Source organism: Molossus molossus, unplaced genomic scaffold, assembly GCF_014108415.1.
Source record: "Molossus molossus isolate mMolMol1 unplaced genomic scaffold, mMolMol1.p scaffold_m16_p_10, whole genome shotgun sequence".
NCBI lineage: Eukaryota > Metazoa > Chordata > Mammalia > Chiroptera > Molossidae > Molossus > Molossus molossus.
In genome coordinates, this window is record NW_023425345.1 from 6,413,396 (window position 1) to 6,469,649 (window position 56,254).

Below are 56,254 nucleotides of genomic sequence, written 5' to 3' on the forward strand. Positions count from 1 at the left end.
TCAGATTACCCCATAAACCTTTTAAAATTGACGTACATGGTAAAAATGAACTCCACAGTATATATTATTGTATAGTCTATCGGTGTCGCCCATTGAGAGAAAGTTAAGTTGTTTATAGTTTATTTGGCTGTTACCCAAATCTTCGGAAATAAACATGGCTTTGGGAGAATGGTTATAAGTATCCACAGGGTGACTACCTAGTGGTGGAATTTCTGGGTCAAGGGCTTGTGCCTCTTTAATTTACATAGAAATCACCAAATTCTCCTCCTAAAGGGGAAATTTACATTTCCTCTCCTCACTGCCATTCCAGACACGATTATTCTTTAAAATGTTTGCCCCTCTGACAGGTTACAAAACAAAGTGTTTCATTTTGATTTGTTTCCTTGATGGGGAGGAGGCTGAGCAGCTCTGTCTGCATTCATGAGCCGTTTGCATTTCCCTCCCTCTTCCCCTCTGCCCTTCATCTGAGTCTTCAGCCTTTTCTCGTTGATTATGAGCTCCCGGTAGACCCGCAGCATCTGGCCCCCTTTCTAGAGTGTGTGTTGCAAATATTTTTATTCACATGGTATAGTTTGCTTTTGACTTTGTTGATGGTATTTCTGGCCTCGTGGGATTTTACATTTCCCTTCGGTCACGTTTGTCAGTCTGTTTCGCTCTGGTTTCCGGGCAGCCCTGTCTTCAGAGCCGACCCTCTCCCTGTCGGCAGGTCGGAGGCATTACTCCGGTTGCTGGGTGACTCGGAGACCGGCCACGTCCCTGTATCGCCGTCCGACACCCGGTGCGGAGATGCTGCCCCTCAGAAGATCAGCAATCCCAGTGGCGCGGGGAGGGTGCCGCCTTCCCCCCTTCACAGCCGACGTCGGGATGCGCCCCGCTTTGCCTCCCCAACAGCTCCTTTTAAGGAGCTATGCATCTTATACGTTCCTTAATCCTCCAACTAAATTTACCAGCCCTTGCCTGCAGCCAAGACGTCAGCTAAATTAAACCCTGGAGTCCCGAACACAGTGTATCAGATGCACTTCTGCGGCGAGGAGCGGTGGGAGCTGCCACGCCCCGGGTGTCCTGAGGGCTGGGGGTCAAGCTGTCCCTGTCCCTCTGGCATCTGCGTCTCTCAGAAGCACCACTGTCCCGCCACCAGGACCCCGTTCACACTGAGCCACTTCCTCCGTCTCGGGTCTGCATCCATTCATTGGACAGATGTTTGCTGAGAGCTCCTTTCGCCCAGCACCGCTGGGGGGGGGGGGGCCTCTGAGGCTCTCCTGGTGGAGGAGACAAATGGTGGGCAGCTGGTGGTGTGAAGCAGCAGAGGAGCCTTGAAGAAGTGAAGCGAGGAGAGAGAGGAGCGGAGGGGAGGGCTGGATGCCACCGTAGACGTGGTGGCCAGGGAAGGCCTCTCCCCTAGGGACAACGGTGCAGAGCCCGGGGGAGTGCTAGAAGCCGCGGGGAAACGGGGTGTCTGGCGAGAACATTCAGGGAGTGTCCTGGGACCAGCAGGGCCGTGAGGGCCCCTGAGCCTGTGGTGAAGGAGGAAGGCGGGGGAGGTGAAGCCAGAGAGAGGGCCCTGGCGGTGTAGGTCCCGGGAGAGAACTGGGGTTTCCTTCCACATGCGGTGGGGAGCCGTGGAGCGTTGAGAACTGGGAATCCAGTGATGTAACCTCCACTTCACTGGGTTGGGTTGGCGTTTCCCCTCCGTGGCAGGAAAGGCCAGGCATGGATTCCCGCGAGGGAGACCTGCCCGGTCGCTCCCTGCCCGCCCCCGGGTGGCGCTGCAGGCATCCGCCATCACTCCTGCTCCGTCATGGGATGTGCACAAGCCCTCCCTGCCCTGAGCACAGTCACAGGCAGCAAGGTGCACCTGGCCCAAACCTGCAACCCCCTCATCTGGAGGGAGAAGCCCCCCCCTCCCCCCGATCTCACCTGGAGACTGGGGCCCAACAAGCTTTGTGTGTGGGCCCAACTGCGACCCTTCATCCCAGGGCCAGGCTCCAGCTGCTCGGCCTGGCCTCTCAGGACGAGATGGGACAGGCAGGCGGTGACCATCCTGTGCAGACGCACAGACCGGGTCTGGCCCACAGGGCCGAAGGCTCCAGAGCTGGACGGCCAGTGCACCCAGAGCTGAGCCAGGCGTGCAGCCCTGTGCCAGCTGGTGAAGCTGGCAGGAGGAGCGGTTACAAAGCTCACGGCACACCAGGTGGACAGCGAGGCCTGGACAAAACAGCTCCCTCCCGGCTCGCTCCAGTCACAGAGCCTGTGAGACCAGCAGACCCCCGAGGGGGCAGCTGAAACAGGAGTGTCAGGACCAGCCTGGGAACAGCCCAACCATGGTTTTTTTGCATTTGACATCAACGCCCTCCCTCCACCCCACACACAGTCTGCTCTATATGAAAAGTCCCATCATCCATTTCTGCAGAGGGCAGGCTCCCAGGCCCAAGTATCACTCCCATTGTCGTTAAACCCACCATTAAACTCCAGCTGGACCACCAAAGTGCACATAGGTAGCCATGGCCAAGCCTCCCTCAATTGGACTTTCACTGAACATACATCTGGAAACTTTTTTCTTCGAGGATATTTTTCTATTTATCTTCAGATAGAGTGGGAGGGAGAGAGAGAGAAACATTGACGTGAAAGAAACACATCAACTGGTTGCCTCCCACACGACCCTAACCGGGGCTAGGCACGAACCACAACTGAGGTATGTGCCCTTGGCCAGAATCGAACCCACAAACCATTGGTCCGCTGGCCGACGCTCTACCGCTGAGCCAAACTGGCCAGGCCTTTCATTGAATATACAAAGCAGGGGATGCTCCTAAAAATGCCTCTTAGTCATTCACAGTGCTCCGGTACATTGGGGGAAGACAGTTTATGCCCATCAGAGAGCATATGGCCTTTGGGGGCGAAACCGTCACAGCCTTATGCATCTGGGTCTGACTATTGGAGCATCTGGAAATGTCAAATGTGCAAAAAATAAACAGGACCACAGCTTCTTGTAAGAAAGTCTTTAATCCTCCTGCCTAAATCTTCCCCCAAACAGAAATTAGCTTTGCAAAGAGACACGAGCACCCCGCTGCATTTCCACTGTGCGTTCGTTCCTTTCGCGTTCCCGGGACGATGGCAGCCGCTGACGAGGGCTCTGAGACCCAAAGTGATGGCTCAGCACTGCCGCCCCTTTCGAAAGTGACCAAAGGAGACCTGGGAGCTCACACTCCCTTGACAGCGGAGCCCGTCAGGTCCGGGGACATGCAACAAGTCTGAACAGATTAATTTCCTCCTGGCATAAAAGATTCCTCCTGATCATAAAGAACTCCGCCCGGAAATAACTCCGGCAAACCGCAGACGGAGGCAGGACGGCTGCTGAGTGACAAAGTGCAACTTTGATGGTGACCAAAAATAAAAGAGAGGGAGAGAGGAAGTGAACGTCTCTGGATTCAACTTTGTCCTTTCCTGTCACCTTTCAAAAACGAAATCCCCAACCCCCCAACTTACCTCCACTGGAGAGCTAGAAGTCTCTCACAGCCTAGTATAAATTAGGCTGTCTACGCGCAGATGGGCAGGCCACCAGATGACCCTAGGGAGGAAAGAGGGCAGCAAGGTCAAGGTGAAGACACAGGACCAAGAATCCTGCCTGGCTCCGTGGCACCCTTCCACCATCTCTTACACCAGGCAGCAGGAGTTCCCAAAAGCGTGTCCCGTGGAACATCTCGTAAGATGCTCCGTCAGAAAAGATTCAGGCCTCTTCTTGCCCCACTGGAGAGGAGCCTGCACTTAACAACTCCTGGTCACCTTTTGTTTTTCCATCGTGTGTTTCTCAAGCTTATTTGGCCGTGGAATGTTCTATTGGTCAAACACCTGAAACAGTATATAAAAATGAAAGTAATTCCACCTCGTTTTTAGCTGAGTGTCCAAGACAAGAGCTGCCATCTGTTTCCACGCACCAAAGTGAGATTCTAGATCGGACATTTTTTCTTAAAGGGCCAGATAGTAGATACTTTAGGCTTGGTGGGCCATTGCTCATGAGCCGTCATCAAAAGAAAGAAAAGAGCCCTGCCTGGTTTGGCTCAGCAGTTAGAGCGTCGGCCTGCGGTCCAGAGAGACCGGGGTTCGGTTCCCGCTAAGGGCACGTACCTCAGTTGCAGTTTGTCCCCGTCCCTGGTTGATCGTGCAGGTGGCAGCCACTCGATGTGCCCCTTTCACGTCGATGGTTTTTTTTCTCTCTCTCTCTCCCCCTCCCCCTCTATCTGAACAAAAAATGGAAAAATGTCCTCGGGGAGAATGAAAGAAAGAAAGAAAGAGAGAGAGAGAGAGAGAGAGAGAGAGAGGGAAGGAAGGAAGGAAGGAAGGAAGGAAGGAAGGAAGGAAGGAAGGAAGGAAGGAAGGAAGGAAGGAAGGAGGCTAGATTTGGCCCGAGTTTGCCGAGCCCTATACTAGACCCCTGATGCTGGCCTCACAGAAATAAGAGGGTCACAGGCAGGCCTGTGACTCCAGCCCCTCATGCGCCGGAAGCTATCAAAGGGTTACAGACAGAGGCGAGAGCTGAAGACTGCGTTTTTCTCTAGGAGTTGCTGGAGGGCCGTGTGCCCCAATTCCAAAGCGTAATTGTTGAGGCGTGTTTCAGTGTTCTACTGTGGGAAAAAAATCTCAGAACTCAATCTGCGATTCTATTTCTGATGATTCTTTGGGTTGGGCACTTGGGTAGCTCTTTTGCTTCCTGTGATGTCATTTGGGTTACAGCTGGGATTGAGCTGCAAGTGGGGGGCCCAGGTGGCTTCACACAGTCTGGCGCGCGGCTGGGCTGGGCTGGTGAGGCTGGTGGATGGCCGGACCCCTCTCTCCAGGCGGGCTCCCCGCACTCAGTGACGAGAGCTTCATCGCATGAAAGAAGGCCAGTGTGGAGTCTGCAAGGCATCTTGAGGCCTGGGCTCTGAGACCCACTCAGTGGAACTTCTGCCCCTGTTGTTGGTCCAAGCAAGTCACAGGGACGTCGCAGAGTCAGGGGGATGGAGAAATGGATTCCACCCTTCACTGGGAGGAGTGGCATGCTCACGTAGGATGGAAGTGTTGGTGGCCGTCTTTGGAGAAAATCTACCGTCTTCCCTCTGGCCATAGCAGTTTACAAATTCTCCAGCAGGCAAAATACACCACTCCCTGCCGGGACCCCCTCAAGCGCCGTCCAATCAGCGCGTCCGCTCAGAGTCCCACGTCCCTCCATTTGCGTCAGGCTCAGGTGCCGACGAGGCTCCTTGGGTGCATCTTTGCTTGGTCTGGCGACCGAAGAACTAAAAGGATCACTTGTTTGCACGCCCACTTCTCTGCACACACGCCCAACGCGCAGCGGTGGGATGGGGACCGGATAACGAAATGGACACTTTTGTTGAGAAATAAGACCAGAGAAAACAGGAGGCGCATAACAGCCCCTGGGCCACAGCAACGAGAGACCCAGCCGGGAACACGGTGCCAGGAGATGCACTATGCGCCTGGGTTCAAATTTCACTCCGGGTACAAAGTTCTGTATCCATTTTCTATTGCTGAATAATGGGAAGCCCGAGGTTCGGTGTGTTAAAACAACAACAGCTGTTTACTTGTGAGGCTTGGTGAGAACAGCTTGTCTCCACTCCGAGGGTGTTGGCTTCATCGCTGCTTCATCGCTTCATCGGCTGGAGGATCCAAGCGGGTCTTGCTAACATGTCTGGCACCACACTGTGACGGCAAGGGCTGGGGCTGGTTAGGTTCTCTCCCACGCCTTGTCTCTCCTCCGCTGGGGCTCTCTCTCCACGGGGTGGTCGGATTTCCTTACGTGGTGACTGGCTTTCAGCTGCATCGTGTCGGTCAAAGCAAGTCACGGAGCAGCTGGATTCACAGAGGGAAAACAGACCACACTTCCTGGAGAGGGAAGAGACAAAGAATTCACGACCACCCTTCATTCACCCCAGTCTTCCTTTGGCCACAAATATTCCACCTGTAAGACCCATTCCCTCCCTCCCAAGACCCCAAAGGCTCCTCCCACATGGTGGGCCCCGGGCTCCAGGTCCGGGATCTTATTATTTCAGTCAGATGCAAGTGGAGTGGAGGCCCCTCAGAGGCAGCTCCTCAAGGCCGGTTTCCTCTCGACACGGAGACTTGTGGACTAAAATGTCAGTTTCCTGCCCCTGCACACTCAGCATGCAGTGGCGGGACAGGGGCAAGACAACCACACTAGACAGGACGCTCCCATTCAAAAAGGTGAGGAAGACGAAGCACACAGCATTTCTGGTCCATTGCCACCCTGAACGTCCACCTGGCTGCGTGTGCCCCCTTTCCTCCTCGATGGCAGGAAACGCCTCTTCGCTGTGGAGTAGCTCCCGAATCCACTGTCCCCTTGGCTCATGGTCCGCCCTCTGGGTTCTTGGCTTTTCCAGAAGAAATTGCTGATATTTGCGGCAGAGTAACTTTCTGAGTTTGCTCCTTCACTATAGAAGTGGGGATCCCAAAGACCTCTTCTCAATTTGAACTCTCGCTCTGTTTCTCCACATCCAGGCTGATGGTGTTTTGACCCGTCACCTTCCTTAAAAACTTGGTAGGTTTCCCATGAATCCTAATGGGAACCACTGTGCACCCCAAAGACCCACCTATAATTCTTTCCAGGACAGAGTTGCTTCTACTTTGAGCACGGTGGCCTTTGTGGGGAAATGCTTTTAAGATTTTTTAAAACCCTTTCATCTAGCTGAGAGAGTCTATCAAGACAGCCCTAAGTCTTTCAGAAGTCTTAAAAGGAGTTCTTACAGCCTTGATATGCTATCTGTTTTAAGGTCATAGTTACAGCACCCCCACACACACGTGCTTCTTTGAGAACGTGTGCTAACTGGAAAGACTAACTGTCCCGTGTCCTCGAATCCTACTTGAAAACTGAACAGTTCCTTCTTTAACTTACTGTTGTTCTCTTGAAATACCTGATTAGACATCACTAAGCGAAGCCAACTGTCACTTTCAGTTCTGCCTGAAGACCTCCTTAGGAGATGCACAAATTACATTTCTGTCATCTGTATCATTGGGGGTCACAGCGTTGCCAAAAGCTCTGCCACTGCGTAAGGGGTCCCCTATTTCTACAGCCTGTAGAAGCAGCTTTCTCCCTGCTCACCCCGCCTCCCCAGTGACCTCCTCTCGCCCTCCGATCTCCACCTGCCACCTAGTCCCCAAGCCAATGTCACGTCTTTTAAGCTTGTCCCAGCAGCATGCCCTTCCCGGCACCGTTTCTACTTCAGTTTTCTACTTTTGTGTTGAGTGACTTAAAACAACAATGTCTCGTGGCTCGTGGTTCTGTGGGTCAACCGAGCTCGGCTGAGCAGCTTCTGCTCCACGTCGTGCCATCTCTGGTCACCATGTGGCTAGATTCACCTGCAGGCTGGAGTGTGGAAATGTGGGGGAGGGCTGGTCGACCCTCTCCCCCTTCACACGCTGTCTAATCCCCGAAGGATCCAGTCTGAGTTCTCTACATGGCAGCTGGGTCCCAGCAGAGCAAAGGCGGAAGTCTTAAAAGGAGTTCTTACAGCCTCTGGAGGCCCAGACTCCGGAACCTGCACGGTGTACGTCTACCTTTTCAGCTGGTCCAAGTAGGGCACAAGGTGAGCTCCACCCCTCAGTGGCGTGGAAGCAGACTCGCCTCTGGCTAAGGGGCGCACAGGTACAGGTGGGAGGGACTGTTGGTGGCCAGCTTTGCCGATGAAGCCAACGTGGAGCGCTCCGAGCAGACCAATGGGCAAGCTTGACCCAAGTATCCTGGACGCATATGGTCCCGTGGACTGCTGTCTGATGAAGGCTCAGGGGCAGTAGAATACGGGGTTCTGGCTGGGAAGTAACTGTCCTCCCAGCTACAGGACGTCTATCCTGTCCGGGGAGTTGATCTATGGACATGGCCACGCAGGAGAGCGAGCCGGCATAGGCCATCTCAGACGCTGCCCTGGACCGCTGCGGGGCGGGGACGGGGGCGGGGGGGTGCGAGGACAGCTTGGGGGGGGGGACTGTTGCAGAGGATGATGAGCTGGATGCCCGGGGCCAGGAGAGGAGTCTTCAGTGTCCTTCCTGAGAAGTGTCACCCGTGTGTTAGGGAGGAGTGTCTAGCAGCGAGGGTCTCCAAAGAACCCAAGTGTCCCCTTGAAACACTGAGCTTTAAATATCTGCCAAACCCAGAAAAAGCTGGCCCCGTTTCCCAGAGGGCCAGAGAGGTCAGGCCCCGCCCCTGGCCGCCAGGTCTCCGCAGGTGGGCGTGAGGGATGAAAGTGAAATGCAGGAAACTGGAAAAAAGGGGGCCCCATCCCCCTCTTGCTGCAGGCTCCAGCTAGAGGAGGGGGAAACTTTATCTCTGAATAAAGATTGGAGTTTTGATGATTAAATACAATTAGACATGCTAGTTACTGAGCTGACCAACTTGGGTGGCTACCAGCCCGAGAGAGCTTTTGATAGGGACCACGGAGGAAGGATTTCCTCCGGAGCAGGGCGGCGGGGCACGCGGCTTCTGGTCCTACCTGCGCAGAGGCTGTGACAGCTGTAAGTGTGTCTCCATCCCAGGAGGCACTGCTAGGGGAGACTCGGAGTGAAAATCAGCAGGATGCGCTGGCACCTCATTAATGCCAGCAGGGCCCGGTTCACCCAGTGCTGGGGTGCTCTCATTTCTGGCTCCATTTAGACGATTCCAACCCCCTTCATCCCTGCGGACCAGATCCCAGCACATCTCATCAACTCCTCACGCCTCCGCTGCAACGTGGTAGCTCGTCCCACGGAATTCGGGGTCAGAAACGCTTAGGTCCGAGTCCTAAGGCTGCCTCTTCTTACTCGTGGGATCTAGAACAATCCACTCATTTGTCTGTGCCCTGGTCTTAGTTACAGTACTAAGGTTATGATGCCTCTCTGCCAAGGTTGTTTCGAGGACTCAGGAGGCCATGGGCACAGCACGGAGCTGGCGCAGAGGAAGTCCTCGCTGCGTGTTCCCTGTGCAGCGGGCGGCGCGCACCCGCAATGGAAAAGGGGGAGGCCGGATCTGCCACAGTGCTGCGTAGACCCGGGGTGTCTCTCGAAGGAAACGGAGAAGCTGATTGCCTTTGAGGAGGGAGCTGGGAGCCTGGGACAGGGAAGAACAGAGACTTTAGCCCTGGCTTTAGTGTGGTTCCCTAGGAGTGTTGTTCCGTGCACCAAAAGGTTGCTGGTTAGATTCCCGGTCAGGGCACGTACCTAGGTACTGGGTGTGATCACAGTGGGGCCGCTGAGGCCGAGTACGGGACACAACCAATTGATGTTTCTCTCATAATCTCTCTCTCTCTCTCTCTCTCTCTCTCTCTCTCTCTCTCTCTCTCCCCCTCTCTCTTCCTCTCTCTCCTCCCCACCCCACTTCCTCTCTCTCTAAAACCAGTAAAACATACCCTCAGGTAAGGATTTTTTAAAAAGAACAGAGACTTTATTCTGTTTAACTTTTTGTACTTTCTGAATTTTGAAGCATGTAAATGTATAACTATGCCAAAGGTGAATTAAAATTTTTCATTTTGCAACATTTTATTATGAACATTTTTAACAGTACAGAAAAGGTAAATTTCACTGAACACCATGTACCCACAGCTGAGAATGACCATGTTGCTATATTAGCTTTATCTCACCTATATTACATTTTTAATAAAAATGAGTTGCTCTCTGAGGCTTGGGTAAGTCACTTTACTTATTAGAGTCTTGACTTTTCTCTCTGAAAAATGAGAAGCATGAGCTATTGTAGGTACTCACTGTGCCAGAGCTTATCGGAGTGGTACAGCTGTTGGCTGTCTTGCCCATTATTTTTGGGTGGCTCCCTGGTTTAAAACAGTTCCTTGTTGCCCTGGCCGGTTTGGCTCAGAAGTTAGAGCGTCGGCCCACGGACCAAAGAGTCAAGGGTTCAATTCCGGTCAAGGGCACGTACCTTGGTTTCGATTCAGTCCCCAGCCCTAGTCAGGTTGTGCAGGAGGCAACCAGGCAACCAGTCGATATGTCTCTCTCACATTGATGTTTCTCTCCCCCCCCCCCCCCCCCCCACTGTATCTGAAGATAAATGGAAAAATATTCTTGGGTGAGGATTAAAACAAATAAATAAATAAAACAGTTCCCTGTTCTTGAGAATGGCCCCCCATCACACAGGAGTGAGTCCCAGGGGCCACACGGTGCTACGTGGCCTTGCCCCTGGGCGCGGGGTGCAGGGATGGAGAGTACACACCCTGGCTGCGCACTGGTATTTCTGATTCTCCTCCCCTCTGGCCACCTGGGAGAACTGCACTTCCTGCCCTGGAAGTTAGGTGGGGCCATGTGACTGGCTCTGGCCAATGAAATGTAACCGGAAGTAAGGTGTGTCCCTTCTAGGAGAAAGAATTTAAGAGTCAATGTGGTATTCTCCATGCCCTATGTACGCCCTGCACACCCTCCAGTGAGAGCCCATATTGCAGGTGGTGCTGAGAGGGGGAACCTCCCTCAGCGTGGGTCACCGAGTTGCTGCAAGGAGATCCATTGCTCTGGGAAGTTGTCTGGGCCCTCAGTGGCCCTATGTTCTTTGGGGTGAGTTCCATTTGAAATATGCTCAGAACAGCCCAGCCGGTGTGGCTCAGTGGATTGAGCGTCATCCCAGGCAGTGAGAGGTCCTGGTTCAATTCCTGGTCAGGCACATGCCCGGGTTTCGGGCTCAATCCCCAGGAGGGGTCGTGTGCGAGGCAGCTAGTGGATGTTCCTCTCTCACATGGATGTTTCTAGCGCTCTCTTAAAAAATCATTTAAAAAATCATTTTAAAAAAGAAGAAATATATTCAGAACAAAAACAATACACGCTAAGGATAAGCTATGCATAAGTTTCTGGGTTTTTCACTTTGTAAACACTTCCCTTTGCTGTTCATTCATTCATTCATTCATTCATTCTTTGAAAGCAACATTGGTAGAAGGTCTACCATATGCCAGTTCCTGTGCTAGGCCCTGGGGATACAGCAATGTACAAGACACACTTGTCACCATTAATGAGCTCATGATCTAGTTTGAACAACAACAGCAATAGGAAATAAACAGTTGACATTTAAGAGCATTTTCTGCCCTGGCCGGTTTGGCTCAGCGGTTAAAGCGCCCACCTGCGGTCCGGAGAGACCCGGGTTCGGTTCCCGCTAAGGGCATGTACCTTGGTTGCAGTTTGTCCCCGGCCCTGGTTGGTCGTGCGGGTGGCAGCCACTCGATGTGTCCCTTTCACATCGATGTTTCTCTTTCTCTCTCTTCCTCTCTCTCCCTCCCACTCTGTCTGTACAAAAAATGGAAAAATGTCCTCGGGTGAGGATAAAAAAAAAATAAATAAATAAGAGCATTTTCTACGTGGCAGACACTGTGCTAAGCAATTCGCATGCACTATCTTACTTGGCTCTGGCAACTCTATGAAATAGTGTATTAGTCAGTGCTTCAGTGATCTATTGCTGTGTAACAAGCGACACCAAAAACACAAGGCTCAAAACAGTAATCATTTTAGTATCTTTCCAAACTCTGTAAATGAACAGGGCTCAACTGGGTGGTTCTTCTGCTCTGGCCCATGAGCACTCATGTGGCTGCATTCACGGGCAGGTTGACTGGGGGCTGGGCTCATCGAGGACACCGGGAAGCTGGGCTTCTATCTCTCTATGTGGTGTCTGGACTTCTCTCTCTTCAGGTGGCATCTTATCATGGTCTCTCCAGCAGAGTACCTGACCTTACATGGCAGCTCAAGGCCCAGCATCACTTCCATCCCATCCCACAGGCAAGGGGAGGTGACAGCAAAGGACAGGACTACTGAAAGGCATGGAGCATCGGGCATGGCAGACTACCGTAATCAGGACTCTTTCTGTTACAAGTGAAATAAATCTGACCCGGCACAGCCGCACGGACAGGAACAGAGCGCTCCTTCCTGCTCATCGGCAGGTCTCTTTAAGAGTTTGGATAGGTACTTGGAGTCCTTGGATGCTCACTTACGGAAGGATCCGATCAGAGTCCAGCGAAGGGTTGGGTATGTTTGTCCCTCCGCTGCAGGCCATGGCTCTGGGACACAGAATGTATACTACGCAGGCAAGGAGTCGCTCTGCACACCTGCAGTTCCCGAGTCCTTCCTCGGACCCTGTCTGCCTCCGGTCGTCACTTCATCAGTGTGCTCATTTCATACTCCCGTGAGTCTCGATTTCCAGGGGTGGCTGCTGAGGCTCAGAGGGGGTGAGTGTCTGGCCACATCACACAGCTTGAGACAGCAGTTCAGCCCAAATATACTTTCCTCTCCACCAGGTGATGGCAGCAGACACCTCTGTCCCTAAACATTCACCCTGGGACTCACCTCCCTGCGCCTCAGCTCCCAGCACCGCCCCCTGCGCCGCTGCCCTGCCCTCTGGACAGTGGGTGCCCCAAAGCAGACGCTTTCTGCCCACTCTGCTGTCCACATGGCCAGTGTGGTCATTTGAAATAGGAGAAAGCTAAAACCATGAGAAATCAAAGGCAGTAACGAGGAGGAGGAGGAGGAGCTAAAATTAAAAGTCCCACAGAGCCTGAGATTATATAACCGAGACTCCTTGGCCCAGCCCTGTGCGGAAAGTAGCATCTTCATTCTTCAGATGTGGCTCTGATGTTCCTAAGGGTTAAACCACTTGCCCAAGGTCACTACTATGCTGGCCGAGCCAGGTTCTACGTACCCCAAGATCTACGTAGTTTCCTTCCCACTCAGACACTAAAGGGTCGCTGACCTCAGCAGGCTACGGGCAGGATGAGGAGTGGACAGGTCAGTGGGCAATTGCTCCATAGTAACAGTCAGGGTATATGCAGGGGAACACGCCAGTGGCATGTGATCAGGGGAAGGGATCAAGGAGGGCTTCCCGAAAGGGGTGGTGCCTAAGCTAACCCAGGGGGGCTGAAGCATCCTCACTGTCAGTCACTCCAGCCGGCACAGCCGTTGCTAAGGGGCCCTGAAGGCAAACTGAAGACAACATCTCCCTCGAGTGTGACCCGCGTGACTGTATCTGTGAAACAACCATCATTCGATATTTTTCCTCTACAAGACTCACAGACAATTTGTAGGGGGAAATGTCATTGAGGTGACGTTCACATAAAAGAACGTTGACCATTTTAAAGCGAATAATTCAGTGGCATTTAATGCCTTCACAGTCACCGCCACCTCTGTCTAGTTCCAAAACATTCGATCAGTAAAACCCTCTACCTGGGAAGCAGTAGCTCCCTACCCCTGCCTCTCCCCAGCCCTGGCAGCCGCCAACCCGATTCTGGGTATTTCCTATCAAGGAAATCACATGTGACCAACCTGGCTTCTCTCATTTAGCCCAATGTCTTCAAGATTTCGTTTGATATTTTATACTTTTTCTAGTTGAAAAAGAGCAGAACTCAGACCGCAGTCTCAATGTGACCCAGCAGCTCCCGGCCGGCCCTGGGCTCTCTCCCTCCTTCCTGCTCTTCCCTGAGACAGGCCGACCTTGCTCCCCTCCTTCAGGGCCGGGGGGTGGTCTGGGTGTGTGTCCTGACTTTTCCATTTCCCTCTGATGAGCTATGACCTCTCTGACCTTCAGCCTTCTCACGAGATGCTGGACACACAATGCAAATATACTCACCCTCCTGGGCTGCACACTTTAAAAGGCTGAACATGGTAGATTCTGTTATGTATTTTCTATTACAACAACAACAAGCAACACAGAAAAAATCTTAAAAAATGAGATGGCTGAATTGATTAATCGGTTGCCCAGGGCCCCCAGTAATATAGACTTACGACCAAGGACTCACGGTGGAGAGGAAGGTGTTTAGTCCCCGATTCTCAGTCGTTGTCACAGTCCTGGGTCAGTCTGCGGACGGCACCGGAGCAAGATGGGAACCGCTGGTTTTCAAACGGGTTCAGCTTCTGTGGTTTAAGATTTTTTTCGATAGAATTTGACCCAGAATCAGGATGAAAGCAATAGATATTTGATAAGAAGAAACAATGATTCAATCGCGACCTCGGGACATGTTGGTCGCGTCATCCAGGGCTTTGACACTCGGTGCCAAAGGCAAGCCTCCCCCGCTGGCTGAAGGGCTCCCAAGACACGTCCCAGATTTGCTCAGCCTGGTTTCAATATCCAGTTTCCTGTTCCCCAAAGTAACCTCTCTTATCAGAACATGAGCCACAATTTTGGGTCAGGAGGAGAGAGCCCCATAGATACGAGGCTTGAACCCCAGGGGAAGATCCCAGGGCCTGAAAAACGAATTCTACACCAGCAGCTGCCCCTAACGTGCAGGCAAAGCAATGGGTTTCGGCAGCATCGGGAGTAGCCAGCCGCCACTGTCCACACACAACCAAAAACAAAAACATCGGTTTGATTCCTTCTTAGAGGTGCTCCTGGAGAGAAGCCAGACAACAGTGTTGGTTCCCCACCATCCCAGCTGAAAACAGTTGAGAGGAGGTCATGGTCAAGGTCAATGCAGGTGCTAGAAGGAGCCTGAGGTGGAGGGAAGACACCCAGGAGGGCTTCCAGGAAGCAGTGACACCAAGCTGAGTCATCAAGGGTGATTGGCAGGTGGATGGCCCAGCAGGAGTGAGAAGGCCGATACCTCTGAAATGATAACAGTGACTGCACTCAGGGAGCAATGGGTTATTGGTGACTCCCCTTCCTCCCGAGTCCCTCTATTTTCCATTGTTTCTTTAAAGGGTATTTGTCACTTTTTAATACAATTTGTTAAAAGAAAGGAAAGGTAATCATTTCAAAGGACTTGGAGCACTTTCATGAGAATGTGGTCCAGAGTTCACGTCATCATGGGAATGGAGAGACCTTCCTTCTCGCACCCCCTCCATCAGCCTCTTTCCGTCCTGGTGTATCAGTGTCCTGGGGCTGCCACAACAAAGGACCACAGGCTGGGGACCTGGGCCACGGGCATTTATCTCTCACCGTCCTGGAGCCTGGAAGTCCAGATGAAGGGGTCAGCAGGGTTGGCTTCTTCTGAGGCCTCTGCCTTCGGTCTGTCCATGGCTGCCTCCTCCCTGTCTTCCCGTGGCCTCTCTGTGTGTCTGAGCTTGATTTCATCTCTTTACAAGGACATTTTGTATGGAGTCACATTTGATTAGGGCCCACCCCAGAGAACTCGTGTTAACCTAGTCACCTCGGCAAAGACCCTGTCTCCAAATACAGTCATATTCTGAGCTCCTGGAGGGTAGGGCTTCAGCAGATGAACTTTGGCGGAGCACAGTTCAGCCCATGACACGGAGGGACAGAGAGATGGTTCCAGATGAGTCCTTGTTTTCTCCCTTGGCCGCAGGAGGGTTCCAAACATCAGTACGAACCTGATTTGGATGCACAGATGCTGGGTGCTGAGAAAGCTGCATGTGGATTGTGGGAGCTCTTGGGCCCCCTGGGGGGATGTGCCAGGCACTGGGCATAGGGAGCCCATTCAGAGTGCACTGGCTGGGAGCCCCAAAATAACACATGGAGACTTATCACCTGCCCAGGTATACGTGCACACACATACACATACACACCTCTTTCAATGATCATTCTAACTTGTTGTTATGGGATGAGTGATATGATGATGGATTGAGCTAGCAGAGGTCTAAGGAGGAGATTATGATGTGAGAGGACTATTGTCTCTTTGATGTAGGATCCCCGATCGATCCGAGCTGGACTCCGGATGTGATGCCGTCTGCTCCCCTGAGGTCAGCAGGCATCTGGGAGCCGAGAGCTGTCTTAAAGGCTCTGCAGACCAACCTGTGTCTGCTTCTCCGTGCACACCACCCAGCACACCCAGGAGAGAGACTCCCAGAGAGCACCCCCAAGTTCTACCAGTCCTCCGATTTCCACACCATGACCTTGGGGTGCCCTGCTCCCTCTATAACTGTAGCCCATGCAAGGACCAAACCCTTTCCCCGGTTCCTGAGCACCACCTAGATGGGATGGGTTTTCAAGGGAAGGGCACAAACCCAGGTGGCCAAGAGGAGCACTACCTCGGCTCACACAGCCCCGCCCAGCTCTTTCCAGAGCCCCGCCCGCCAGGACCACACCGGGTCTGAGACCCAAGGTCAGGTCCTTCCATGTCGCAGTCTCCAGTTCTCCTATCCCCGCTCTGACGTGTGCCCCTGACTTCCCAGCAGGACACCGAGTCCTGGTCTCAAGCCCTTCCCGGGGAAGCCAGGGCTGATGAGGGCGGCAGTCCTCGCTTCTCTGCGTTTGTCTCCACACCGACACTCCGGGTCCCCTCGTTCGGTGGCAGGACAGAATCAAGGGTAAACACCACACAAAGACGACCACGCTCATTACCACTTGTGTAGGATTTTGTATCCTCCAAACCCCTGCTCAGACGTGATGTTATTTGGCATTCACCACAGCTTCCTCTTCAGCTCCATTTTACAGATGAAGAAACTGAGGTCCAGAGAGGTGAAGCAACTAGCTCAAGGTCACACAGCGGGTAAGTGGCAGAGCCAAGGTAGGGACCAGGGCTGTCCACTCCTGTGCCTCACCCCGTCAGGCCCCTCTGTTGGTGCCCATCTCCTGCTGACCCCACAGCCGCTGGGAAGCCAGGGCGGCCTGTGGGGCGAGCACTGCACAGGGATGGAGGCAGCCAGACCAGGCTCTGGGCTCTGCGCGCTGTGTGACCTGGGGCAAGTCGGGGCTTTTCTGAACTTCAGTCTGTATGTCTGTGAAAGGAGGATAATGGGGTCCACTCTCACAGAATAGATGCCAGGCACAGCATTTGGACCTGGGGGACAGAAGGGCTCAGTGTCTCCCCATGTGTCAGTCCTCTATCTACCCAGCAGCCTCATCGCCGCTCAGAGTCAGGGACCCTAAGGCGAGGGGACAGTTCCACTGGGCACTTCTGCTGCCTGTAAGCAGAGGCCCAGGGGCTGGGTGTCGCTGCTTGTTAGGCCTCACAAGGGACAGGATAGGGTTGGGGCTCTCAAGTCCGTCCGGAAAGGCCACTTTGGCCGCAGAGTGAATCATTCTTGAGAAGTTTGATGCATCCTGTCATCACACTCACCAAGGACTTGGGGCATCACCCTCCCTGCTGCCGGGCACCGCCTGGCGCCCCAGTGACTCACTCAGTGAACAGCTCACAGGCCTTGACCACCTAGAATCCTTGACCTCTCAAGAGGGTCCAGGGACAGTCCTCGCCCAAGCAGCTCCAATGATGGTGACCTTCTGCCCCATCTGAGTTGGAAGGTGCCTTGTGGCCAGGCTTGTGCCACCCTTGCAATGGATAACGACCAGTTTCAGGGCGGTGTGTGACCAAACCGAGCTAATCACAGTGAACGAAACTCCATTCTGGGCTTTCTGACCAAGACGGGGGCAGTGGACTCCCCTTGCCCCGTGGAACTGGGCCTGGACGCCTACAGCACTGCAGGGAGAGCCACCTTGTCACCCTCAGGGGACGGCCAGACTGGGAAGGGGCCACTGCAGCACAAGGCACTGGGGAGGAACGGAAACAGCATTCTCGAGGCGGTGTCTGAGTTCTGGATCAAGCCATACCTGAACCTTCATGGACTTATCAGTTTCACGAGGCAATAAATCCCCTTTTGTCTTTTTTCAGTGGGGAGCATCAAATGTTTCCTTTTTTACTGAGGTATATACAGCATTATATTAGCTTCAGGAGTATATATTGCGAAATGACCACCACAATAAGCCTATTTAACATCCATCACCATACACAGAGTATTAATCCAGCCTGGGTCAGGCTTTCTATCACTTACAGTCCAAGAAGTCCTGCCTGAGGGCCCTATTCTCTAGCAGCAAGGCCCTTGTAAAACAAATTAATAAAGTGATGGCTGCCTGGATTGGCATGGATTCAGAGCCAAAGGAACTGAATAATTTTTCAAATATTCTACTCAGGCTTTAGTATATCCTACCCACTTCAAGTGTTACAGGGGGAAGATGCTTCAGAATTGGAAGCTTTGAGTTTGAATCTCAACTCTCTCACTTACTTGCTGTGTGACCTTGGACAACTTACTAAACCTCTCTGAGACCCTATTTCCTCAACTCTCTGAGAGCTATAATGAGGGTAAAATGAAATTATTTGATATAGCACGAAGTCCACAGTAGGTGCTCAATGAATGCACCCCCTTCCCCCCACTCAATATGCATCAGCCCGTCTAGATCTGCCTAATTACATGAAGGAGACACATGGGGCCAGAAAGGAAGCCACCCTGGTTTCAGAGAATTCACTCACGGTGGGCACCGCCCCAGCGTTTCTTCTGTTGCTCTTCTCAAGAAGTAGGGCTACAGAGTAGAAAGAAGCAAAACCCTTGGGGTCAGAGAGACCTAGATTTCAGTCCTATGCTCTGTGACCTTAGGCAAGTTGCCTAACCCCTCTGAGCCTTGTTCCCTCGTTAGTAAAATGGGGAAGGCAATGCCTATCTGTAAGGACACAAGCATAAGGCAGTGTACACCATACCCGGCACATTGCTCAACAAACGAGTGAGGTTCTTTTCCCAGCCCTCACTCAAAGGTTAGTCCTCCAGCCTCTGCCACAATACCGCCCCCTTGAGTTCAGCCACGCTCATGACTTCAACTCCTTGACCTCCCTGAAAACCACCAAAGTTCTGTGTCCAAGCCCGACCTCTCCCCAGAGTTCAGACCTCCCGGGGGTCTCCACCAGAATGTCTCCCAGGCACCCCAAACCCAGCACAACCTCCTGGTTTGTCCACTACTCTCTGGGTGATTTGGGTCCATCACCTTGGCCTTGGTGTCTACACTACAACACGAGCAGGTCGTAGCTGGTCACTACAGAGTCTGTCCCGGTCCTAACATCCTAGGATTCTCAGTTCCAACTTGTCATCATCCCAACTTGGCCCCCCTCCTCCCCAGACTCACCTCCTTCAAAAGCATCACCGCCATTGGCCAATGGACTCCAGCTTAGAAACGTAGAGTTAACATGGATTTGTCCATCTCGTTCATCACAGCCCCCAAGTCTGGGAGAGTCTTCTCAGATATCTCTACACGTCTGCCTGTCGCCGTCGCCCTCGTCCAGACCCCTAGCACATCCAGGCTCCAGCACCGGCTTCTCCGTCCAGTCCACCCTCTGCTCTTCCCGCCCATGGAGCTGATGGCCAATGAAGGATGGTGTAGCTTCTCTCCCAGCAGCCTTTGCATGAACCCGGGCACCCTCAGGTCACCGCCAAGAACAGGACTTCACTGGTGACGATGTCAGTTCCCAGGAGATTCTTTTTAAGGTTGGGGATGAGGAGAGGAGCCTTTCACAGTGTCCATACTAGATGATAAATATTTGTCAAATGTACTCATTCATGTATTCATGCTTTTCAAAGCACACCCCTTGGATGGTCATCTCCAATGCAAGACGGATCACAACAGAGATCCCGTTGTGAATTTCATGAAAGCTCCGGACCTGTTTCACAAAAGCCCGCTTGCACGTGACTTTTTGCCTGTTTCAGAGGGTTCACAGCCCCCGAAGCCCATCTGTAGAACAAAGTTGCCCCGGGCTGAGCTCACCTTACAGACGGGAGACAGATGCAGAGAGAGGAAGAGACTTGCAGAGCACCTGCAGGCCTGCCCTTCCGCCCGGCCCCAGACCATCTCCTGAAAGCGCCGGGTCGCTCCTCCAGGTCCACGGCCTGAGTGGTAGACCCAGACCACCGGCCATCGCCGCGTTCTGCTTCCTCGTCCGCGCAAGTGGGACAGGCCCGAGCCGCGAGGCCGGCGTGAGGCCCGTGTGCATGAGAACGCAGCCCAGCCCCACGCACGGAAGACCGTTCCTGTCCTGTCCCTTCGCTGGCCTTTCTCTTCTTTCCTTGAAGGACTTTGAAGGACAGGAACGTTGCTGCCATCTAACGTGATCATGGAAGGCTTCGTGGAGGAGGAGAGCCTGGCCTGAGCCTCAACTTTGGGTGCTGAAGGGAGGCCGGGGCCAAGGTTATTAATAGGCCTAGCCTGATGGGCCCAGGGAGGCTGAATGTGATACAGACACCCAGCACCACAGTTGAGGAGTACCTGACACCGGAAGGGGAGGGGGCCGAGGGCTGGGGGGAGCGGCACCTCCCAAAATAGCCAGAGCAGAAGCCTATATAGGTAGCTATCCCACCACCAGGCTCACTTCCGACAGGACCTCCCACCAGCCCAGCCTTTCCCACTGGTTCAGCCCTCCACCCCCAACCAAGGTGAGTGGCAGCCACTGGGTTAGAGGAGGATGGAGGGACACAGTGGGGAGGAGGCCAGCTGGAAGGGACAGCCTTCCTCCCCTTCCCCAGCTGACACAGGGCTGGGTGAGGGCACTGAACAGTAGGCAGTTGTGGAGTCCAGGCCTGAGAGTGTGAGTTCCTGGGCTCCCCATCCTCACCCCTGCTGTGGCTGGGGCAGAGCCCTCCTCTGGCCCGGCCTCAGGTTTTCCACCTGTAAAATGAGAGGGGTGGAGCCAGACAGCTGCAGACGCTGGTGATGCCATCAGTGGGCAGAGGAGGCAGGAGGCAGGGGTATGGAAGGGTGATGGGCTGAAGCGATAGCGTCTGATGCTGTGCTGGGTGGACTTCAGCCCAGAGAGGGTGTCAGGTTGACGGCAGGCTTCTGCAGCAGGAGAGATGGAGGAAGGAAGAGAAGGGTGGGACTCTGCTGAGCCTTCGCCACAGGGGTCGGTGTTGGAGACTCAGCCATGTGGGACTTGGTGGGGCTGGGCCCGAGCGCCGGGAGGAGCTCCGTGGAGCTGTTACCGAACTCCAGGTCCGCAGCCCCGGGAGTGGGCCCCTCTCTGCCACGGCCTCTCCGCATGTCCTAACGCCATTCACTGACTCTGGGCCTCAGTTTCCCTGCCAGTGTAACAGCAGGATCCTTCGGCGGGGCAAACAGTTTCTCCAGCGGAGGCTTCTGGCATGAGCTGAGCCAGGGGCTGACATGGTAGCACAGAAGCCCAGCAGCCCAGTTAACAGCCGTGGGGCAGGGCAGCAGGGGCAGCTGAGGGGTCCAGAGAAGGCCTCCCACCAAAAGAGGTCAGGTCGGGAGTGCGGCCTGGGCGACGTGGAAGCCAGACGGAAGGCTGTTGCTGAAGGAGCTGACTCACAGGGAAGGGGCAGCCAGAGCCAGCAACGTCCTAAGGTTTCCAAGAAGGGCAGCCATCCAGGGCCAGGCTGAGGGAGAGTGTTGACAGTGGACCGATGGAATCTGAGCTAATGGGCAGCTGGGTAGTTCTCCCTGCTACCCCCACCACCACGAAGGCTCACCAGTCTCAGGCCCTGCCCACCAGCCCATGCACCTTAAGTTAGAGTTTCAAAACCCCTCCGCAAGGGACCACCACCAACAACAACACAAGGGAGGCAGACAGAGCTTAGAGATGGGGGCGGTCACAACCCAAGGTCACACAGGGACGGAGTGCAGCCCCAGATCTGGAACCCAGGCCTCCCGGCTCCCTGCTCCGTGCTCCACACAAGAGGCAGCTGGTTGCAGCTTGAATCCTTGAGAGACCGTGGGAAAGAATGCAACTGGTTTCTGGCTGCACAAAGATTAGGAAGTGTCACATTTCCAGAGGTGACGTTCAGGCTGGCAGCCCTGCTCAGTTTTGGCGTCTGGAAAGTGTGGTCTGAAGGTGCCACCCTCTCCCCAATCCTGGCCCTTTCAGTCTCCAAGCGGGGAGGGTGCACAGAGATTCCCAGTGGCCTCTCCTGTCTCACCTTCGAAAGTTCTGTGGGGCAGGAGGAGTCTGGGCCCGCGTTATACCCGCCCCAGGCTCCGAGGCTCAGGGGGCCAGGAAGCAAGGAGTTCTGGAGATCTGAGAAAGGTCCTTTGAAAAGTGAGAGTAGAAAAGAAATTAGGTTTCAGGATGCGCATCCCTGACCAGATGTGGGACGGGGCTCCCGCAGAGCCCAAGGAGGACCCGCCTACCTGTGCCCCACCCCCCAGCATCCCGTGGGTCGGGTTTCCAGACCTGAGCGCTCAGATTTTGCAGCACAAAATTTGCATCCAGGACAGACAAGAGCGGAGGCTGAGTGAGGTAGGAGCAGAGAGAGAGTGGCAGCAGGGCCACGGGACCCACGAGGGTGTAGGTCTGGCCCCTGCCTGTCCATATCCTCCCTGAAGCGGCGGGACAACCTCCGAGGTGCACCGACCCAACGCCCTGAGCTGCACCAGGCTGGCGCCTCCTGTGTGCCCTTGACGGCAGGCGAATCCTCCAGACCTGGCTGGTGATGCGGGCAACCCATAAAGTCCAGAGGTCCCCCCTTCTCCCCGGCGCCCTGGTTGCAGCCCCTGGGATGGCGGGACCCCTGACGGGGCTGTGGCGGGGGCCGGGCCGCGCGGCGGGACCGGGACGAGCTGCTCTGGCTGCGCGCCCAGCCCCGCGCCCCCTGGCTCTGCGCCAGGCCGGCCCGCGTGCGCCCGGCGCGCAGCACTGCAGCGCCGGTCATATGAGCAGAAATGATGAGAAAGGCACTTTTTAATCTTTTCGCACTTGCTCTGCCCGCTCAAACAGTTGCAGGATGTCGATGACAGACTTGCTCAGCGCGGAGGACATCAAGAAGGCACTGGGGGCCTTCGCCGGTGAGCAGCGCGCTCCCTCCTCAGCCCTCTACCCTCACCCACCGCCCTGGCCCCTGCACCCCTCTGTCCCTGCATCCCGTGGGGCGCCGGCGGGGCGGGGAGTGGGGGTCCTCAGCATTTCCCAAAGTGGTCCGGGGGGACTTGGATCGGGCGGGAAGGCGGGGCACCCTGCCGGAGCAAATGAAAACTTGCAGGCTGCCAAAGGCTGGGTGGCCGTGCTGGGAGGGCTGGGTCCTGGGCCAAGGACGAGACCGGGGTCCTCGCGGTCGCCCGGGACTTCCCCTCTAGGCACCGGGCGCGCTGCAGGCATGTACGCCTTCTCTCCCACCCCTTCCCTCGACCCCCGTTCTGGACAGGGTGCTTCTTGTCCAGCGGTGGGCAGGGCTGCCCCCACCACTGTCCGAACCCCCAGCCCGGGCTCAGAGCCCCTTTCCAAGGGACCCGAGAATGAGGTGACCTTCCCAGGCCGGCACTCCGCTCTGCCTGCCCAGCCCTGTCGAGCATCCTCGGCTGTAACTTCCAGCCTGCTCCGGCTGCCCAGGGGGAGCGGCTGTCTCACCTTTCTGAGCAGCCCTGGACTTGCGTGCTTAGCTCCCTTCCTCCTCCCTCCCATCACCCGGACGGGGAACTGAGGCTGCGAGCCGGTCAGAAACTTGCCCAAGGTCACCCAGCAGGCACCAGTGGGGTTAGAACTGGGTCTTGGTCCCCTGTCCCAGCGTCAGCCCTGGGTGAAGGGAGGAGAACATGACTCAACCGGACACCCCCTCCCAGACACACGGTACTCCGTCTAACAGTGCGCCCCTTCCCAGGTGCTCCTAAAAGGAGTGCTGGACATAGAACATGGGGAAGGGGGAGCCCACTTCCTTTCTGCTTGGCGCCTCCTCCCCTGGGCATGAAGAAGGTGGGGTGCTGAGATAACCCACTCACTTCTGCTTGACCCTCCTTGCTCCCTCAAAATAGAAACTTAACTGGGGAGCCTTCTAACACCCCCAACTCCCACCAGAATAGATTTCTGCAGCAAAGCGGGGATTTCTGGGTCCTCAACCCATGGTGTGACCTTGAGAGAAATGTGTCCTCTCTGTGTTGATTTTCTGGTACCACAATCTGTGGCCAAGGACAGGTTGCCTCTTCCCCCACCCTTCGCCCCCTCCCCTGCCCCAAAATACACAAACAAGTTCACATCCCCTCTAATTCCTCCCCCCACCCCCACTCCGCCCCCACCTGAAAGACTCCCTGAACACCTGATGCCCGGCTGCCCCCAGAGGCTCCCCCACCTCGGTGAGGGGCCAGTGCAGGGTGGGGGCAGGCTCGGGGGCCAGGGCAGTCCGGGTGCAAGCTCACTCCTCCCGCCTCTACCTATGTGACCTTGGGCAAAGCACCCTCTGGGGCCTGGCATCCTCAGCCCTCCTGTGGAGGCGTATCCCCTTTGTCCCCCAGGACTGACACAGGGGAGTGAGCCAACAAATTCTGTGACACCCTCTTCCCCTCCCCACTGCCCGCTCCGGTTCAACCCGCTTCTCTCCGCCCCACAGCGGTCGACTCCTTCGACCACAAGAAGTTCTTCCAGATGGTGGGCCTGAAGAAGAAGAGTGCGGAGGACGTGAAGAAGGTGTTCCACATCCTGGACAAGGACAAGAGTGGCTTCATCGAGGAGGACGAGCTGGGGTAAACTGAGGCCTGCAGGGCTGCCGACCTGGGGCTCGGGGAGGGGCAGGGGGCGGGACTCTCCCAAAGCCCGTCAGATCGGCCTGCTTCTGCGCCCCCCAGAAAACAGCCATGCCCGACCACGTTGCTTCCGGAAGCATAAAATCCTCAGCAGAAAGCACGACTGACTAGGTTAAATTGTAGCGACTTGATATTGCTAATGGAATGATGCTACTTAATAATTTAACACGACGGGAGGCCATTTTCCTCCGCCTGACACCACAGGCATGACAGGGAGTGCTGGCCTGAGACTTCACTGGTCCCTCCGTCTGAAGGCACCTTCCACCCGCCTGTGGATCCCGACCCTTCTGCACCCGATTCTGGGTGAATCGGGGCTGCAGAACCAGCTTTGGGGGTTCAGGAGTCCAGGGAGCAAAGCAAAGGAGGAGAAGGTCGTGACAAGGAAAATGTAGAATGGCACCAGCGAAGGAGCCTCCCACTGTAACCCTCTTGGCCACCTGGCCCATGTCTGCCGACCCGGCTGTGACCTGTGTTGCTCTCTGGCCAAGACTGCCTTGAATTTTGTCAGGAAGAGAAGGGGTGAGGGGGTGGAGAGGAGCCTTTCAAGGGAGGACTTCCCCATCCACCCAGTCTTACCCCAAACCATCCCACAAGGATACCCTCGCTAGTACCTTCTCCTTCTATCCATCCATGCCCCCCCCCCCCACACACACAGGAGCTGACTTCTACCTGTCCTCCAGGTATCACCTTCTCCAGACTCTTCCTTCCCCTCCTCCCGGAGCAGATGGGTGCCTCCCCCAGCACCCCCTCCACATCCCACACTGCCTCCTGCACACCGTGGTCTCTCCCAGAGCATCTGACCCCTCCTCCTTTCTCCGGGCGCCTTCCTGAGATCATCCTGTGCCTCCCACCATGTCCAGCATGGCCCCGGCTCAGAGAAGACACTTTTGTGTTGGTTGTGTTGGCTGAATAAACAAACAAGTGCAGGTGCCCTGCCTGAAGTGTGGTCAGCCACCACTGAGGACAGCCTGTCCTTCCCACAGCCCCACCCGGGAGGCACAGCCGCAGCCCGGCCGCTGGCCCAGCACCCGCATGTGCGCTGCTTGCTGCGGTTCCAGCCGCCCACTTCCCCTGCGCGATGCCAGCCCACCCTCCGGACCGCGCTCTTGCAAGGTGACCTTGAGCTGACTCCCTCCCTGGCTCTCCTTCCCAGATCCATCCTGAAGGGCTTCTCTGCAGACGCCAGGGACCTGTCTGTCACAGAAACCAAGACGCTGCTGGCCGCGGGGGACAAGGACGGGGACGGCAAGATCGGGGTCGATGGTGAGTGGCCGTGACCGGGCCTGGGCACGTGTGGGTCTTGGGGTGTCTGGGTGCTGAAAGCGCGAAGCTGTGTCTGCCACGTGAAGGGAGAGCAGAGGGCACACAGCCCCCGAGATCAGAAGACAAGAGGCAATCTGTTAGGCACGAGAGCTCTGTCGTGCAAGCCAGGCAAAGAGAAACTGGTGTATTCGTCCTGAATTTGAACATTCCCAAAAGAACAGGTTCTTTTTTCTTTTTTTTCTCCCTACCTTGTGGGGAGGGAATTCAGGAGAATTTGGGGTTTTCCGTGAACTTTGCCTGCACCATTTCCTGGGTTTTATCACGGCTCTGTCTGGACTGTCTGCGACCTTGGGTATTCTCTCTCCTCCGGGCCTCAGTCTCCACTCTGCAACCCGAGCAGATGAGGCCGGCTGATCCCCAAGGACCCTGCTGGCTCTCACGTTCTCAGATTCCAAGGATGGAAATTCCTTATCTCCTGTCCTCCTCAACATCTTGTCAGGGTGTCCTGTAACTTCAAGTCTCAGACCCGTTTGGGCTTCACCCAAACAGACCATTCCAGCATTGTAGGAGAGCCAGGAAAAATAGCCCGCCACGGATCGGCTGGGAAGGAGGAAACGGAATATCGCTCTTCAAGCTTAGCTTTCAGGGCAGGCGAGGGGCCGGTGGTCCAGCATCTCACATCCTTCTCCGCTCAGCTCTAACCCACATTCCCGCAGCCCATCCCGGTGTCATTCTCTGTCTTAGCATCACACATCCTGGGAGTTTTCTTAATTTTGCAGGTGGGCAAAGCGAGCTTGAGGAGCCTTAGCCTATTCGAAGAGCTAGGAAGTCAGTGGTGGGGAGGGGGTTTCTAATCAGGTCTGAATAACTCTTCCCAACGCGCTCCTGTGGCGTCTCGTGTCTGCCCGTCTACATGGAAACTGTGTAGGTGCTTCACCTCTAGGTCCGGGCTGCCTGGGGTCAAATCCCAGCTCTGCCACTTTCTAGCTGTGTGATTTGGGCAATTCAAGTAACGGCTCTGTGACTCCGTTTTCCTGGCTCTGAACTGAGGGCAGTGATCGTTGCTATGTCTTGGGTTTTTCGTAAGGATCAGTTGTGTCGCTGTGTGAAGTGTTTAGGATAGTGCCCGGCACAGAGAAAGTGCTACCGTGCCTCCATTAATTGTACTCGTCCTTTTACCCTCAGTATCTAGTCCATACCTGCCGCAAAGTAGGCACTTAATAAACCTCTGTTACCTGGGTGTGAAGTCCAGCCCCCCATGCTCTGCGTCCTCTCTGCCCTTCACCAGCTGTGACCTTGGCCACACGTATGTCCCCTTGCCAGACACATAGGGTGCACAGTTTTATCCTAAGACCTGCTTGGGCTCGTTGTGGAAATTCAGTGGTTATAGACAGAAAATTGCTTTGGGAAAGGTACAAGGATTCTGGACGTGGGTGTAGTTGATTAAAGTTTTATGTCAGAAACGAGAATAGAGAACCTCTAGCAAGGTCAGACGCGCAGGATCGCCTGGTCCTGCGATGACAGCTGCCCCTTCTGTGGCTGGCAAGGAGGGAGGGGCTTAAAGGAGCCGGAGTGGACGGAGCTGGAGAGAAGCTGGTGGCTGGTCTTGGTGACTCCAGTAAGCGGCCCGTCTCCCCCACACCCCCGTCCTCAGCAAGCCACTTCTCAGATAGCTCCACCAGAGCCTGGATCCCCACCGTACCTCACCCGGGCCTCCAGACCCGCCCCCCTCCCCATTTCTATTCGCAGCCAATACGCCACAGCTCAGCCGCCCTCATCAGGGTCTTCATGGCTGGCTGCTCACCAACAACCTAAATGATGAACAAAACCAGGCCAGATCCTGGCCTGCTTCCTTAATTCCCTCCTTCCCTCCCTCCCTCCCTCCCTCAGATCTCAAAGAGCTTACTAAACTCTTCCAGCAGTTACTGGGAGGCAACCCCGTGCTGGTCAGTGGGAGAGATACAGTTGAATTAGGTCCAACTCCCAGAGGCCCCATTTCCTGGCCACTGAGCATCGCAACCCCGAGCCCCAGTTTCTCGGTCTGTAAGTGGGGCACAGTAACACATCTCTCGCTGGGATTTAGTGAGGCGTCCATGACATGACGTACGGGAGTGTTGAGTGCAGTGCCCAGCACATAGTAAGTGCTCAACAAACAGCACTGAGATACTGTTTCTATTCTTTCTGCACGTTGCTTACAGCTCTGTGTATATGTTTACACAAACGAGCAGTAACTCCAGGCAGAGGCTGGAGGCGCGGGCCAGCTCTGTGGAGAGGGAGAGACCTCGGGCAGGTCTGGCGGCTGTGGGCAGGAATGGCGCAGGCTGCGGGGCAGGGGAGGGAGGTTCAGGTATCCAAAGGCACTAAGAGGGGGGTGTCTAGGGCATACTTAGAAAGGGGCAGGATGATTGGTTTGTCCAGGGAAGCATTTGCCCAGAGAGGTATTACCAGGGTGTGTAATATCTGCCGAGCCCTGTGCTGGGGTCTGCCAGAGGGCACATCGTTTGTCCTTGGGATGACAGAGGACACGAGTGTAGATACAGACAGAACAGCTCCAGTCCCCAAGGTGACAGTGGACTCGAACCCAGGCCCGGCTGGCAGCACAGGCAGGCTCAGGCCAACCTGGTGAAGGTCTGGGGAGCAGAGCAGACACAGCAGGGTGGGGGTGGGGCAAGAGATGAAATAGGCGGTGAGACCAGACCACCCAAGGTGGGCCCCGCATTTGTGGTCGAAAGATGTAGCTGCCTCCCGGTCCTCGCTGCCACCCCAAGCCCAGTGCTTCTGGAGGGCCATGAGAGGGACGGCGTGGTGATGCCCCGCGGGCAGCGAGATGGGAGGCAGAGCCCACTGCGCGCCCCAGGAGCTTCTGTCTCAGGCTCTCCGCTTGGCTGCCTGCTCCCTCTAAGGGCTGAAGGGTCTGAGCCTTCCACCTGCTGGAGGATGCTTCCAGCTCCTGGAGGGACCTAGGGCAAGTCACAGATCCCTCTGACCCTCCTGTGCTTATTTATTAAAATCAGGAGTCAAACCACTAGCCAGTCACCGGGGTCCCTCCCAGGGGTGGCCCCGTTCGGCTCTTAGGCTCGGCTGTGCCCTTGAGTAAGGACGACAATAACGTTTAGCTTCATGCAGCACTTCCTGTGTGCCAGGCACAGTGCTTAGCATTCTGCTCATTGACTCTGCCCAGCTATCTTTGAAGTGGGTACTGTTCCTGTCCCCGTGTAGAGGTGACGACACTGAGGCTCACAGAGGCTGAGTTTGCCTTAGCGTCCGTGCCTAGGAAATGACAAGGTCAAGATCGGAGTTCGGGTCTGTCTGGATCCCAAGCACATGCCTGTGCTGCCTGCTTCATTCATTCATTCATTCATTCATTCATTCATTCATTCATTCGTTCATTCATAGTTTAATGAGCTTCTATCATCAGATGATTTGTTTATTGGTGTATGGCTTCCTTCTATCTCCCCTACTGGCAATATCAGCCCCATGAGAGCAGAAACTTTGTTTTCTTCAGTTTTCACCCAGCACCTAGAAAAGGACACATAGTAGTGGCACAAGAAACGTGTGTTGAACGAATGAATGAGTGAATGAGAGAATGCACATATGTCCAGCTCTGGGATGCAGTGACAGGAAGTATGCTGTCTTGGGAGAGGTCTGTTGGCTGAGGCTAGAGACCCGTGTGGGCTGGGGGCTTGCACGTGGCAGGTGCAGGGGGATTCTCGACCCAGGGCCCACCGCCTTCTTCAGCACCGTTTGCCCTTCTGAAGGTGAGTGCTGTTTACTGAGTTTTTTAGGATCCCAGACTGAAGAGAGGGAACAGAAAGACCAAGCTCTAATGATAACCCTTTGCATTTCCGGCTAGTTCCAGGAAACTTGGACTTTCATAGACATGGTTCATTGATCCCCAAAGGCTGCCGAGTGCAGAGCTGGGAAGGGGGGTTGGAGGCAGGACAACAGAAGCTGGACAGAGGTGGAAGCTGCCCCCAACCCAGATGCAGTTGAAATTCGAGGCACAAGTAGCGATGACCCTCAGGGCGGCTCCCTTCTCACGTACTGGTTCTGCGCCATGGTGGGTCCCGGCCAGAATCACGCAGAGCGTTTTTCACAGCACAGGAGTTTCTGACCCCTCAGGTCTGCGGTGAGGCCACAAGTGGGCATTTCTACCAAGTCCCCAGGTGGTGCTGACAATCTGGGCACCCACTTTGAGAACCACTGCCTTGCAATAATCCCGGAAAGTGGGTGCCATGACTCCTCCCATTTGGCTAACGAGGAGGTGAGGCACCGAGAGTAATGCCCAGGGTCCCCGGCAGCAGAGCCAGGACGGGGGCTCCCTGTTCCAGCCAGGACCCTCTGCGGCCGGCCTCGCACAGCGTGTCCCCACCAGGCTCTCCACACCCAGTGCCTGCGCGTGAGTGTGCGGGTGGACAGGCGGTGGTTGTCATCTGGGTGGCACTTCCCGTGCACCCGGGGCTGCGCGCTGGCCTTCCCTCCTTTAGCTGCACGAGGCAAGGAAACTGAGGCTCAGGGAAGTGGGGTGACTTGTCCAGGATCACACTGCTTTTGGCATTGGGGTCTGAGCTGTTCTAATGTTGACACTCTGACTCCAAATATCTCGCTCCCCCCTCCGTGCTGTAGACAAGGTGCATGCGCGTGAGCGTGCACACACACACACACACACACACACACACACACATGCAATCTTGTCTCCCTGAAACCCGATCCCTTTTCTAATGCTTCAGGCCAGTTTTAACTCAAGAGACTGGTTTGCTTTTTGCTTCTGTTGCTAAAAAATGCGGTCATAATTATGGCCTAACCATCCCAGTCGGCCCATCCACCGGCCTCAAGGCACTTGTCTTTCCTGCTTCCTTCTGGCAGGAAATGTTCTCTTTTATCCTTAAGGAGACTATTTAACACGGGAGGGGAGGCGGAGTGAGGGGGACGCCTGCGGCTGAGGCGCCCAAGCAGTGAGGACCAGCATCCCCACCTCGAAGGGCTGAATTCAGGAGCGGCCTGGAAACCATTCCTTTTCTCTTATTTTACGTGAATTTTTCTCTTGTAAGCCACCTCGAAACCCTTTGGAAGCAGCGGAATGCCAGTCCTCTAAGGAGATGAACGTGAGTCTGAGAGCAGGGAAGTGAGAAGGATGGAAGGAACCCCCCCTCCGTCCCAGTAATTCCAGCCCTCCGGCCCCGCCGGGGTTGGGTTTCCAAGCCAGACAGGACGTGCGTGTCAGGGCCAGCCGCAGTCTTGATGGCCGGGCTCTGCGGTGTACAGTGTCTTGTCCCATCTCACTGTGTCCTCGGCCAGCCCAATCGAGCCTGTAATCCATACCGAGACGTGGAAACTGAGGCCCAGTGGGCCTTACGTGTCTAAGTCGCAGGCAAATCCTCGGTCGAATGGAACCGGGCTGACTCCGCCCCTCCCTCCAGCAGGCTGAGCTGAGACGTGGAGTTATAAATGGCCCCTGCACTTCGCAAGGTGCTGGCTGAAATCCCCCTGGACCTCCCTGCGCCCGGCCTCACGCTGCCCTGGGCACTTCAGCAGAGGGACAGAAGCGCCCCTTACGTAACTGCCCTCTGCAAACAGGAGCAGTGGTGAGGGCAGAGACCAGCCCTCCCCCCCCCTCCACCTCGGGGTACAGCTAGAGGCAGAGCCCAGGGCTGTCCACCTCCAGCGTCTGGGAAGGAGACGCACGCGGCTTGAGCCTTGCCTAAGTTAGACTCCTCCTGGCTAAGTGACCGTCAGCCTCAGAGTCCCTGTGAGTAAAATGGGGAGAAGAGAGGGTGCCCCCAGAGCTGTTCAGGAAGGCTCCTTGCAGGCTGTCTGCTGTGACCCCGGATGACCCTGCCTCCCTGTCTCCTGGGGTCGGAAAGTGATCCCTGTTGCAATAGCAATTTATAAGAAACCCTGCCCAGGAGCTATTTAGAGGCGAGGTGATAACCCAGGGGGTGGGGCCTTCCTGGTCAGCACAGGAGGGAGGGAGGGAGCCTTCCAGGCGCTGACTCAATGCTGTCTCAGTTTCACTCGGGCTGTGGGCTACCGGGGCCTCACCTGTCAGTGCCTTCTAAATTTGTCCATCCCTCAGCACCCACGCCTGGGACAGACCTAATTAGGCTCATTTCAGTTTCCCAAGGGAAAGGGAAGAACTGAGTCCTCTCATCTTCTGACCCTGTGTCTGCCGCCCCCCAGCCCCAGCCCACCTCCCATCTCTTTGTGATTGGATGATGGAGCCGCCATTGGGCTGGCCCGGGGGCAGTTAGTTCTGACCGGAGCCTCTCCCTAGACAGCAGATCGATGACACTGCTGTCCGAGTGGCAGGCATCTCTGCCGGAGACACTTCGCACCCATGATCCCATGTAGCCCTCACCTAACCCCGTGAAGACACTCAGCATCCCCACGTACGGATGCGGAGACTGAGGGTCAGCGACCAGGTTTCCGTGGAAGGGCACGCCAGAGGTGGGACCCTAACTGCTGGGAGTGTCGGACTCCTGTTTGCCCTTTAGGCTCCCCGTGCCCTCTGTCACGTTACCTCTTCCTCGTCTTCGTGGCAGGATCTGGGTGGTTATTACTGTGGTTATGTCAGCGGTGCTGCGGAGCTCCGAGGGAGGTGGGGCCGATGTGCGTAGGCCACGCAGTGCGCCAGGCCCCTCTCTGTCTGCTCAGCTGGTCCTCCCAGGAGCCGCGCAAGGAGGCGTTATCATACCCACGTTACAGACGAGAAGACTGAGGCTCAGAGACGAAAGTGGTGACCTAAGGCCACCCAGCCAGGAAGTGATAGAACAAGAGTCAGACCCAGCTCCAGGGTTGCTGGAAGGCTGAGGGGCCAGGCAGGGACAAGAAGAGGCAGGGGACAGCAGCAGGGCCAAGGGGCAGAGATAATGGCCACGGCAGAGTCTGTGCCAGGCAGCAGCCGGCATTTCGCAGGCATCTGGAGCTGCGGAAGCATCTTGATGACAACCGCAGGCAGATGCTGGCGCCGGCCGTGCACCGGGCCTGTGGCAAGAGCTTTCCTTCCGAAACAACCCAAGGAGTGCCCTTCTCCAGACGGGGGAGCTGAGGCGCATGGCGTGAAGCCCCTGGTCCAAGGTCACAGAAGCAAGACATGGGAACTGGGGGTTGACTCCTGGTCCCCTTGCTCCAAACGCTGGGAGAGCAGGGAAGGCGTCTTCTGGATGCAACGCTGCACAGGTCAGAGCACCCAGGCCTGGAAGGGTGAGGGGCCTGTCCCGGGCGATGAGCGACAGCAGAACCAAGGCTGGAACCCCATCCTCTGATGCCCCGTGCCCCGTCCCAGCATCCTACCGCCAAACCAGCGGGTGAGACCTTCCAGGGCCTGTGCGTTCGCTCGTTTGTTTTCTCTAAGCAGGGATGTGCACATTTGGAGACCTTTTTTGATAGGAGTGCTGTTCATTAATTGGCCGGTTCCCAAGAGCTCTGCCCTGAGGGAGATGCAGAATGAGCCAAAGAGGTGACCCCTGACCTCAATTTGTCTACAAAGTGCCCTTCTCCAGGTTCTGGGAGGATAAAATTAGAATCCTGTGTTCTCTGCAGAAAGCGGCAGCCTGTGGCTATTGTGATGCCCTGGCTGCTACAGGGTGGACTTCAGGTGGGCAGACGGGTCTGTCTTCAGAGGCTTCTAAAAACCCCAAGGGCCCGAAATATCTCCCATGGGCAGAGTCCAAGATGCCCGACCTTCCACCTCTGCAGAGTCCCCTGGTCAGCCTTCCTTGGTCCCCTTCACGCTGCACCAAATACCGTCCAGTGTGAAGGTGCTTAATGGGCTCTTGACTGATGAGCAGCTGAGAAGCTGTCATTTCTGGGTGAGGGTCAGAGATATCAGTGCAAGTCGAAAACATTAAGGACCAAAACCCCCTCTTGACGATCCCTCCATGAGCTGGTGTTAGCGGACAGATGGCATCTTCTTTATCCCAGGACAGAGCGCTCAGTGCCCACGGTCGGGACACACAGACAGGCTAGGGTCAGTTTTCCCGGTGAAACGGCAGGTTGAAGCCGGAGAGAGTTCATGCCTCCACCCACCCAGGACGCTGGCCCAGCAGGACCGGCCTGTGCATACTCACATAAGGGTGTTCCTGGTATCATAGGCCAAGTCCTGCCTCTGCCTCTTATTTTCCTCTGTCCCTGCCACTTATCTCTTCAGACCTCCATTTCCCCATCTGTAAAATGGGACTTGTCCCACTTACCTCCCAGGGCTGTCGAGAGAATTATAGGAGGTAAGCCAGTACTTGTTGACCCCTAAGGAGGATTCATCAGCCATCCATTCATCCATCCCTCCATCCCTCCATCCATCCTTCCATCCTTCCTTTCATCCATCCATCCATCCATCCATCCATCCATCCTTCCATCCATCTATTCCATCCATCCATCCTTCCTTCCTTCCATCCATCCATCCATCTTTCCCTCCATCCATCCCTCCATCTATCAGCTCATCCATGTGGCATTTGTCTAGTAGCACCTGCTGTATCAGGTCTGTTCTTCTAGGAGGGTGGTGGACAAGACCGGGCTCCCTGCCCTTTTGGAAGTTACAGTCTAGTAGGGGGAGACAGGTAAAAATAAGTAAGTACATAAGTAAGATCATCCCAGAAAGTGCTAAGTACCAAGAAGTACATAGGAAAGGGCTGATGTGACAGTCTCAGGGGTGGCAATGTCTGAGCTGGCTCGTGTGTCACTGTGTTAGAGGAGGTCAGGAACCTCCGGGGCAAAGAAGGAGGCCCAAGGGCGCAGCCTGAGTCACGTCCGCTACGTGGTTTTGGTCGAGCGACGGCACCCTTGGGCCTCAGTTTCCCCATCTGTAAAGTGCAGACAAAAGCCTCTCTCCATGGGGTGGTGGTGAGAACATAATGAGATAATATATGCAAAACACCTCCCATGCAGGCATTAAAGAAATAAGAATGTTAAATTCTATAGAAATGGACAATGTCAATCAAAGTACTAATGATAGAAGACATCTCAGTAGAACCACCTGTAGGATGGCAGGAGCTCATGGCTGAGGAAGCCAAAGCTTTGCCGCCTGGCTCTCGAGAGGGGTTTTTAGAGATTGGTGTTCCGGCTCTGTCCCTGCCGGTTCTGTCCCTGCCGCCTCTGTCCCTGCCGCCTCTGTCCCTGCCGCCTCTGGTTCTGTCCCTGCCGCTGGCTGTTACTGCCCCACCCGTGACCCTGGGGATTCTCGGGACCAGCTGGAGGACCCTCCCATTCTCCTACCTCGAGTCAATATCCAGGCCCCCACATCTGGTCACCTGCCTTTCCTGTCCTCGGGGGCAGGACAGCTGGGGACAGGAGAGGGTGGTGTCCATTTCCCAGGTCAGCCCCAGGAAAGGGGAGGAGCCCAGGTCCTACCCTGCCGGGTTATTTATAGACGACGGCATGTGTTGGTCTGATTGGTTTTTTGTTTTTTCACTTTTTATCTGGAAATAATTCTAGCTTTACAGAAGAGTTGCAAAAATAGGACAGAGGTCCGTGTCCCTCACCCAGCGCCCTGGCGCTAACGTTGGGCGTAACTGCGCTCGTGGGGCAGAGCAGGGGACCGCGTGCTGCGTCCAGGTCTGAGGGCGGCAGGCAGCCCCCCACCCCCCGCTGGCTCTCTGGGCTGAAGCCACTTCCTGTCCGCTGCCTCTCGCAAGGAATGCTTCCTGCCCTCCCTTCACTCCGCCGACCTGGGGCCACGGGCGCCCCAAGATACATGTCCCAGCAGGCAGGGCCGGCAGCCCCGCCGCTCATCCCCACCCACGCCGTCCCCACCGCGACACTGCATCTTCTGGAGGCGATGGGGACTTACCCGGGGCCTTACCGTGTGGCAGGCTGGGGACATGGCATCCCAGAGCCGCAGTGGCAGAGGGTGGCAAATTCCTCCTCGTTCTCTCTTGTCTCCTGAAGAGAAAAACCAGGGAAGAGACTCCCTGGCCCCCTTGTGTCAGATAAAGGTCATAGAATAGCCCCCTGCTGAGCAGCACCCCCTATGACCACTGCAGCGAGGACCCCACACCTGAGAGGACCTGGAGAATGGGGCGGAGGGGCTCACGGTGGGAGCCGGGGACCTCCTGAGCACCACCAATCTCTCCCGACTGTCTCCAAGTCAGATGACGAGAATGAGGCCCAGAGAGACCAGGTCACACAGCCCATAAGCGACAGAGCCAGAATTGCAGCCCAGGCCGGCTACTGGGTTGTTCCCAAATACACTCCATTGTCTCCTGCCCTCTGGGCCCCACCTGCAATCCCTTCCTCTCCACCTGCGATCCCTTCCCCTCCACCTGCGATCCCTTCCCCTGCACCTGCGATCCCTTCCCCTGCACCTGGGATCCCTTCCCCTGCACCTGGGATCCCTTCTCCTGCACCTGCGATCCCTTCCCCTGCACCTGCGATCCCTTCCCCTGCACCTGGGATCCCTTCCCCTCCACCTGGGATCCCTTCCCCTCCACCTGGGATCCCTTCCCCTCCACCTACTTCTCCCTGTGGGATCCTACATCTGCTTACAGGACTCTATCAAAAGACACCTCCGCTCTCTTTTCTGCTGCACGAAGGGAAGGCCCCTCTTCTCCCTGCGGGTGAAGTCTCCGCCATAGCCTTTCACAAACACGTGGCCCTGGGGTCAGGGTGGAGCAAGGTGACTGAGGTCTGGAGCTTTACGTTCCAGTGGGGGAGGCAGACAGCAAAGGAATGTGCCCGAAATACCAGAAGTAAGTGTGAGTGCCGTGAACGTGCTAAAACGTGGCTCTAGCCAAGAGCATCACTGCTCTCCCAGTGGTCAGAGAGGCGCCCTGAACAGTGACATGTGGGCGGAGACCAGGTGAGTGAGAAGGAGCTAACCATGAGAAAGCAGAGTCCACCAGGTGGGGCAAGCAGCAGGTGCCAAGATCCTGGGTGACAACGCCTTCTGCATGCTTGAGACTCCCAGAAAAGGCCAGCAGCTTGGAGCACTTCCTGCCAGATGTCGTCTTCCTCCCAATAGACCAGAAGCTCCTGTGGGGCGGGGGACCATATCCTGGCCCCTAGGCCTCCCCTCACCTGGAGGCTCTGCAAAGTCACTTCTCCTCTCTGGGCCTCAGTTTTTCCTTCTGTAAAATGGGGAGGATACTTCCTAGTCTCCTGAGGGCTTGTGATGTCAGGTGAGGAGCTGTGTGAGACAGACTTCAGCTTGTTCTGAGCACCTGTATGTGCTCTCTCCCCTGAGCTGCACGGAGATGCGACAGGCTCGGGGTCCTCCAGGGTCTTGCTCTGTCCCCCTGAGGAAGAAGAGCACCCGGAAGTTCTTGAATATGGCTGCTCCCCAGCATTGCCTTCTAACAAATAAAATAACTCATCCTTTTCCCCAGGCCTCCTAAGTCAGAAATTCCAAGCAAGGGCCCAGGAGTCTGTCTTTTTAGATTCTGCTGACGACCTTGATGGGCAGATGGGGAAAACACAATAGGTGGCCACAGACCTGGGTCTGAATCCTGGCTCTGCTTCTTGTTGCACTATGACCTCGTGAAAATTGCCAGACTCATCAGAGGAGTTTTCTCATCTGTAGAATGGGAATAATGATAAAATGCGCATCGTAGGATTAGTGTCAGAGTTAAGTAAGAGATAGTCCTGGCCAGTTTGGCTCAGTGGTTGTAGTGTCAGCCCGCGGACAATGAGTCATGGGTTCAATTCTAGTCAAGGGCACGTATCTCGGTTGCAGTTTGTCCCTGGCGCTGGTCAGGTCGTGCGGGAGCCACTTGATGTGGCTCTCTCACATCGATGTTTCTCTGTCTCTCTCTCTCCCTCCCTCCCACTCTATCTGATAAGTGGAAAAATATCCTTGGGTGAGGAATAAATAAATATATAAATATATATATATATATATATATATATATATATATTATATAAAGTGCTTAAAATAGTAACTGGCATGTGATAAACATTCAGAAAATCATCACTGCTATTATGATTGTAGTTTTTATTAATAATCTGTGGGCTGTGTGGCATCACTTCCCTCCCTCCCCTCCCTCCCTCCCTCCCTCCCTCCCTCCCACACTCACTGGCCCCATCAGCCCAGGACCTCTGCAACACATGTGAGAACCAGGAGCAGAGCCCCAGGTCGCAGGGCCCCGGTCCCAGGGCCGGTCTCCTCTGCCAGGCCCACCCCTGACTCACCTCTGTCATTTTCTTTTGCAGAATTCTCCACTCTGGTGGCTGAAAGCTAAGAGGCTCTGGCTGCCCAGGTCTTCCACCTCTCTATCCCCAACCCCCAACCTCAGCCCCTCTCGCTGCCTTCCTGCGTTTCTGTTCAGTTTGTTTATGTTATTTTTTACTCCCCCTGGTCCTCCTTCGGCCCTCAAATGACACCATTCTTCTGGAAAATGCTGGAGAAACAATAAAGGCTGTACCAATCGGATTCTGCTGCTCGAAAGGATCCAGGACAAGGGGCTGGGGTGGGTCCTGCCTTGGCTTTCCAGACACCTGTGCAGGGGTGGGGGTGGGATTTAGACAGAAAAGAAGGGAGGAAAGAGAAATCTACTGAGTCCCTCTGCATTTGTTACTGAGCACAGCACGTTACCCTTTAAGGGTTGCCCGTTACCCTTGAAACCGCCCCATCGGTAGGTGATGAAACTCCCATTTTCCAGATCCTTAAAGAGGAAGTGATATGTCTAAGCCCACACAGCTAAGACTTGTGGATGGATGAGTGGATGAATGGATGGACAGAGGGGCAGATGGATGGATGGATATCCATTAAAACTCTTTTTGTTACAAATGACAGAAAGCCAACTCTAAGTAACTTAAGCAGAAAAGGAAGGAAAACAAAGACTTGAGTGGTTATGGACCTATTAGTCCAAGGTGGGGCTTCAGGAACAGCTGGATCAGGGGGTTCAAGTGATAGCATCAGGATGGAGTACTCCTTCCCTGTCTCCAAGCACTGCTGTCCTTCGTGCTGCATCATTCGTGATGGCGAGATTCCCCCAGAGCTCCAGGTGTACATTCAGCAGTTAAAAAAAAAAAAAGTATCCTGGCCGGTGTGGCTCACTGGTTGAGCGTCAACCCATGCACCAAGAGGTTGCCGGTTCGATTCCCGGTCAGGGCACATGTCCAGGTTGTGGGCCTGATCTCTAGTGGGGGGCATGCAGGAGGCAGCCAGTCAATGTTCTCTCTCATCCATGTTTCTATCTCTCCCTTTCTCTCTCTCCAAAAATCAATAAAGAAAAATATTTTAAAACAAGAGCTTCTCTTTCCCATTCACTCCATCAGAGGGCCCCAAATTCAGTCCTATCAACACCAGTAGCTAATGTCGACTGCGCACTTGCTCTGTGCTGAGCCAGTCCACGATCCCACCTGTACAACAACCCTATTATCATCTTCATTTTTCAGATGAGAAAACTTAGGCACAGAGAAGTTACATGTTTGCCCAAGATCACACAGCAAATCAGTGGTGGAGCCAGGACCCTAACTCTGGCAGCCACCCCCAGAGCCTGTGTTCTGCCCAAACTGGTCACAGGATGGGGGCCCTGATTGGCCCTTTCTGGGGGTGCCCATCTGCGAAGATGTGTGGGGTCAGTCACTCCGAAAGCTCATGGCCTGAGAGTTGGGAGAATGTCCCCGTGGAAATCAGAGGTGGCGGACCTCTGGTGGGGACGCAGCCCTGCAGGGTGGTTCCTGCTCCCTCCCACCTTGGCCTTGGGGTGGGAACAGAGTGGCCTTCTCCCTCCCACATGCCGGGCTTCCCACACAGAGCGGTGCCGACCCTTCCCCAGGGCCCCAGGGCCGCCCTGGCAGGACGGCAGGGAAGGCGCACACTGAGGACAAGGCCCAGAGTGGCACCTCGCTCGGGGTTCGGCCGAGGGGCAGGAATAGACAGGCTCACCTCCCTGGGTGGCAGCCAGCAGCCCAGGCCTGGAAGGAAACGGGGACCGGAACTGGGCCAAAGCAGCAGCAAGCCCGAAGGGCCACCCTGCCGTGGGCTCAGCCAGATTGCGGCACGGGAGCTGCGGGGTGTACTCAGCAGGCCGCGGGTGAGGTACACACATGCACACACGCTCGTGGCGATGGACCAGGGCTGACCCAGTGCTCCGTGAGGATGGGGTGAGGCTGGAGACAGTGTCTCCCCTGGAGCCCAGGTCGGGGCCTGTGAGAGGACAGGCAGTCCGGACAACACGGATGGTGCCTGCTGGCCTGGGGTGGCCCCCACGTCCAGTGACAGCCACACACTGCTGCTGAGACTCGGGGCGGCGTGAGCGACAGCCCAGCGCGCGTGAGAGCAGGGTCGCTGGGGACACAGGACACGGGATCCAAAGCCCTGGATTTGGAAGGAATTTACCTGGAGCCTGGGCAGGACCGGGCGGGGCGCCTTGTGGGGCTGGGAGGGAAACAGCGTGTGGCACAGGGTGGATAATGGTGAGCGACACTAACACCAACAGGCAATCGCCAAACCCTCCTCCCCTGCCCCCCAGGCTCTCCATTTGCCTGCGCCCTTGCCCCCCCTCCCACCACCTCAGCCTCCCTCCGGACTGCAGGCCTCTCTTCAAATGACGCGTTACCTCCAGCTACTGTAACTCAGGTTTGGCATCTTCGTGGACTGGGACCGTTGCCACTGCGTGGAGGTGGCCTGGCCCAGCCAGGCTCTGAGAGATGCTGCTGGAAGCTGCCCGGGCCTGGACCAACGTGTGACCTCCTCCCCCTCCCAATCCAGGGCTCTGTCTCCAAAACACACCCGGTCACATGTTCTCCTGCTTAAACTATCCAGGGACTGCCCCATTGTCGAATAAAATAACTCTATTTTATTTACTGTCTTATGATGTGTTTATAATGAAGTATTCTATAAGTCATTTTAGAGCATAAAAGATCAGGCACAGCCTTCTTCCCTGCCCAGGGCCGCCCGGCCCCGTATCCCACCAGCTGCACGAGGGCCTCGCCCTCTGGGCCCCCCAATGTTCTCCCAGCCTGGACCCTCCGCTCTCCCTGCCTCCCCAGCCCCTCGCCCTGGCTCCATCCTGTTCATCGTCAGGAAAGCCACCCAGAATGGATGCCCCATTGGGGTGGAGCCCTGACCTCCCCCGCCCACCCCATGAAATGGGGAGGGGGAGTGTGACCATCTAATTCGCAGCCATGTGTCCCAGAGATCATAAGATGCTCCAGGGCACATCTGGGGTTCCCTGCTGGATCGCAGGGCCCGGCACACGGAAGGGCAACACGGCCCAAATGTGAGCACAGAGGCTCGATGTGGCCACAGGCTCACTCAAGGCCACAAGAAAAGTGCCGAGCAGAACAGGGACTAGACCCTAACGGCCGCTTTGCATCCCACCCGGGCCTCATCCAGCCTCACCCAGAGGCCTTCCAACTCAGCAGGGAGGGAGGAGCCCCGGGAAGCCCTCCCTGCCCAGCACCTGCTCTGCAGCCGGTGTCATCACTCCAACACCCACCAGCCTCCAGCATCCTCCACACAGTACCCCACCCCCAACGCTCCCCCTCTCAGTTTGCTCGGCAGCTGAGCAGTCTGCTCTTCTTCATTGTTATGCTCAGAGGAGCCTCGTTCATTATCTCAGGCCCCTTCTGTCTGGGAGAGGCTGGGAGGGAGGGGGGGAGGGAGGGGGCCGGGGCGAGGAGCAGCAAGTGGTTCCTGAGTGGCTTTCGATAAGAGTGGAATCGGCCTGCATGTGAGCAGAGGGCGGAATGATGGATTGAATGTCCGGACGAGGAGAGGGTGCCACACGTGAGGAGAGAGGGTGAGGGCAATCGGAAGGAAGGCTCAGAGGTGGGGAAGGATGAATGAGAAATGAGGGGCTGAAGACTCTCCTCTTTCTGCCATGGGCTTGCTGGACAGAGCTGCCCTCCCAGCCCTCCTCTTCCTCCTTGGAGCACCTACCGCATGCGCCGGACTGCTGGGCGCTTGGGGATACCACCTCTTAATTCACGGCGCGCCCTCCGCCCTCCCAGGGACAGAGCCGCCCTGTTTTACAGGTGAAAAAACTAAGGTTCAGAGAGGTTAGGTGACATGCCCAAATCACACAGCTAATCAAAATGAAAACACGTACCCATCCAGTCAACACACAGCTTTCGAGGGCCCACTGTGCTCCACACAAGCTCAGCTCTTCCGAAGCGCCACCCCACCGAACCGTCGCGGGCTCTGAGGACTCTCCCCACGGCATGCTTCTCTCTGCCCTCCACTGACTGAAGACGCCCCACCCCAGGGCCCCTGCCGCCACTCCCCCGGGACAGGTAGCGGGGAGGATTCAAACTGGTGACTTTCTGTGGGAGTCGGGGGGCCGAGTGTGAGGGGCAGGTCAGTGGTTGGGGTGGAAGTCCAGGGCCCTCTGCCCACTTGGCACCCTCCCCTTTGGTCCAGCCAGAGAAGGGCCTGGACAGCCAGCCCTTGTCACAAAGGGCCCTCACCTGACTTACCTTCGTTTCTGCTCCCCCCGTCCCGTCTCAGGGAAGGGTAGAAGCTACATCCTCATCTTGACGAGGGTCAGACTTCTGAGGGTGGGCAGCCCCAGTGGCACACAAACCAAGGTACCCTCATCAACCCTATTTTGCAGACGAGGAAAGGGAGCATCAGGTATCTCGGCAGGTACTCCAGGACCCATTTGCTTCACCCCACTCTTTGACGGGGACGGAGACAGGATTCAGACTTCAGGAAGCCTGACCCTGAGCCAGCCCCCATACCCATCTGCCTCCCCCGTGTCCCCGCAGAGGGCCCTGGAGACCCCGGGGCGCTCCTGTGTCTTCCTCTCACCCCTTAGCCATCACTGCCTGTGCTTCTCCTCCCTTTCTCAGAGGACCCCAAACTCCTGAGCAGCGTACAAAGCCCTCATGCCTGGCAGTTCCTCCGAAAGTTCAATATGGTGCTTATCCGTGACCGAGAAATCCACGCCCAGGTTTGCATCCAAGAGACATGAAACCAAGTCCGCGCAGAAACTCGCACACCAATACCTGTGGCAGCATTATCGGGACAGCCAAGAGGTGAAAACCACCCCCTCGTCCATCAGTGGGATGAACGGCATATGGTTCAGCCTTAAGAAGGAGAGAAATTCCAACACCTGCCACAGCACGGATGACCCTTGAGGACATTGTGTTCAGTAAAAGAAGTCAGACACAAAAACCACATATGGTAGGATTCCTTTTATATAAAATGTCCAGAATAGGTAAATCCATGGAGATAGAAAGCAGATTAAAGGTTGCCAGAGGCTAGATGGGTGGATGGATAGACGGATGGTTGGACAGATGGATGGGTGGATGGATGGAGGGGTGGAGAAGGGGAATGGGGAGTGATTACGTGATGGGTACAGGGCTTTCTTCTGGAGAGATGAAAAGGTTTTGAATCTGGAGGGAGGTGGCACTTGCATGGGAAGATGAACACACTAATGCACTGGGTGGCACACTGAAGTGGCTAGTTGTGTGTTACGTGAATCTCACCTCAGTCACCATCATCGCCATCATCGCCTGTCTTCCCAGGTGGTGGTTAGGTTGGACGGTGGGAATCTCACGATTGTGCCTCCAGCACCTAACACGGCCCCGGGCACAAAGGAGGAGCTGACAACACTAGTGGAACAAATACACACGTAAACAAAGAAAAGCATTCACAAGTGGAAAAGAAAGCAAAGCATCCGTATATGGAAGATGCTAATTTAATCCTTTCCTAAATTAAAGGCAGGGCAGGCTGCCTGAGGAGGAACTGGGTTTATTTTGTGGGACTCTGCAGGCACAAAATCAAAACCAACCAGGGGATTTACAAGGCAACAGCTCTTGATTAAACCTGAGAAAACCCTGTCTGCCCTTCGAGCTGCTGGGCAGTAAGACAAGCTGTCCTGTAAGGCAATGAGCATCCTGTCATGAGAAGCATTCAAATGGAGATGAGGGAACTTGTTGAAAGAGCTCAGACATCAGCAGAAGAGTCCCTTCCAACTCTGAGACACCGCGATCTGAGCCGACTTGCAGGCCATTAGTATCCATTTAACTCCTGCTGGCCGCTTGCTACCTTGTTGAATCAATCATCACCTGGATATTTACTGAGCACAGATGTCACACAGAAGGATCCAAAGAGGGCGCCATGTCCCAAAGAGGCAGAGAAGTCAGGTCATTCTTTTCATTTTCTCCCTCCCAGGCTGACCCTGTGTTCAGAGCGCCACTTGGGGAGGCTCTGATGTACTGGCCTCATCACACTCACTTCATGTCCCCGCTGTGGGCTTCTTCTGTCCCCTCAGTGTGTTCCCCACCCCCTAGCCCCAGCGCTGACGCCCACTGGCAGCATCGCCACCAGCAGCTGCTCTGCCAGGCTCGCCCGAGTTCCCACACCGCAGCCCTCAGCGCCAGGCACTGGGGGCCCGAACAGAGGCCCCGCAGCCCAGGGAAGGCGGAGGCTGAGAAATGTTATGGGGCAGCTACAAAGCTACGATGGCGTGTCCTTTCAGTTAGACATTGTGGATATCCCATGATAACATGGGGAGATCTATGCTGCACATTTAACTTGTTATAGGTGACATGTTATATTATATTATATTATGTTATATTATATCATATCATATCATATCATATTATTATACTATATTATTATATCTGTTTACTCATCATTACAGTTGCCTTTGCAGCACTTATTCTCCCTCTTTCTTTCTGTCCCAGCCCATGTGCCCTGTGTGAAACCGTCCTCTGTTCAGGGACAGTGTCGATCTAGGAGAGGCGAACAACACCCCTGGGCGGCGCGTACAGGAAGCTTCTAGAGAAGCAGATCCCCCTGTGTTTTGGCCTTGGCCTGGCTCCTCACCTTGTCTGGGATAAAGTCTTGCTGCCCAAAGACGGATGGCTTCTTACAACCAGGGGACTCAAGACGCAGCAGGTGACCGCCATCGGGGAGCTCAGCGGGCTGGTCCCACGTGGAGCCTGGGAGCTGCCCACCTAGACAGAGTTTGTGACGGGAGGAAAATAGCCCCTGTTGGGTTAAGTTACTGTGGTTAGTACATGAAACAAAACTAATTCTAAGTACATGGTGCAATAGTCATCAAAGGAACTTACGAAACCTCGTGTAGTGGGTAGAATAGAGAAGTCTTCTGGGAGACTCCGAGTGTGATCTTATTCGACAGAAAGGCCTTTACAGATGTAACTAAGGTAAGGATCTCAAGAGGAGGTCGCCCTGGACTATTGTGGGCCCTAAATTCAATGGCAGGTGGCATCACACGAGATAGGAAAGGAGACACACAGGGAAGAAGGCCACGTGAGGACGGAGGCCGAGGCTGGAGCTACGACGTCCCAAGCCAAGGAACGCCACGAGCCACCAGGAGCAGGAAGAGGCAAGAAGGATTCTCCCCCAAAGCTTTTAGAAGTAGCGTGGCCCTGGTGACACCTTGATTCCACACCTTGTCCTCCAGAACTGTGAGGAAATAAATATCTGTCATTTGAAGTTTGTGGTCATTTATTATGGCAGCCCTAGGACACTAATATATGCAGAAAAGTAAGTGTTATAGAAGATGAGACATCAAGGTTGGACGTTTGAACAACCAATTGGAATTCTTTGGTTAAGAAAGAGAAGAAAGCCCTGGCCGGTTTGGCTCAGCGGTTAGAGCATCGGCCTGTGGTCCAGAGAGTCCCGGGTTCGGTTCCCGCTAAGGGCACGTACCTCGGTTGCAGTTTGTCCCCGGCCCTGGTTGGTCATGCGGGTGGGTGGCAGCCACTCGATGTGTCCCTTTCACATCGATGTCTCTCTCTCTCTCTGTTCTTCTCTCTCCCTCCCACTCTACCTGAACAAAAAATGGAAAAATGTCCTCGGGTGAGGATAAAAAAAGAAAGAGAATAAAGTCAACATAGTAACTATGTGTGGGGCCAAGTGGGCACTGAAAGTATCGGGGATCACTTTGTAAAGTACATGACTGTCCAACCACCATGCGGTACACCTGAAACTAACACAAAATACCATTGAATGTCCACTGTAATGGAAAAAAATTTAAACATTCAAAATAAATTTTGAAAAGAGAAGGGCCTTCCAGGCAGAAACCCAGTGGCAGACCCTGATTATAATAATAACAACGTGTGTCGGGCGCGTCCTCTGCTGAACGCCTTGCCCCCGCCCCAGTGACGAACAGCTCAGGAGCCTGAGGCAGGGGTTCAGTGACTGTGCGGGGGAGTGGCCGAAGCAGACGCTGTGGTGCCCCCACCCGCTCCCCCTGAAGACCTGAGACTCGCCGTCCAAGGGGTGTTCGTTCCCGGCCGTGGATGCCCAGCCCCTGCACAGGACAAGGTGCTTGTGCCGGGGTCCGATGCTGAGCTGGGTGAGGACCTGCCAGCTTCCTCGGCCCTCGGCTGGGGTGGTCTGGGAGTCCTCCACGCAGTCTCCCGAGTCCCCAGCAGGGCTGAGTGGCAGTTGGCTTAGCGGTAGGACCTCCTGGTTCCTTCCCCCCCTGGCTCATGTCCCCACCACCCGAGCGGTGCTCCCAGGAACTGGCTCGCAACAAGCCACGGGCCTCAGGCTCCGGGTCTGCTCCGGGTGAACCCCAGACCAAGACAGTGTTGGAATCAAGGCCCATCCCTGGTTTATTCCACCCCAGAGCCTAAGCTTGGACCCAGTAAACTCCTCTGCCCCATGGGGTTACATGCACAAGAGCCCTAGTGCATCCCATTTTAGGGACCCGAGCCGAGAGCGGGGTGCAGGGGAAAGCAGCGGGGACCAGGCTGGAGCCGCTGCTGGACGGGGCGCTGCGGGAAGGGCGTTCTGACGGCCTCCACTTTCGCCTCGTGCCTGCGACTTGGACAAGCTCCAGCGAGAAACCCGCCCTCCCTCATCATCCAGCTTCTCCAGGACTCGGGCACCTGTCACCCCCTCCTCTGATGCTCACATCTGTTCAGTCTGGGCAATCAGTCTGGCAGAGCGCTTCGGAGACAATTCTGGGGTGACGTGAACCTGGCCGGGCGAGCCAGCGCCAGATGAGAAATTGCTCTGCGCGGGCAGTTCTGCAAAAATTCCAAGCTTTTAGCTGGAGCGGACGGTCAGTTATTGGAAGGTTTCTTGCATCATCATCACAAAACGCCACCTTGTCAGCATCGCCAGAGAGACGGTGGTGGATGGCCGGCTCAGGGCCAGCCTTTTCTTTGCTCTGGGAAAGATCCTTCAAGATTGTGAATAACACAGAGGAAGCGATAGCCAACTTTTCTGCCACAAGAAGCCTCTGATGGGCAGTGTGTTTCCACGTAAAGGACATTGCCTTTGGTCCTAGGGTTTCTTGCAAGGAAAGCTTCCTCTCCCATCGTAGAGGGTAGGAGTACATCTAAGTTATTCATTAATCCGTTTAATTGTTCATTCATTCATTCAATGCCCGAGTCGTAACAGCTGCCTGCATTTGCGTGTTTGCTCTGCAGCTGCTCTAAGTGCTTTACATGCGTTTAATCCTCACAGCTCTCTGAGTAGGCCCTTGCTCCCATTTTACAGACAAAGAAACAGAGGCTCAGCCAAGTTCATTAGCTCGCCCAAGGTCACCCGGCCAGGAAGCAGTGGAGCGGATGTGGAGAGAGCATCTGAATTCGAACCTCTCTCCTTGCTGCCCTGTCATGTCGGAACCTGTCCAGCTCGTTTCCCTGAGCCTCGGTCTCCTGCCAGGAATGGGCGCAGGGGACAGAGCTGAGCTCCCGGCACCTTGCGGGACCGTTCACACAGTCTGGTGTCTGCCCCTCGGTTTCCCATTCCCCCAAACTGGGCTTTTCACCCCCACAAAGATTAAATTAGCGAGATTTTTAAAACCTTTCCCAGCAAGTGTGATGCCAGAACTCTCTCGGGGAGGTTGAGGGTCACCCCCCCGAGACGGTGGACCGGAGACACTTTCTCTCTGCTGTTTAGAGTCAGACTGTTAACTCAGGTCAGTGCTGCTGTCCCCTGTCCCTCCCATCGCACCACTGCGCACCCTGCCCTCAGTGGTGACCAGTGGAGAGGCTCCGAGTGCCCGTGTCTCACCGGGGTCCTCCTCGTCCTCTGCGACATGCCTGTGTCCAGGAGCCATCACCCCTCTTTCCAGCTCCCAGAGGCCCCAGAGGCCGCCCAGTCGGGCCACACGCGTGGCCAGCCTGTGTCCATCTCGTGGCCCCACGTGGAGGAGGCCCTTGGCTTTTCATCCTGAACAGCTAGCTGCCAGGCATGTTCGCTGTTTCGGGCCAACAGGTTCCGGCTCGTGGCTGCCACGTGAGGGCGCTAGCGGTAGGCTCCCAGGATAATGAGCAGGGGACGGGAGCGGCCTCCAGGGGGGCCAGTCGTGGCAACAGTGACAGCCCCTACCTCTGTCCAGCCCTGGACGGTTCGCAAGGCGCAGCTCAGGACCCTCACTGCAGCTCTTGGAGAGAAAGGGGGGAGGGAGCTGTTGTTCCCAAGTCCGCCACGTCAAGTGGTCTTTCGTGGGAGGTAAGTCACGGCCGGAGTGCACTGGCCAGAGGGAAGGCGGTGGACACAGGCCCTCCGGGGCAGGGGCGGAGCAGCCTCCAGGGCCTCAGCGGGCAGGAGAAGGGGCGCACGGAGCGAGGTGGAGAGGAAGCCCGGAGAGGTGGGCAGTGCCAACTCGGCAGAAGGCCCCCTCAGAGACAGAGCAGCAGCGCGGCCAAGAGTGTGGTTCAAATCCTGCCTCCAAATGTGCGGTCCTAAGCACACTGCTCAACCTCTCTGTGCCTCAGTTCCCTCATTTATAGAATGGGGCAACAATAGTTCCCCCTTCATGAGGCCACCATGAGGCTTAGTGCTTATCGAAGGCCTGGCATAGTAGGGGCACAGTGACCCCAATTTCTGCAGCCTGGCAGTGGAGTTGCCCATTCAGCCATGAGTGACCTTTGACACAGGTCCCGGAAGACTGCGGGAGTAGATCATGGAATCGTGGAGGTGAGGGGATGAAAGATGGAAGGGCAAATGCTCCGGGAGGAGCCAAGCCTTGAAGGGAGGAGTGGGGAACGCAGTGCTGGGAAGGACTCGAGCTTCTGGAGGTGGTATGGTGGCGGGGGCTGGGCAGGGGCAAGTGGGCAGTGGAAACGGAAGGCCAGGAGCAAGAGGGGACAGCCCAGAGCCGGGCCCTGAGGGGAGAGCTGGGAGCCCGGTCCCAGGCGGAGGGGCTGGCCACCACCTGTCCTGAGGGCCCAGGGGTGGATCAGGACACGGGCTGCCCGCTGGAGGCAGGAGAAGGCATCTGAGTTGAGTCTCCAAACCAGCCCAGAACTGAGACAGGCAGAGACGGCTGAGAAGGGGCCCTGAGCACAGCCGACCCTTCATCACAAACACAACCGTCTTTCAGTTAAGATGATGTTTTTCAAATGTGTATTGTTTCTGACAGGCCTTCCTGGGTCTGACTCCTAGCTCTGCTCCTCTATGACCTCCAGCAAGTTGCTTAACCACCCTGTGCCTCAGCTTCCTCACCTGGAAAACAGGGATAATGATGCTACTGAGCTGTGGAGATAGTCGTGAGCATGGCATGAGGTAATCTAAGGAGGAGCCTGGCACCAGGGCTGTTACTGTTGGCTGTAACTCTAACTAATGTCACAAGAAACACAGTTTTAAAACTCCAGGGTGAAGACAATGATCGGAGATCTTTCTAATGTGTAAATACGCCAGTAGGTTTGGCTTTACAGAGTGCCCCCTCGACATCAGGCACGGGGATTCGAGTCCTGCACAGGAGGGACCCTGCCCCCAGGTCCAGTCAGCAGCGGCACGGAGGCTTGCTCGGAGCTGACTCGCCAGTCTTCGAGTCCTCCCACAAACGCCCAGGACAAAGGACCTGTTGTTGCTCCGACTCCAGTTGGCAGAGAGGGGTGGCAAGCTGCCCAAGGTCACACAGCTACAAAGTGACCACGCTGGGATTTGAACCCCAACAGTCTGGGCTTCGAGGCCAGGACTTCGTCGCGGTGCTGCACCATCAGCCACTGCAAAGCAAGGTCAGCCTGAAGGAACCTACCAGACCAGACATGGAGCAGGTGCTGCTGGAGCTGAGGCCACAGCAGGAACAAGCTGGGGCGGGGGGGCAGCAGGCCAAGGGAGCCAGCACGGGCGGTCAGGTCTGAGGGTGGGAAGGCTGCCTGCCCCGGGCACAGAGTATGCGACGGAGCTGGAGAGGGCCGCCTGCTCCCCAGGCTCCACAGCTCTTGGCGGAAAGGAGACGCCCCCACCCAAGCCAGCAGGAAGCCCGTGAGGGGTTGCAGTGGAACTCTAAGGAGAATGAAAGGGACCACGCTCTGCACAGAGTAGGACACGGCAAAGCAAGAGGCATTGTGGGTGCTGACTTGGAGAGTCTCCAGAGCATATTGTTAGATGGAAAAGGCAAAGTGCAGAGAGTGTGTGTGGCAGTTTCTATTTAAGGGGACAGGAGAGAAAGGATGAGGAAGAAGGTGCAGGCGTGTTTGCTGGGATGGACGTAAAATGAAATGTCTCTGAAAGGGCACCCGGAAACTGCCGGGTGCGGTGTGGCTGGGAGCTGCAGCCATGGTCAGCCTGGGGTCGGGTGGGGTTGGCCAGGGGTCGGCCCGGGGTCAGGTGGGGTCGGCCCGGGGTCAGCCTGGGGTCGGGTGGGGCAAGAGCTCTCCATGTGCTCCCTTCCTTCTGTAGATTTTAAACCTAGGGGAGAGGGTGTTCAAAATTTTTAAATTTTTAAAATGACCTGGCTGCTGAGAGGAAAATGAAAGGGAGAGAGCACCAGTGGATTCTGGGGACTTGTGCCAGGATGACACTTTGGACTGTTCATGGTTGGGGGCAGGGGTGTAGGGGCGGTGGGTGGGTTCGTGGCCGTTGTGCAGCAGCGAGAAAGGAACCTAGAGCCACAGGAACCAGCCTAACTTTGCCCCGAGCTGAATTTGGCCTAGGAACCAGTCGGAAATGGACAGACAAGCTCAATGTGGAATGTTCCAGAAAAGGAGCTCTTGGCTCCTGCAAATGAGCTACTGCGGGCTGTTAACAGAGGCCTCGGGTGGCTCTGGAGGGATGATTTGCTCCACTTGAAATACCTGCAGCTGCGAAGTAAATCAAGACAAGACGCAGCTGCCCTGAGCGCTCCTGCACCGGGCATTTTCCTGGCTGCTGCTGCCCCCTGCTGACGGAATTGGGACATCACAGCCTCCGCGCAACTCGAGCCCACAGCTCAGGGCTCCACTTTGCATTCCGGGCGCATGGAAGGTGAGTCAGTCACATTTCCTCTGCCCTTTATTGTGATGGCCATGCCAAGCACTGCATCAGCGGAGGCATAAACAACCAGACCCACGTGAACGGTGAAAAACCCAACAGCAAAGTCATTACCATGAGAAGGCAGTGTACCAGAGGCAGATGCGACACAGTGCATTACAGAAAACTGTAAAACAGACGCCACCACCGCATTAAAGATCACCCTCGGGGGATTCAGCAGCATCCCACAGGCTGTTAACAAGAGCGTGGGTTTGCTGGGTCTTACGACTTGTCAGGTGCTGTTCTAGACCCCTTACCTGTGTTAACTCAGTTGATCCTCGGGCACCCACCGAGCCGGGGAGGAAAGAGACACAGAGAGCTTAAGTGGCAAAGCAGGATTCAAACCCAGACAGTCTGAGTCCCAGTCCTTGCAAATGTCTGTTTTAAAACCAATATTTCCTTCTTATATATCAGGACTTCTCGCCCATGGACGATGTTGCACCCCAGGGGACATCTGTCAGTTCCTGGAGACATTTTTGTTTATCACAACGAGGGAGATGATTCCGGCATCTAGTGGGTAGAGGCCAGAGATGCTGCCAAACACCCTAAAAGGCACAGGACATCCCCAACAGACAATTAGCCAATACAACATGTCAGTAGCCAAGGTGAGGAACACCTGCTCTAAACACACAAAATTCCTAGGAATCTACTGGCCCTCCCTTTACATCTCCCTCTGACATGAGGGCGTCAGCGCAAAATGGCTTTATTGTGTGAAAGGTGTTCTTCTTGAGGATTGATGCCGAGATCATTCCCAGCAATTTCCCCTAAAGCCTCTTATTTACCCAAAGGGACTGTAGTGTGTCCAACAGATCTGCCAGCACACCCCATGAGTGGCAGGGCTCTGAGGAGCAGCGCAGGCAGAGGAGAAGCCCCTGGAGCGACGGTGGAGGGACTTGTGCCTGCAGTGGGTGTGACAAGCCCCGGCGCCAAGCGTGGAATATTACGGCTGTCCCTGGCACTGAGCCGCAGCTCAGACGCATGCTGCTTGTCAGTACTGTCAGGAAGCATTCAACCCCAGGATGATTGAACAGTCCCTGGGAACAAGTTGTCAGCAGCTGCTTCTCCGCTTCCTTCCCACTCTAAGCCCTCACTTCCTAATCAGCTCAGGCTGCCCCTATCTGAATGGCCATGCACCCCTACATGCAATAAGCCCCCTATCTACCCAAGACTGGTGCTCAAGAATCAGTGCACGTTGAATGAATGAATGAATGAATGATCAGAAAGGTTAACCTTACACGATTTCGTTCATTCATTCAGCAATATTTACTGTCCTGGATGCTGGGAGGACAAAAGAAACCAAGTCCCTGTTCTCATGAAGCTAACCGTGCAGTGGAGGGAGACAGATAGTATACAAATGCACAAATCAATATGGAATATAATAGCAGGTAGTGGTGAGTGTTAAGGAGAAAGTAGAGTAAGACAAGGAGATTGAGACAGACAGATTGGGGGCAGTTCTTTTCATTGAGTGCTCGGGAGGCCTCTCCAAGGAGATGGCATTTGGAAAGAGACGAGGTCGCAGGAGAAAGTGTCACGCAGCCATGTTGACAATAGTAAGTGCAAAGGCCCGAGGTGGGGGTGGGGGTGAAAATCACTAAAACAAACAGAGGAAGTGGATAACGGTGGGCCTTGGCATGACCTAAGAGCAGGGGTTCTTAAACATCAGCATGCATCAGAATCGCAGAAAGGTTTATGAAAACATGGACTGTGGTCTCTACCCTCAGTGTTCGCTTATCCGGGGCGGGGCCTGAGAACGTGCATTTCTAACAGTCCCTGTGTGATGCTGATCCGGCTGGTCCAGGGACGACGGCATAAGGCCTCTAGTATCAACCAGTCCTTTCCTGCTCAGCACTCACCACAAGCAGTCACAGGCCATTGTTGCTTGATTATCTACCTCCCTGGTGGCTGGATGTGCCCTGAGAACAGATGGCGGATCTGCCCATGGGGCTTTAGTAAGCACTCAATAAAACATTTGCTGAATGAATTCCTCAAAAATACCGAGCCTTGCCTCACTCTCTTTTGCTATGCTGCTGTACACCTGACTCCCAGCAGGTGCTTGGGTCAGGCCCATTTCTTACCCATCTCCCACCCAAGCAAAGAGTGTCACCTGCCGTTCTACAGATGCTCCATGTACTCCCTTCTCACAGCTCCATGCCTTCGCACATGCTGTTCCATCCACCCAGAATGTCCTTGCCTCTCTGTCTACTTCATAAATTCCTACCTGTTCTTCAGGGCTCTGCTTCCAGAATCTCCTTCCCAACGCCCTTCCACCGGGGTTAGGGTGCTCCTTGGGGTCCTGTTTCCACTCATGTCACAAGGATTTGTTCATACAATTGTCTTCCCTTCTTGACTAGAGGTCACAGCCGGGCAGCCCCCCAGGCTGAACCAGTCAACAGAGGTGGTCTACTGTGGCCGCAGTGTCTTAAATTTAATTTCGGGGTCAAAATTGGAGAGTTGGGGAATTTCACACAAAAGCCAGACTCTGTGCTCCTGTAGGAAAGTCGGGGCCGGCATTTCCATGAGCCACGATCTGCCAGAGCCTGGGATTCTGTCCCCTTTGCTTTGGTGGCCCTAGCAACCAGCACAGCACCTCGTCCAGGGCAGGCACACAAGGAAGGCTTATTAACGAAACTGTAAAGAATACTCTAGGTGATTTTTTAAAACGTCGGTTCCAAGAGCAGGTGTCCTGAGGCTGGTTCCGATTCTAGCTGACTTGCTGCATGACCTTGGGCTCTCTCTGGACCTCAGTTTCTTTGCCTGTTAAATTGAAGTAATAACACTTTTCACTTCCCAGGGTCATTGCATCAAACAAGAGAGAGGCTGTGAAGTCCTGAGCACGTGCCTGGCATTTAATGCTCCATCAGCATGAGCTGTTTCTGCACGGAGCTCGGTCCATGGTACTCTCCAGGATGGAACTGTGAGAGGAGTCAGAGGCAGGAGAGGTCCCTGCCAGGGTCGGAAGGGTGACAGACTACCTGTGTTCAATCCCCAGTTCTGTCATTCACGGTATGGGCGAACCCCCTGTAAGTCAGCTTTCTCTGGCAATCTATTCCCTTAATTTTTTAAATCAAGATCGCTCTGGCACTACAGCTGTGGAGCAACATTTTCAACAAAAACCTTCCACCACAGGGCCCGAGCCTTTAGTCCGGTGCAGAGATCCACAGCAGGGGCCTGAATGGCAAGGTGCTGCAGAGTTACTGGCTTGGGGCGTGGGTATGTTTGTGTTTTGTCTCCTACAGGTCCCAAGTGGCTGGAGCCTCGGTGGATAAGACCTTACTGTGAACAGGAAGGACCTGCCCTTCAACCCGATTCCTCAGATGACACAGCTGACCTTGGACACTACTCATAAACTCACACTGGGTCTTCGGGCCCCTCTCGAACCTTTCCTGGGGTTACCTGGAGAAGCCTTAAGCAGCTGCAACAGTGTTCTGAGGAAGTACGAGCTAGAATGGGGGCTTCTCCTACCCCAGAGAATACTTTTTTGGCTTACTTACCTGTAGTCTCCACACAGTCTGGGGTAGGTATTTTATGCTGCTTGTTTATATTATTGAGCCCTGCAGCAGCAGAACAACACTTATATTGGGCTTATATTATGGACCCCCTTTATTCCGCCCTGTCTCTTGGTGGGATTTGAAAGCCCTGTTATCAAGCAATGACACTCGCTGGACAGGAGGAACTTGGCTTTTCCCTGATGGGCCACTACAAGAGAATGAGGATTGGTTCCAGGACAATGCCACTGTTCCTTTTTTTTTTTTTAATCCTCACCCGAGGACATTTTTGCATTTATTTTCAGATAGAGTGGGAGGAAGAGAGGGGAGAAGAGAGAGAGAGAAACATCGATATGAGAGAGACACATCGAGTGGTTGCCACCCACACAACCCCAACCAGGGCCAGGGACAAACTACAACCAAGGTTCGTTCCCTTAGCGAGAACCGAACCCGGGACTCTCTGATCCGCAGGTCAATGCTCTAACCACTGAGCCAAACTGACCAGGGCCCACTGTTTCATTTTTATCAGAGCAACCCCCCCATTTGTTTACCCATCCATTAAACCCCCTACAACACTGGGCATCTGACTTAACCTCATTTGGGCCTCAGTTTCCCCATCTATCGAATGGGGATGATACAAGGGGGTTATTGTGAATATCAAGTATGAACATGAATATTAAGTTAATTAATCCTTTAAAGCACTTCGAATGGAGCCAGCATTCAGCACGTGCCCAACGCACGCCAGTTCCTGCCGTCACAGCTGCTCAGGGAGGGCTGTATAGGATTTCTCAGGGCCTTTCAAGATTCCAAAACTCTCTGGCTGCCTAAAAGCCAGTGGCCCTCATCATGCAGCTGTCACTGAGTCATCAATAATGTACAGAAGGCCCTTGGGATGAGGAGAGCAGAATTCAGTATATAGGGTGTACCATCTCCCTGGAAAGATACAGAAGGTTCTTATAATGGTGCTGACTACAGTCACAGAGTAGCAGCAACAACAGGTAAAGAGTGGATGCGGCGCAGAGGAGTGCAGCCCTACATGGGAGGTGCTGTTACCCAGCCAACAGGAGGAAACTGTGGCTCCAGAGGGTGCCCTGGATGTATCCCAGTGTCTCAGCTCCATGGAGCTGCCTCAGAAGGCTGACTCACTCAGTCCTGTAGGGACTAATGAAGTCACAGTGAACAAGACAGCCTGGAGGGGGAGGCAGGAAGACCAGAGAGGCCTGGGGTGTCTCAGACAGACACGCATGGGGTCTCTAAAGACAAAAAGTAGTTAAGGAAAATGAAGCAGAGACAGAATACCCAGAATGCTTCCCAAGAAGAGAGAATTCCAAACAATTCGCATTGTTTTACTGCGGGGGGCTGGTAGGTACGCTGAGACGCAGAGCGGCCGAGAGAACAAACCGCTCCAGGTAACTGAAAGGCATGTGATGGCAAATCCTGAACACAGGCCTCTTCCTGAGGCTGCTCCTCCCTGTCAGCATCACTTGGGGAGGGGTGTGTGAAAACAGGGGTGCAGCTGGCTAACCTCTGATGACAATGGCAAACCAAATCCATCCAGATGAATTTTCCTCATTCACTCATTCAGTTGTTGAGTGTTGAGCACCTACTTACATACGTGCTTTCTCTTTTAAGCCTCAGGACAACCCCATGAAGCGGGTTCCACTAGCCCATCTTTCAAGATGAGGGCAGAGACTCGGGGGTGAGGTGACTTGCCTGGGTCAGGAAGTTGGCAGTGATTTCAGCTCGGGTGTCCTAACCACAGAGCAGGTGCTTGTATGACCACAGGGTCCTGGATGCATTCTCCATTTTACAAGGGGAAACGGGCTCCGGGAAAGGTACTTCCAATTCCTCCATCCAATCCTTCGCCCCCATCAAGTTCACTGTTCTCCCTGTGCTCACGGACACCACTGTAAACGCGTTCATATTTTAGATTTTAAACTGCATAACATCCTTGGGCTTGAAAAATGAGATTTCCCTGCAGGATGCGGGGCAAGGAGTGGATTTCTTGATGCACCTCGCGGCCGCGCTCCCCGGAACCTGGGAACCGGGGGAGCAGTAAGAACCTCAGCGATATCAAACCCGCTCTAAGCTCGGCTCCAGCAACTGCGGCCTCGCCTAATGCGCAGGCGCCGCTCCAGTCTCCCGCTCTCTCGAACGGGCCCTCAGTGGGCGAATCCACATCCAGGAGGGCAGGGGATACGGCGA

General features: G+C 55.1%; 1 protein-coding gene and 1 long non-coding RNA gene across 2 annotated transcripts; one reads left to right on the forward strand and one right to left on the reverse strand.

Moving 5' to 3' along the window:
- The first annotated feature begins 20,037 nt into the window (after nucleotides 1-20,037).
- PVALB (parvalbumin) lies at nucleotides 20,038-37,811 on the forward strand. The gene is made up of 5 exons (XM_036252181.1): nucleotides 20,038-20,097; nucleotides 22,395-22,462; nucleotides 23,995-24,127; nucleotides 25,341-25,450; nucleotides 37,592-37,811. Exons 2-5 carry the CDS (start codon nucleotides 22,402-22,404, stop codon nucleotides 37,618-37,620), a joined length of 333 nt encoding a protein of 110 aa, XP_036108074.1. The 5' UTR covers nucleotides 20,038-20,097; nucleotides 22,395-22,401; the 3' UTR covers nucleotides 37,621-37,811.
- On the reverse strand, nucleotides 36,070-38,409 carry LOC118624153. The gene is made up of 3 exons (XR_004958342.1): nucleotides 37,571-38,409; nucleotides 36,876-36,956; nucleotides 36,070-36,678 (listed from the first exon to the last, which is right to left on the reverse strand). It is a non-coding gene; the product is annotated as an uncharacterized LOC118624153 (long non-coding RNA).
- Nucleotides 38,410-56,254: the final 17,845 nt, after the last annotated feature.

What these genes read in the sequence shown, in the direction of transcription:
- PVALB (XM_036252181.1), top strand. Translation starts at nt 22,402, where the DNA reads ATGTCGATGACAGACTTGCTCAGCGCGGAGGACATCAAGAAGGCACTG. An exon ending in GGCACTGGGGGCCTTCGCCG is followed by an intron (nt 22,463 to 23,994) that starts GTGAGCAGCGCG and finishes TCCGCCCCACAG; the next exon opens with CGGTCGACTCCTTCGACCAC. An exon ending in ATCGAGGAGGACGAGCTGGG is followed by an intron (nt 24,128 to 25,340) that starts GTAAACTGAGGC and finishes TCTCCTTCCCAG; the next exon opens with ATCCATCCTGAAGGGCTTCT.